This window comes from Haemaphysalis longicornis, unplaced genomic scaffold (genome assembly GCF_048455015.1).
Source record: "Haemaphysalis longicornis isolate Haplotype H1 unplaced genomic scaffold, Haemaphysalis longicornis Haplotype H1 scaffold_8, whole genome shotgun sequence".
NCBI classification, from domain to species: Eukaryota; Metazoa; Arthropoda; class Arachnida; order Ixodida; family Ixodidae; genus Haemaphysalis; species Haemaphysalis longicornis.
The window spans coordinates 145,781,864-145,848,280 of record NW_027526445.1 but is presented as its reverse complement, the minus strand read 5'-3'; the positions used below and the strand labels follow the sequence as shown (position 1 = coordinate 145,848,280).

The window sequence follows — 66,417 nt, the reverse complement described above, 5'->3', positions numbered from 1 at the left end:
ACTCTGGGAAACTTGTCATTCTGGGTACTTTTTCCCACTAATTCCGAATATGCCATTATACTTTTTGAGCCAGTCAATTAGTTCCATAAGATAATTAGAGGTGATTAGCCATTTTCAGAGGAACAATAGGCAAAACAGTGTTAGTAATGAAACTGTACTCTTCATTACTACGAACCCTCCTGAATGTAATATAGGAAGCGTTTTTATTTTTGTTTTTTTTTATGCATCGCTTGAAATTAATTTTACAGCTCATCAAAACTTGGTGGCACCAGTGGCAAGGAACCATTTTGAATGCCCATTTCAAATACCAAAGTTTAATGAGCTATAAAATTGGCTTGAAGCGATATAAAGAGCTTAGGTATTGGAAAATGCATTATGAGCTGGATTGTGTTCTGATTTCACGCTACATTTTGTGGTTGGAGCAAACAAAGTGTTTATGAAATTTTTCTGAAGTGACATCATCATCATGCTGACAGATTGCTTTGTTACAGCTGCTTTATTAGTTATACTTGCAGTGGTGGCTTGGTAACTGCATCACTGAGCACAGAGTCGCAAGTCTGATTCATGGTGTGCTTTATGCGAAAGCAGTAAGTAGTCTTCTTTTGAGGGTAAGGGAAAAAACGTGGACTTTCACGAAAAGTGCCGTCTTTTCGTGAAAGTCTACGTTTTTTCCCGGGCCCGTCTCAGTGTTCTTAACAAGCGCAACTTACCCTCTAAAGAATGCTACACCAACTAGCCCGACATCAAGCTTTGCAGTAAATAGCTTATTGAGCGAACAAGCCAGCGTCCAGCACCTTGTGTCTGTAGCAGTGAAACAGCTCCTAAACTTCCCCTTTGCTTTGCTGCAGCACGTAACAAATACCCACAGAGGTGTACGTACTGGCCAATGCCTGTCCTTGGGGCTTTTTGCTTTCGTGCAACTTGCAACATTCTGTTCCCACGTAGTAGGTACAAGCTTGGTGCTTTCTGTTACACCTTGCGCCATCTGCTGGTTTTCTTTGAACACTCCTGCTATTTTCTTGATCAATCGCCAAAGCGAACTATCTGTGTGACCTGATGGCCTAGTGGCAGGTTCTGAAGTGTCAGAACCTGCCACTTCACCCACCCGTTCTAGCAATCCTTTTGACAGCGAACCAGTATCCCTCTAACCATCCACGGAAATTTTCATGTCCAGAGCAGCAGAAAACATCCCAGGCTACTACTGGCTACACAAACAAACATCCGAGGCCAAAGATCGAACCTGGGCCCGAACGGTGAAGCAGAGCGAGAGCCCATCGTCTTGCCGTCTAAGCTGCACCCATACGTGGAGATGGGGGAGACATACGGTGGTTTGGATTCGGCGTCCGGTAAGGGGGAGGGCGCTTTTTGGAGGCGACACATGAAACAAGAGTGAGGGGGAGGCAGTGAGAAAGATAACGCCATAGCTGCAGGTGCTGTCCTCCTCCTCACCCTTCGAAAGACACACTCCTCTCCGTTTTCATTCTGCCGTCACTGCTGCGCTCAGGCCTCCACCCCGGCGAATCCCAGGTAATGGCTGGCAGTGTTTCTGGTTTCGCCCTTTGTAGAGCCACGTGTGTGAATTCAAGGGACGCCGCACGGGTGGTCGTTATGGGTGTCGTTTACAGCTCCGCAGTTCAACCACCTTCACAGCATGGATTGGAGCCGTTTTTTTTTGTTTTTTTTCGACTTTTGGGATTTTTCATCATGCAAATGTGCTCTAGATCAGTTGTAGGCATCGTTTGCGTAAATAAAGGTTCTTGGTGTCTTTGAGGTCAGTTTGGGTGCAGCCCATCGCCGCGTTTAAAGGAGCCATGAAGACAAAATACAAGTTGGGTTTATTAGAAAGACTGTTTAGTCCCGATAACAATGATACCAATATCATCGCAATCTTCGAACAAATAACGGAGATATTAAAGAAAACGTGTGAAGCAGTCGCGACCCCCTAGCCAATTTCCCGCAACTTTTCTATGACGTCACGGAACCTTGTTTGTGCGATGGGCGGCCGCCTAGCTGACCTGTCGCGACGAAACATGACTGGACGTCTGTAATGGGGCCTCTAGTTCCATTTGACCGCATCACTTGAATGCTAACGTGCAGTTAACGCACTGAAAATTATGTTTTATTGTTGGCCCGTATGACGTCATTCTTGCTCATAACACGTCACTGTGGCGCAAAATTTGAAAGTTTTTAAATAATTCTTGCTTTCTTTTCGTTAAAAAACATCTTTTGTGGCTTTAATGGAGCCGAGTGAGATACTGAATCCTAGTTCTTTCAAATTAAACAAAGTTGTATTTTCTCTTCATGGCTCCTTTAACTACCGTTCGGGATCACGACAGAAGTGTCGTCCTTGTACCCATGGAAAGGTCATGTCGCATGCACGTCCCAATACTTACACTGTTGTTTTCTACTGTGGCTCCTAAACTCGCATTCACTGCAACGCATTTCGTGGCGCCTGCATAGGAAATAATAAACGCGTGCCCATTGTGTGCAAACATTCGTAATGCCTGGCCCAACGTCCCCCGTGGGCTGCGAATGCAACACAAAGGGATGGAGGTGCACTTTTATTGCGAGAGAAAGCGGAGATATTCCATTCCGAGATAGCTTCGAAGCAGGACCTTTCGATGTGTCCCAGAAATTCATGCACCATGCCTGCGCTAGACTCACCTAAAAAGATAAGAAATAGCCCTTATATTTACAAAGCCAACAAACATTTTGCTGTAAAAAAAAAAGAAAAGAAACACGGGTCATGCAAAAATTTTTGGCACTGCTTGGGCTCCAACCCACATCATAAATGCCAACTCCTGTGATTCTACCCCTAGGCTACCAGACCGAACAGTGGGTCACTTAGCAGTTGCTCAAAAGAATAGGAGGGGTGTTCGAAGCCAACCAGTAGCTGGTGCTGGATGCACATAGGAAGTGACAGGCTATACCCATAAGGAAACAGAATCTCGCGAGAGAGCTCTAGGCCCATTTGCAGAGAAGGGGGACAGGAAGCGGGAAGGGGGGTTGATTGAGGCTTTATTGATTGATTGGTTGCAGGGTTTAACGGGCCGACGCAACACAGGTGATGAGTCGCGCCGTAGTGGAGGGCTCCTAATTAACTTTGACCACCTGCAGGGGATTGTTAATGTGCGCCAAAATCTCGTACACATGGGTGTTTTTGTTTTTCGTCTCCATCAGACAAGTGGCCGCCGCAGCTGGGAATCGAACCCACGTCGTCGTGCTCAGGAGCGCAAGTGAGGCTTTGTTGTTGTTTGAAAACAAGAAACTGGATATGTGTCCATGAGGAGGCTTTGGTTGATGTGGAGAGCAGACTGGCAGCTCTATACCACTCGGGCAAGACTGCTGTTGATTGACAGTTGTGCGGTGAGTGCGAGGGTAGGGATGCGGATGGAATATGGGCCTATAGGTGTTAATGGGTCATCCATAGGGGGTCTGAATGTGCGATAACGTATGAATTTGGGGAAGGGCCAGATGAGGCGGATGAAATCAGCTTTGGTTGCACTGGCAGAGAAGGCAGTAGGGCATCCGCAGAGGTACGGCCCGTCATCTAAAAGTCTCCAGGGGCATTGCTGGCGTTGGTGATGCGTTTAATGATGAAGAATTTTACAGATTGGGGGAGTTCAGAAACAGATGAAGGAGGCCAGGAGGAGTAAGTTTTTGGAGGCGGCATTCAGTTACATTCACAGTGGCGTGGGTGCGCGCCATACCGAGCTTCACCGTTTGCGGCTGTCCCCTCACCCAGCTGCGCATCAGTCGCCAGCAAGCCTTTGCGCAGTGCATGGCAGTGGCCACATTACTGGGATATCTGTTTTCCAATCGGAAGTTGATACTTCCGCATTCACAGCTCAAAAGAATCACTGCCCGTCAGCCGAGCCAGTCGACTCCTGCGGCGCACACCACGAGGACGTCCAGGCCGCGTCACGATAGGGTGCCTCTCTAGGAGGCGATCCTCTCGTTCTGCAGGTTATCCAATAAAGTTGTCTCTCTCTCTCTCTCTCTCCTCGGAGCTTTTGATAAAGGTGAAAGTCACAACTGCCCGCTTGTCCGACATTGTGGGGCATGTTGCATGCTCAGGAGTGATGACGTGTTCATGAAAACTTATCTTTTTAATGTGTGGTTAATTCTGTTGTCCTTCATAATGGCGGGTGATAAATGCATACAGCACATTTAATTAACAAAGAACGAATGTGTGATGCATGCATGTATGCACACTAGAACAGAATGGGAACGATCCCTTGAAAGTGGTATACAACATACATTTCCTCCCATGTTTAGATACTTTATACCTCTGTCCAATGTCCACCCAACAATTCCTCTCTGACTGACTATTGCTTAAAGCAGACTGGATTTTTACTATGTGCTGCAACTGCCCGGAACTATGCATGCACTCCGCTACAAGCATTCAAATTTTAATCGTGCGTCATTCCTGACAAACATAATACTTTAACAGACCTGGCAACGCTGCTGATAAATGCTTTCGCTCTTTTTTTTCGTGCCTGGAAGCACTGCGAAAGATACAGTTATCGCAGGCACATAGCAGAACTGCACGAGTTGCTCGTCACAGCAGAGACGTCTTCAGGTTCCTACTTTGCCTGTGTTGGGATCTTCTTTTAAAGTGGTTATTGAATGTGTTTACTGCTGCAGCTGAAAGAAAACCAACCAATAGCGGCGACATAGCTCAAGTGACAGCACTTGAACGCTCAAGCAGTGTGCCCAGACCGATAAAGAGAGAAAACAACGTTTTGAGCGAGTTTCCCAGTTATCTGATGGGCATACAGCAGTAATATTTGGCTGCAATACTTTGTGGCCACCTAATCTCAGCACTGGATGTGCTTATCAACTGCACTGTGAAAGCATAGTTTCAAGAAGAAAACTGAGAATATTGGCGAATCTCATGCAGAGGTTGGAATCGACGTAACGTGAAGCTTTCATCATGGTTTATTTGGGCTGAAATAAACTGGTGTGTGACTTTTTCTTTTAGTGTTATCCTGCTTGGCGTGATTATTAAGCTTTAGTGAGCTGCGGTGGTAAGCACCAAGAAATACGTGACGTAAGAAGAAACGTTCAAACTTTCAATCTCCCTGGTGAAGTCGTCACCAGCTCCGAGCTCGCAGAAAGCCATGACATTCGAAGGAACTTGGGCTTTTCCAGCACCCCCTCCCCCCTCCCCGCAAGTTGTCACTTACCGGGTCTCGTGGGTGAGATAAGTGGGGGCTAGCTAGCATTTTCAGGTGTAAGGTGAAGCCCATCGGGGCACGAGCCAATACCTACTAGCAGCAGCGGCGCCCTCTCCCAAGCGGGCAGAAGAGCCAACGAAAGCTTCGCTTAAAAAAGTGTTGCTGGGTCTTTTTAAGGACTTGAGGGAGATCAGCTTGCAGCAGCAGTGGAAACATTAAAAGGTGGGTGAAAAGCGGAATTATATAGCACATGACACAGAGGCGACATTTAACTTTGGCATGACAAGTAAATAAAACTAGGTGTAATAATAGTCGTCTTAGTGGCCAAAAATTGTCATATAATTTTGTCGGCAACATTTCGATGAAACGAGTTGCAGTCGTTTTCTGTTACCGTTTTCTGCTCCTTTTGTAGGGGCCCAGGTATTGACAGCAGAAGAGAATTTTGTGATTTTTAACAACTTTACTCTGAGCTAATTACGGCAAGTAAAGGAAACTAATGATACAGTTGCTCGCGCTTTACCACGTGGTATGGGAATGTCAAAACAACCTTGCCATTTACCCTACCCCAAACCCCTTTTGAGAGCAGTGGTAGAGAGAACTCACTAGCACTTGCCTTAGAAGACAGCTGCAGCTGACTGAACCTGCAAAGACGGTGGGTTGCTCCAAAGGCACCCTGTACGGCAGGCTCCACTCACAGGACTTTTCTCATTTTGAATAAAGTGGTAATCAGCCAGTTGTCATACACTTGTGTTTGGGAAAGTTGTGGTAAAATAACAGTCGCTGTTAAATATTTAAGCATCATCAAGGTTTTCTCGAAGACGATGAGCTAGAAGTCTGCTCCTTTGCACGAGCGCATGCTACTTAATCACACTTCTGTTCTATGCGGTCACTGGTCTCTCTTGTCTCAATACTTACATCTGTTTCCGTGTCAGAATTCATGATAAAGTTGTTTTGCCGCGAGGTGTTCTTGCCCGCCCACAAGAAAAATGCATGGAACCCTGGTCTTGCGTCACTATAACCAAAATATGACAGGCACATCAGGCTGTTGACGCTTAGACAGAACCGACAAATGTCGCCACAGACTCTGCAGCGAAAACACGTTCGGTTTGATTGGGAGCTGGGGCTCCCGTGGGATTAGCTAAGGCTGTGAGCCAGGGGCAGTGTTAATCGTTCCCACATGGCTGGGAAGAGGCTACGCGGTGATCGATGCCGTAAGCAGTGGTGGCCTTCCAGCGACTTCTTTAATGGTGCGGGGAGTTAGGCGTGCCCGGAGGACTGCTGAAATCAGGCGGCCCCCGACCGGGCGCGAGTGCTGGTGACGTGATGCATTGTGGGTAAAGCGCCGTCTTGCCTTCCATCCAATTGTATTTTAACAGCAGAGCTGTTCCAGTGCTGGCCTTGACAACGGTCTCTGCTGGTATCATGTCACACTCCTTCCAGAGCAGGTTTCTCTGCCCTGCAAAAACAAGGTCCCAGTATGGAAAAAAAATCAAAAAATTTAAGCAGTTTCACTCAACGTGAAAGCTGTCGATAAGTGAGGGGCCCACCAAGAGGGGCTGTGGCGCCCTCTCTAGACTATTTTCGGTATCAGCCTGGCGTTGATACCGAAGGTCAAGAGAGGGTGGTACAGCCCCTATGAACTATGAAGGCCTGTAAAGAGACACCGGATTGATTTTCCATTAATTTGGGGTAGTTAATTGCTAATTTATGACGTTTTACTTATTTTATATTATTGTGTACTTATTTGCAACCTAGAAATGGCAGCGTCCGTGGCAACGACGTAGTGCAAAGATCACAAAAATTCTTACACCATGCCCCGAACTTTTTGCATATGAGTTACGAGTGTCTCTGGGGCACAGTAGCTTCGTAACACGAGAGACCTAGGTTCAAACCTGACCAGGGGAAGCGGTTTGCTTTATGAAGCCTTTGTTGGGGTGCGACTAGCTCGGCCGAGATGACTGATCTGCTCTCCCTGTAGACCGACGTGGTCTGTGCCTGGTCTGAACCCGTGTGCTATGAACTTGGCAAAGCCGTCCCTTATTCACTCTACCAGATCCACGAAACACACTTCTCATCAAGAGTTCAAGTAAAAGAAAACAGAAAAGCACATCTGCGAATTTTTCTTTGCGCTAACTATAATGCTGCATGACATGCATGAGCTGGGCCTCTATCGCGATATGTGTTTCTTTTCTATCTTATTAACAGCAGAGCTGTTTTAAGATTTTGTTTCCGCCGTCCAGCGTTAACAGAAAACTCAGCCCAGCCGAGTGCACGTGAGCGTATGCCTCGCGAGGAGCGCCCGGCTTCGGCCAGCTCGACCTTCGAGAACACTCTGCCCAGCGTTCGTGGCGTGATCTCTCGCGTGCTGTTCTCCAAGCCAGTTCACGTGCATTCGCGCCTGAAGTGGGGAGCACAGACGCCGAGTTCACGCTACAGACGCCGAGTTCGCGAAGCCGGTTGCCGCGGGTTCTAGTGTGGGCTAACGTGGTTCATTTTGGGAGAGATGTGAACGGCTTCGGTCAAAACGACCTGGACCTGTCAGTCATGGAAAACTTTGAGGGGCGAGTTCGGAAATTTATGTGAGGTGCAACAGCCGGCTCTCCGATGAAGGGAGAGGGGCCTCCAGCTCTTCTATTTCTCCAGCCTTGCACCACTAGTACTAGCAAGCCGCACCATCTTTTTTTATCGGCAGCTGTTGGCGCTAGGCCGCGTCAGGATTTCGAAACTCGCGCGGCGAGGAGGCGGGAGCAGCACGCGTCGCCGACCACCAAAACGGGCAAAACGGTTGCAGCTGGCCCTCCTGCGTGCGGTAGAGAAGGGAGGCGATCAATGCTCGCCGTCCCCGAAAAGCGTCGCGCTCGAATTTAAAGTTGCCGCTGCTGCCGTTTTAAACAGCTGTCTCAAACTCGCCTCTGTGACTTCCAAAGTCCCTACTACGTGGAAGAACTCAATGAAGTACTCCGCCTAACCACCCGAACCTCAGCGGCGCACGCCAAGGCCTGCGTTTAGCTCCGAGGTGATAGCTCGAAAACCAGCGCAGCCAAGCGGTGGCGTTTCCCTTCGCAATGCATTCGAGCGGAGGGTAAAGTGAACGCGCGCTCAGACTCGCAGTCCTCCTTCTCCGGTCCGGTCTGTTGCTATGGCAACAGCCGCGCTGCGTAGCGCGCCGTTGGCACGCGCGCGCAGCAAAAATCTCGTCTAGCTTTGGTCACCGTCGCAGGCAGGCCGAAGCGGTCCTGCGTTTACTGTCGCGAACGCGTACTCTGCTGAACGGCGGATTCTGCGGAATCTGTAGGCGTGCTCTGTTCCGCAACACCGACTCTACAGTTGTCCAGCTAGTGCGCTTGCGTACGGGCTTTCGCGGCGGCGGTGTCTACGTTCTCGTCGCGCTGTGACGGCGCCCTCCTCCGTCACTCGCTCTGCGACCGGCGCGCGCTGCGTCGGTTAATGGCGGATTGGGACGGCGAAGCAATGTTCGACTTGGAAGCGCTCTGCCGGGAAGTGGAAAAGCACCCGCTGCTCTACGACCCGGAGCGCCGGGACCTTTCGAAGCGGAATCACACTTGGAGGATGATTGCCCGAGCCATGCGCTGCCCACGTAAGTGCGCTCTCGTCCACTCCGGGCTGTTGCGAGCCGTTTGATCGTTCACACACGTTCGGTGGCGGGAACAGCGTTACGTTTGTAAAGGGACGTCACGTAACGTGGCGGGAACAGCGTTACGTTTGTAAAGGGACGTCACGTGTGTGTGGGATGGCGTTTTCTCCGTTCTGACAGCTGCGTGTTTTTGAGTTGAACTCAACCACTGAGGGCACAGACTACTGCTGGGGGCGTTCAGTAGGACTACGGTAAAGCCGGCAACGGTCTAAATAGTGTTGCATGATGGAGGACATGGGAGCAGTCATGATTAATCCAATTGGTGAAATCATGTATGATCAAGTCAATCAAGGAAATCAAGTATGACTGCTCCATGGGAGCAGTCATGATGCAACACTAATTAGGCCGTGCGGTTTAATTAGTGCCGTGAAGCCAACTTGCCGTAAAGCCGTAAAAGCCAAAAGAACTGTATCGACAAAAAATGGCGTCGCATTTTAGTTCTCATTTCATTCAATTCGTTCATTTCCTCCTTGAAGGCTCGAGGGTATCATTACGCGAGGGTGGGGGGGGGGGGGGGGATGTGCCGAGACAACATTTTAGGACACAACTATGAAAAGAAACGCTGGAGTGGGAAAATTAGGAAAGGAACACGAACTATACGTACGGTGCAACAACACGTGCTATGGTATACATGTGTAAACAGTAGCGTTAGAGCACGATTTTGGACGGTGTTCGTGGCACATGAGATAAGTTGGATGGTCAATAATGCACGAGGCTATGGTGTCGGGTAGGTGCTCGCAGAAAGAATGCGAAGCTACGGTAAAGTGACCATATTCCGCGGACCCCAAAGCGGGACGGGGGACGAGGGAAGGGGGAGGCTGAAGGAAGAAGGTGGCACCTAGTTTGAAGGGACATTAAGGCTTAATGCAATTTTGTTTTAACTGAAAGATCATTCGTGCCGTAGTTATTTCGGCCTTTGTTCGATGAGCAATGCTGCGTTATTTGCTGAATAAGTAAACAAGTACTGAAGCACGACCACGCACCGTGCGTCAAATACAGAAGGGTGCACTGAACGGTTTGTTTGGTACACTAACTTCAAGAAAACAGCTCAGACATCTGGACTAAGCAAGAAACACGCAACAGTTTCTTGCTTAGTCCCGTCATGTGCGCTCCTTTGCTGAAGTTCCTCAAACGGTTTCTTCTGACCCTTTCATTCCTCCAGCTTTTCATTAGTGACACTGCAGGCTTGATACCCGTTTTCCAGATTTTCAAGCAGGCCGCGGGACAGCGGGACCACAGCCGCAAAACCGGGACGTGTCCCGCCTAAATCGTGACGTCTGGTCACTTTAAGCTACGGCTGCTAAAAATTGTGACATGGTGACGCTGCGGCTGACACAGCTATGAGATATTTACGAACCGTGGGAGCGATGGCCGAAATCTACCGATGCGTCATTTGTTTGCGTGACGCCTGCTGTCGAGACCTGCGCACAGCGCAGACGCGGCCGGCCAATCAGTATTGCATTCATGCTATCACATCTTTCTTCGCGACTGCCCCCTTGCTTTGATTAATCAGCTCCAGGGGAACTACGCCAGTTAGGGGAGCACTGCCGCGCACTCCCCTATCTCGGAAAGCAGTGGCACTCGCCTGATATGAGCCTGCAGTGCTTCTACATTGGCAGGGTTAGCGCGCATTGGCTACGTCGGGCTCGTTGCCTGCTATATTAGGTCTTTTCTGACTCGCATGAATTGCCAGTGACGGCCACTACGCCGGGCACTAATAATGCGTCAGCTGATGTGCGAGAATTTTTTCGATATAAGGAAGCATATATACTCCTGTTTTAATGTAGAGTGTTATCCACAATATTTTTATTTGCTTATGATGTTAGCGAAATCATCAATTCTTCCTAATTTTTGCACACACAATTGCAATTTCGCACATACGGGCCAATAAACAATACGCAAAACCGGTCACTATGGTTTTAAAGTTAAAATAAATCTTATTCAAGAATACTTCACGTGCACTTCGGTAGTTGTGAAACATCCAATTTCTTTCCCAATTCAATGGTATGTCATATAGCAACGGAGTCCTTGAGTACTGAATGTGTGGGTGGTTGCAACCAACGTTTTTAGATTAGGTTGCAACCCGCCGCGGTGGCTCAGTGGCTAAGGCGTTGCGCTGCTGAGCGCGTGGTCGCTGGTTCGATTCCCGGCCGCGGCGGCCGTTTTTCTGATGGAGGCGAAAAGCGAAAACGCCCGTGTGTACCAGATTTCGGCGCACGTTAAAGATCCCCAGGTGGTTTAAATTAATCTGGAGCCCACCACTAGGGCGCGCCTCATCGCCTGCGTTGCGTCGGCGCGTTGAAGGGCTGGTGAAGAGCTTTTCAAAAAATTTTTGTTGGGGGCATTACATTATAGTTTTCCAGACGCTCAATTCGAAAAACATGTTTATTTTATGCGTAAATACACCCAAACCATCTTTTTTCGTCAAAACAAACGACCCCTGCCTGCGGGCGCGGTGAGAGCCCTGGTTGCCTTTCGCGATTAGCTGGCGGCAGATGACGTCATATTCGGAAGTCCCGGCGCTGCGGGGACCGCTCGGCCTTGAGATCTCAGTCTGCTCCCGTTCAGATACGAGCCAGAAGGTCATCTGGTGAATGGAGAGCTGTCACAATCTTTCCTTAGGATTAGGAGAGCCTGAGGGAAGTATAAACGCAACAGGTTCGCTCGCAGCGAGCTTTAGAAAGGGGTTCTCCCCCGACGACTCATGGCCGACTTGTTTCTCGGGTGCAGGGAAGTTGCGCAGATATTGGTTCGCCGCTTTCACTACCAGCGCTAGTCACAATTCCTAGCACAATTTTTCAACCCACCATCATCCCGATCCTCGAATGTGGAACTTTGTTTTTACAGTTCGACAGGCGGCAACAAGCTCTGTGCAGCGGCCTGCGATGCGCACAAGCAGGGCGGCCGCCGCCGGTCGCCGCGTCGCGCACATGTGCTGGTGCCGGGCCGCTGCTCGGCCGGTCAGCGGAACGTGGCATTGCTGCACATACGCATGTTTTAGAATAGCGGAGCCGAACGTTGGTCGCCCCCCAAAAGGTAGAGGAACCCAAGCGCAGCACGCTGGTCCCTGACGAGCTTTAGAACGCCTTAACCCAACAGCTCCAGCCGGCTCAGGTTGCACGGATCGCCGCTGATGTTGGGAACTTTAGGCTTAGCACCAAGTGAGATATTTGGTCGCTGCTATCTCTATAATTGCGAATGACTATCCTAAACACAGTTTTAGATGCAAAGCATCTCTTAGTCGACCCTCCGTCGTCGGGCGTCCGCACCTCTCCTCTCCACAACAGCTATGATAACGCCGCTCTCTCCCCTCTTCCTCTCCACACCACCTGTGCGATAGCGCGCGCGCTGCTCCTCCTCTACCGCTCTCCACACCACCTGTGCGCGCTCCTTCTCCTCTCCTCTCCACTTCGATAACCAGGTCCGCGCCTCTGCTCCCTTCAGTTGCTGCTTTCTGTCGAGACAACGCTGCGCCGTCCGATGAGCTGACAATGGACGCCAACGATTCTGGCAGTGAACTGGCTGTCACGCTTTCAACCAGCAACAACCAGTCTACTTCCAGAACCGCGAGCACCTCTGAAGACGAGGCTGCGCAGAGGAGAGCTCGCGACGCAGAACGTAAACGCCAGCGTCGCGCAGCGGATCCCGCGCTTCGAGAACGCGAAGCCGCTTTGAAACGCCAGCGTCGAGCAGCGGATCCGGATGCCGTTCGTAAACACGACAATGCTCCGAAAAGTCGCCGTCGAGCAGCGGATTCCTCGCTTCGAGAACGTGAAGCCGCTTCGAAACGGCAACGTCGAACAGTGCAAACTCCGTGCAAAGCCACGCAAACTCGTGCGAACTCGAGATGCTTTGCATCTCCTCAGGGTTCCCACGTGGGAAGATGGTGTAATTTTTTCACCGCGCTATATCATCCCCTTTCTCGCATGTGGAACCGTATTTCTACGTTGATAGTCATTCTAGCGATCGGTGCTATGCTCATTGATGGTGATGATCGTTGTGGCCAGAAACCCTTTGTATCGGGCGGACACCAAAATGTCTAACCCAGGTGAAAAACTTAACAAAATACATAAAAAAAACGGCTGAATGCCTAAAGTCATTGCACCGTCCCCACCAGCGAGAAGACTAAAGGTACGTCCTCACTTGCGACAATAAAGGCCCAACCACATGCAGCGTATTTTCGGCGTCGCGCGAGCGTCAGCGTCGTTCGGCGTCAACGTGCGCGCCCGCAGGAGAGGGCGAGTAACCGAATGGGACCGGCGAAATCACGCGCCGGCGTGCGCGCTCGACGCTGCGTCTGTGTGTGTTGCCAGACTTGCTTGCCTAGCTCTGTGCCAACATAAACAAGTTGTGCAGAGTTTTTTGTAATTAGGCTTTAAAGTAAACGTTTATTTTTGTTTATAAATGCACTGAAGTGACTTTAACGTTGCTAAACCGCATCCAACTGCGTTGTTTAAATGCTGAAGAAAAACTGCCGGCTGAATCAAGCCGACGAAAGCCTTTCGTTCGAGCAACAGTGTGCCGCCATATTCGCCACGGCTGCTGCCACTTCGTCCCACAACGCCTGTTTGCGGTGTTTGTTTTTGTTGTCTCTATGTTTAGCCTGCCATAGAGCGGGGCGGGCAGCGACTGCACTTATTAGTGCCTCAGCGTTGATTTTCGGCATGTCGGCCGCCATTAAAACTGCGAGACGGACTGGCACCAGCGCCGCTTCCGGCGCTCGCGCCGAGATCTGCCGAGCGTAGATATCGGCGTCGCCGGAGCGTCAGCCCGCGTCGCCATGCATTTTGGCGCGCGCGCTGACGCTCGTCGACGCCGAACGACGCTGACGCTGGCGCGACGCCGAAAATACGCTGCATGTGGTTGGGCCTTTAAAGGTAGCAGTTTTCCTGCAGTCTTATGCATATGGTACACTGCATGCGTATGTACGTCCACTGCACTGTCACCATTCATTGCAGTTCACTCGTGCGTTCACGGCACCGTCACCACAGCCGCACCCAGCCGAACCGATCGCTGCAGGAGTTGCAGTCGTTCTTTCGTCGTGTGTACGTCCATGGCATTGTCGACGCCGTCCTCGAACCCTAGCGCCTGTTGTACAGTGGCGTTGACTCTGGCGGGTGGGCGCAGCTTGTGGCAGTGCAGCACCAGGTGCTCCATGCTTTCCTCGTGGTCGCCGCATGCCCTCGACTTTGCTGCTTGTACCTCTGGTATGCTGTCGTAGCGCCGGCAGTACAGAGTTGTCGCAAGTGAGGACGTACCTTAAAGGTAGCAGTTTTCCTGCAGTCTTATGCATATGGTACACTGCATGCGTATGTACGTCCACTGCACTGTCACCATTCATTGCAGTTCACTCGTGCGTTCACGGCACCGTCACCACAGCCGCACCCAGCCGAACCGATCGCTGCAGGAGTTGCAGTCGTTCTTTCGTCGTGTGTACGTCCATGGCATTGTCGACGCCGTCCTCGAACCCTAGCGCCTGTTGTACAGTGGCGTTGACTCTGGCGGGTGGGCGCAGCTTGTGGCAGTGCAGCACCAGGTGCTCCATGCTTTCCTCGTGGTCGCCGCATGCCCTCGACTTTGCTGCTTGTACCTCTGGTATGCTGTCGTAGCGCCGGCAGTACAGAGCGTGCGCAGTGCCCCCGCATGGGTCTAGAAGAGGAGTCTGCTGCCGCTGTTGTTGTCGTAGACACGCATCCGGCCTATATCTTGCCTGTGGCTGCGGTATACAGTTACAGGGTAGACTTTTGGTGCATTGCGGTCCGCCAGTGAGCGCGTTCCTCCTATTTCACTCTGGAGCGTACCTTCTCCGTGATCTTGTGCGGCGGGCCCACCTCGATCGGGTTGGTAGTGAAGCCGAATTTTCGACGGAGGTTGTAGAGGCGGTTGCACCACTGTGTGCGTACACCCTTGAATGCCATGTAGCGGAACAGTCGCCGCGCCCAGCGTTCCTCGTTCATGACTCGGAGTCGCTCTTCGAATGCAATCTTGCTGGTGGCCTCGCGAGCCTCAAACGTTGACCATCTCAAGTCACCTTGTATGGCCTCCACAGCCACTCGGCCATGGCAGCCCAAGGCAAGGCGGCCCACCTCTCGCTGACCACGCTCGAGCCACCCCCGTGTTGGCGCCGACACACACACCACAGCGTTCGCGAAGGTGAGACATGGGACGTGCACCGACTTCCACAGGTCACGGACCAACAGGTATCGGTTGCACCCCTATAAGCACCGTCTGCGCAGGATACAGCTGGCGCGTCTCGACTTTTCTTTCAGTAAAGCCTCGTGTGTAGGATACTTGTCGCCAGTGGTGCTGAAAGTGATGCCAAGGTAACAATAGCTGTGCATCGATGAAACCTCTTCACCGCCAGGCAGCAGCACAATGCGTGCTTTGTCCTCTGGGACGGAGAAGCACAGGGCCACTGACTTGCGCGTGTTGAAGGCCAGTCCCAGTGTTGACAGATGCTCAGCCGAGGCAGTGACAAGTCCCTGTAGCTCAGCCACACTTCCAGCGAGCAGGACAAGGTCATCAGCGAAGACCAGCCCCGGAAGTGTCCACATTTGCGGGAGTCCATCTTCAGAACAGGGCAGCGTGAAAGCAAGTCCCGACGCAATAAGGGCTTTCTCTAGCCCCGCTACGTACAGCATGCATAGCAGCGGGGAGAGCGGGCACCCCTGCTTCAGTCCCCGGTGTATTGCCACTGGCTCCGTGTGTACCTCTCCGAAGCATGCCACTGCCTTGTTGCTGGTGTATAAGCGCCGCAGAAGGTCAATCCATTTGGATGGCATAGCCAGCTCGCTCATGTGCTGCAGCATAAGGCCGTGTGGGACATTGTCATATGCCTTAGTGACGTCGAGAAAGCATGTCAGCAGGCCGCGGGATTCTTTCCGTGCAATTTCTATGCGCTGGGAGAGTACAAACAGGTTGTCCTCCACCCGACGACCCCGTCTAAATCCATTTTGCAGCTCCGTCAAGTGACCACTTTGCTCCGCCCACGCGCTCATCCAGGCCTTACGCACTTGGGCAAAAAGACTATACAGTACACTGGTGACTTTGAGTGGCCTGTGATCCCTGAGAAGGCTGCTGTCACCGCCTTTCTTTGGTATTAGTGACACTTTTCCCAGTAGCCATGCCTCTGGGATGGGGTCGCCGTGGATTATGCCGGTGAGGATTGCTGCAAGGTGTGCTTGCGCCACTTCCCCCAGATACTTGACCAGTTCCGCAGGGATGCCATCGAGTCCGCTTGCCGTGCGAACCTAGCGTCACTAAATAAAGGCTTAAAGACAGGTAAAGATAGGTAAGCACCCTGTGACAAATAAACAACACGCACACACGCGCCTGACAGCCGCCGGCGCACGCAGGCGTACGGGAGGGCAGGAGAGATCTCGAACCGGAAGTGGCGGTAGCAGACGATGTACCCATGAGCCTTTGCGCTTCTTACGGGTCACCTATACATAGTTTTCACGGACGTCACAACCGGGGCGTATGGGATAGGTGGCCGCCATGACGGTGAACTGAACCGCTGCCGCCACTGCCGCCACTGCCTTGGCGCTGGCCTTCAGTGTGTGTGTGTGTGTGTGCCAGTACCGATATTTTCTCGCTTCGAAAGGTAATAACGGAACGGCGTCGCAATGCCGATGTGCGCAATGATCGGCTGCAGTGCGAGAAGCAAGTCCGCCGCGCAGAAGACGAACATGGAGCCAGGAATCGGGCTCTACTGCTTGCCGAAAGTGATAACTCGACAATGCGGGCGCACGAAAGCGTTGTCGGAGGAGCGTCGGCGTCTCTGGCTCGCTCGCATCAACCGTAAAGACATGAAAAACCTCGATTACGTCCGTGTCTGCGGTCGCCATTTCATTTCAGGTAAGCTTCACAAGATTAAGCGAACTCTAAAAAAAAATTAGGCAGCGCTTACGCAGCCGTCGGTGTGTTACGGCCATTCAACCCGAACATCGGGCCACTTTCGAGCCCGTTCGATCCTGTACTATCGTACTTAGTTTAACCAACTCGAAGCGCACTGTTTTGTAGTCTGTAGATAATGCCATACTAAACCGCAGTTGAAAAATGTGACCAGGGGCTACATACGAATCGCGAGTGCCTTCTGCAACTTCGCGCTGTTCATGCGGTAAAGCTGCAATTTTAAACGCAGCGGCGCGCCAGGTTACCCGAAAGACTGCAGCTCGCTTGCGGCAGATGCGCTAATGCTTCATAATTTGCAGGGAAGCCAGCGAGCCTAATGGACGACACCAACCCCGACTGGGTGCCGAGTCAGCACTTGGGGTACACAAACGGTGCCGGACCGGGTATGAAGACTACGGGTCGGTACGAGCGTGCCAAGGATCGGCGGGCTAACAAAGCAGTGGCGCAGCAGTGTGTGGGCACCCAGCCGGCAGAGGACGACCCCCCTTCGCCAGAAATGTCTGAAGTGAATGAGAATGCCGAGCAGGAGATGTGTGCTGAAGGTTCCAGCGAGACCGACTTAGTTAAAGGTATGTTTTCTCACTAACAGTCTCGTTATCTCTTGTAAAAGCAGCTGCACTTTCTTTTAAGCTGTATGTTCATGTCCCTAACTGTTGTTTGGTTATTACAGAAGCTGCTGTGCAAACTGTTGTCACCATGGAGTACATCAGCACTTTAGAAGAGGACAGGACCAGACTTGCATCGGAGCTGCGGGAAGCTGAGGAAGCGAAAAAGAAACTTGAAGTGACAGCGGATTCACTGCGAGACGACCCTGCCAAAGTTGCATTCTACACAGGACTGTCCAGTTTTGCTAGGCTGTTTGCAGTTTTTCAAATGGTTGAGTGTGTGGTTAAACATACGCAGCAAAATGGCCTCGGCAAATTTCAAGAGTTCGTGGTGTTCCTCATGAAATTGAGGTGCAATTTCCCATTGCAAGACCTAGGCTACAGGTTCGGCGTGTCTGATTCAACTGTCAGCAGAATTTTCGAAAAGTGGCTGAATGCTGCCTTCTGGAGGCTAAAACCTCTGATTTCCTGGCCATCTAGGAATGCAATTCAGAAGACCATGCCGCAAGCATTTCTAGACTCGTTTGGTTCTAAGGTTGCTGTAATTATTGACTGTTTTGAGGTAAAAATTGAGCGGCCCTCTTCCATGGAGCCACGTAGTGAGACCTGGTCGCAATATAAGAGCAGTAACACGGCCAAGTACTTAATTGGAATCAGCCCTCAGGGTGTCATAACGTTTATTTCTGAGGGGTGGGGGGGAAGATGCAGTGACAAACACATCACAGAGAACTGCGGTGTACTAGACATGTTGACGCAGGGCGATCTTGTGTTGGCAGACCGGGGGTTTGACATTGCGGACACTCTTGGCCTCTACTGTGTACAGCTGCATGTACCTGCCTTCACGAAAGGAAGGAATCAACTTACGGCCTTGGAGGTGCACAACACCAGAAAGCTAGCTAGTGTCCGCATCCATGTGGAACGAGTGATTGGTCTTGTGAGGAACAAGTATGTTATTATGAAGGCTGTACAACCGATCGATTTTGTTGCATGTCGGCAGGACGACCCAGTGCCACCCCTAGACAAAATAGTGACAGTTTGTTGTTCTCTTTGTAACATCTGTCCATCTGTGGTTCCGCCAAACCAGAAAGAGCCTGTGCAAACACTTCCCTGTCCTACTGATCTTGTTAACACCCGTCCATCTGTGGTTCCACAGAACCAGAAAGAACCTGTGTGAACACTTTCCTGTCCTAAATAATGGTTGATCAGCCTGGTTGATTACGAGTGTTGTACTCAGCCGATTTCTCATCTCATTGATCACATGGCAGTAGTTCATTGTAGAGTACACTTTTTCTGAAACCAGCTTGTTTTTTAGGTTAAGGAAAATCAGGCTTTTTTTTCTGCTTCAGATAACCTTCATGGTCCTTGTAAAGTACTGAAAGTAAGCTGGTGGGTCTACAATTAAAGTGATCTACGTCTTCATTCTTTGTATCAATTTCATGTGATTATTTTTCTAGCTTATTAGTACATTATGGTCTGAAGACGTGTATAGAGTACTGAGAGTTTCCCAGGTATGATGTCCCCTCCATCTTTAATCAGTTCGACTGTTATGCTGTCTTCGCCATCCCTTTTTCTGTGATGCATGTCTAGTACGGCCTTTCTGCCTTCATTGACAGCGGCACATGGAACTCCAATGCTGTTTGCCGTTGATTTCACTCAAGGTTGAATGACTTGTCTATGAACTGTACAATTCAGAGTGGAAGTCCTCTGCTGCATTCCCTGTATCATCAGAATTGCTAAAAAAATTGCCTTGTCTTTTATTTTATTGCGTGGATTTTGGTCTTACCTATACAATTTCTTTTTAGCCTTTTTAACGGCGGAGCTGCTGTTACTGGCCGCAAGTTTACCATTGGAGGCAAAAATACCAAGAAAATGCCAAGCACTTGTGAGCACGTGCCTCATAGCAACCGCCAAGTTCCCGGCTCACGCAGTGGCTTTAGCAACAAAAAAAGAAAAAAAAAGAGAAAGCCCTCCAGTACCGTCATAAGGAGCTACTACGCGTGTAATGCTTGCATGAGAAACACGACATCGGTGAATATGATGATTACTACTTGCAGAGTGCAAAGCGATGACAAAAGTGGCTTTAGCATAAAAAAAAGCCCTGCAGTGCCATCATCAAGAGCTACCGCACATGTAATGCTTGCATGAGGAACACACCAATATTGATTAATATGATGATGACTACTAACTGACTACAGTTAAAAACTGCAACGAAACGTAAAACAATTTCAAACCCGTACAAATGCATGCCGACATTTGTCGCAAAGATGACGACCTCTTCGATGCATATGACGATTACTAGCTAGCACTGCAACTATGCACATAAGCAATAATACTGAAACTTAACTGTCCGGCAATGCTCACCTACAACAGCTTCTCCATTCAAGCCTTGCTCTAGAGTGAAAGCTTCCCTGAATTATTTTCCTGCTGCCTCAATCACTGACATTGTTACTGCATTTGTCCTCAGCTTTCTGCTTGGATAGCTCGCCAAATTCTATTTTCTCTGTGAAGGTGTTTATGTTAAAAGTCACAAATGATTGGCACAGTGATTGAAATGTAGTTGCCTTTTATTGGTTTTGATAAGGCCCTTCAGCCGTAATTAGCTGGAATTTTGGCTGCAGCGAATCACTGTTGACTGCTGTCCAAGCTGGAGCAGTCATCACAAAACCACTGCTTTTGTTTGGGTGCCCGCTTAATCCCAATGCAGCTGTAATGGAACCAGCCGTATTTGCAGCTTTTGCCGTCACATGCGAGCATTCGTCCTTGTTCGGGCCCCTGACAATAGCAGAATGTGCCTGCACTAGCTGATGATACCAGGCTCCTCTTGGTGAAATATCCCGATAGGAGCTCAGGCAAGATTACTCTCACAAAAAAATTGGATGCTGCCGCATTAATGGTGTCAAAAAAAGCCTTGTCCTGCAGTACCCTCTCAATGTGCAGCGACAGTGGGGTCCACACCACAAAATCACAGTAGGGAAAATCGCACACTGCCAACTGTGTTTGAATTTGATAATAGTAAGCGTGGCCATGCTTCAACTGCAGCTTCCCATTGACTGCTTCAAGGCAGAAATCTGCATTATTTACAGCTGCTTGCTCTGCTGTGGTATGAGCAGCTGTATGGGGACACTTCACTTCGATGAGTCCCTTTCCACAACATGAGCATGTTGCTGTGCCATCAGGGCTGGCTGCTAGGTGCGGGTATTTCGTGCTCAAAAAAACCCCCGTCTTGTTGTGACCAAAGTTGGTGTGGCATGTTTTCATTACAGCTACGTATTCTGCAATGGCATCTTCTTCGTGGTCGATGCCCCACTGTGTGGCTGCCGTTGAGAACCGGTTCTGTTCTGGATAACAAATCTTCTTCACAAGGCTGATTGAGGGCTGAGTTGTAGTCGTGCTACAAACACTCTTCATGATCGAAGCTGTGACCCGTCCAGCACGATACTTGAACCATGCCGGGCACTTGGCCTGCTGCCGGGTCAGCCCTTCAGCATGACGCACCATTTCGTCGGTGATGGCTAGTTGGGGAATCGTGCCTTGAGCACGAGAGACGAGTTGTGGCAGGTTCTCGGACTGAGCTTCGTGGCACAGCAACTGTCGAAGGTTGGGAGGCTCACTGCTTTTGGGTGGCACAAATCTGTCACTGTATTCTGGTAGCACCATAAATATTGCTGGTGGGAGTCCTCCATCGTCGATACTCGAATAGAACGTGCCAAGTTCTTCTGCTGTAGGGGGTGGCAAAGCTGGTGCTCCTGTGCGGACTTGTTCGTCAAACGGCATTTCAGGAAGGGCATCCATGCGACTTTTCTTTTTCTTCGAAGACGCAAAGTCTATGTCCCTGAGTCTCTTGTACTCGGTACCAGAGCGATGTGCAGGAAGCCAAACATTTGTCTTCTGCGTACATGTCTGCGACTCTCTGATACGCACTGCTGTCTCCATTGCAAAAAGTGTTGCACCGACGTGGGAGCAGGCTTCACCTGCACCGGCCATGCAGGTACAGTGCGCTGAACATACGCTTCCATCACTGTCAGGCAGAATCCAAGCTTTCAGTGGAGCTTCTCGCAGCCGCTGGGAGTGGCCAACCTGAAAAATGCACATATTCATGCTTAGGAATAATGAAATGCAACCATACAGTTGCGGTGTTTCTTAAAATGTTTACACAGCCAACATATCCACGTTGGTTTATTTAATTTTAGCCCATTGTCTGAGCAGTGAAACAATTTTCCCTTCAAGGTGTCTAGCTTTTTTTTTTTTTATTCTGTCTCCTGACCCTAGTGACTGTGATTTTCGCTATGAAAATAGCAGCGAAATTATAACGCACTCGGCTCTATTATCAATGCCTACATTTTACCAGAGACGCAAAATGCATGGTTTAGGTAAATGAGCAAAGGAAGGATATTTTGCATCGTGAACAATGCTCGGCAGAGTCGAGCATTTGCAGCAGTGAGCAGCGCACCGCGCCGTTATGCACAGTGAACGGATGGGTTCACACAAGTGGGTACCGTGTTAAACCTGTTATACCCGGCGGCGCGGAGTGAAATAATTTTAAAATTTAACCTTACCTCGCTCAACACGATGACGCGCTTGGAGGGAAGCCGCATTGCCGTCATGCCGCTCACTCGGCCACTCGTGAAATAATTGTGAGCTTCCAGAGCCTTGTAGGCTTTCATTTCGGCAAGCGACACGTAGTTTGTCGATAGCACCAAATAGTTCACAATGTCCGCATGCGTCGTAACCGGCAGAAGCTCGACGTCCGCCGCCGTGTCAGTCCCGGCGCACAACGTGTACGGGTCAACCCCGTCGCACATGGTGACTTTTTCTTCATAGCGAGCACGCGTCGGACCCACCAGCCCAGCAAAATATGACGGGCAGAACTCCTTCCGCCTGGCCGTTGCCATGATTCAACGCACGGTAGTTCGTAAATGACGAAATCAACACAGGCAGACAGCAGAGACGGCGCTACGACATTCGCACCGCTATGGTGCGCCGCCTTGCAGTACTCCAATATGGCGACGGCTGCTTGCAGACGACGGTGTGACGTCACGTGAAAACTATGTATTAGCACGCTCCCACTGACGCGGTGGTTGCGTTAGCCAATACCGTGCCTAACAAAGTGTTGGGGGTGCTTTGCTTGCACCCCTGTCTTCGCCCACCGTGAAACCCGCAAGCGGGATGCACACACGGAGAAATCTCTTCTTTCTGAACCGCGGAGCCCGCTCACGTGACCAGTTTTAGGCTCCGCCCCTCGGCGGGCATCGCCCGCGGATACTCCAGGAAAGAAAATGCCGCCGCATCTTTTCGGCCGACCGCGGCAGACCTCCGAAGGGAATGGAATATGTTTTTGGCACTGCGGTCACGCGGTTTTTTATTATACCAGGTGCGAGGGCGGCTTTTGCTCTAAAATATACCCAGAAATTCAGGGAATGGTCTGTAAATGCGTAGCATATATTCTTATACCACCTGTTTGCGTAGGGGGTCTTTACAACCAGATTCGGTTGCGAGTAATATGTGCTGTTTTATTGTTGCGTTGTTTTCAAGTTTTCCTTCGTTTCTTTTCTCCAATGATGTAAATTTTACAATTATAAAGATCGTATTATGTGCTCTTACTTCGCCCCTTAAGCGGGATTCACACGACGGAGAAACCCTCTCATTTTGGCCCGCAGGACCCGCTCACGTGACTGGTTTTAGGCTCCGCCCCTCGGGGGGGATAGCCCGCGGAGGCTCCGGGAAAGAAAATGCCTCCGCCTGTTTTCGCTCGACGGCGGAGGTCCTCGGCGGGGAATGGAACCTGTTCCTCGGCGCTGTCGTCTGCTAGTCACTCCGCGTAGCTCCGCGCAGCTCCGCGCAGCTCCGCGCGTGTGGATGCGCCGCCAGGCCGGATAATCCGGTCACGTGCTGTTGACTTCACATATCCGTCCGTCTCCGCGCGCCTCTTCCACCGTCGTGTGAATCCCGCTTTAAGGATTTTCCCGCGGATGTGAGGTGCAGTGCAGGTTCAATTGGTTTTCGCTATTTATTATTCGTATTTTCAAGGTTATTTCCCGGGATTTTTTTAGATGTACCAGATGCATATTTTATTTCGTCAGTTAATTTCTGTTAATGTTTTATTTCCTGTCTTATTTTTTGGTTTTTCAAAATTCATTCCGACCAATTATCTCGAGTTACTCTGTTATAACGACTAAATAGAGATTTTAGTAAAGAACGACTAAATAGAGATTTTAGTAAAGCTTTTGCTGCCCTTGCGTACTCTAAACGTCAGATGTTTGCGGCAGGCTACGTCGGCACCGTGGGGAGAGCTTTAAACGTTTCGTCGATTTTGCGTGGCGCTCACCGCGCTCACCGCGAGAGCAACGTGCAAACCACGGGACCTGTGTAAGAAGACAGGAGCAAAAAACGTGTTGTATAAGTTGCAAATTAATGCTCATGGTAGAACGAAAGCGTTGAGGTGCTCCGCTGTATACCTGCCGCCATGTTGTGAACACAGGGATACGCAAGGGCCGTAGCGTACGCACGCTACTTCGCTGAAATAGCGTGCGTTCGTTTCGCATCGGTCGCGTACTGCGCATTCACAGCGCGACAGATGAAGTGGAATAGCGTACGCTAACACTTTGGGAAGGGCCGAAAACGCAATACTACGTGTTACTCCCGCCAAATCTTAATTTCTGTGGAAATGCGGGGCGTCACACGGTTTGCGAATTTTGCTTATTTTTTATTCGTATTTGAAACGATTTCTTTCGTTTTATTCTAACAGCAAAGTTGTTTAGCAAATCGCAATTTTTCGTGTCTGCAGTTAAAACTACGAAGAAATTGCCGCCGCCCGGGAGTTAACAAAACAAAATGCCTAGCGCTCGTGTGTGCGCGCCTCGCGGACACCGCCGAGCGTCCGCTGCGCACGTTTGTCAAGCCAAGCATACGCACTTAGGGAGATTGGCCAAGACTTCCAAAAAAAAAAAAGCTCAGCGTTCACCGTAATTGTGGCAACAGAGTCTGGGAATGCAAGCGTTCGCCGTAATTAGAGAGCCTCACCGTGAGCCTCACCGGAGCTTCACGCTACGTCGGCGGGTTAGCGGGACCCGACTGCGCAGCCGCGTGCGGGGAGAGCGAGGAGGTTGCCCCCCAGCGGAGCGAATGCGCGGACATGGTGAAGACCTGCCCGCGGAACTAATCTCCCCTACCGGAAAGAATGTGCACCTGTCCAGTCGGGCCGCGCTATCCGCCGCTGTAGCGTTAGCGGACGGTACCCGCTATAAAACTCTATTGTGGCAACGCTTGCTCGGAACGATCAAAGACGTGTCATAGCGACGCCCCTCCAAGGTGATTCCCAATGATTATCACTTCAAAAAAATAAAAGAAGCTCACACTTATAGCTACAAAATGGAGTAAAGGTCGTTGCGACAGCGAAGAGGCAAATTGGCTGCAATCGTGGACTTAAACCTCTGTTCGTGGTGGTTCGAAGGTTACGTACAGCTTCGCTACCTTCAAATCTTACGCGGTAGTGTGCGCTTCCTTCATTTTTTAAAATTTAGTCTTCATTTTTTTAGGACATGTACATGATGCACATGTTAGATTTATTGGTCAGTTCATTTTTGTAAAATTTTAAATCTTTCTATTTTTCCAAGTTTGTTGGTTTTTCAAATTTCCGTTCGACCAATTATACCCATTTACCCTAATCTAACGATTAAATGTGTTACTTCCGTCAGTTCTGCACTTTTCTGGAAATGCAGGACGTTAAACGTGCGTTGCCAATTTTCTCCACTTTCAATGCGTTGCATTCTCAGCCACGATCGTGTAACGCCCTCAGGGGTGAGACAGCTGCGCATATTGCGCTTTTTTGATACAATTCCATTTTCCTGCGCCAAGCTACTCCAAAAGCATGAAAATTGCGAAAATTGCGCCAAACTGCTCCAGAAGAGCCTGAAAGGCACGGATTTTGATGCTCATGTCGGTTCCGGTGGGAACGAAAGCCTCCCGCATCCCGGTGACCGCTTTTATTGTCGGTCAACAGAAATGGCAAAAATAGAAAGACTGAAATGAAGCAAACGATAGCTTCTAAAACACGATTGGCTTTCTGTCCGGGTTCGCTGAAACGGTCTTCCCGATTAGGCATCGCTGTGGCTACAAACATGGCCGCCGCCTGATCTGCCTGCTACTACTTCACGCGCTCACTGCGCATCGCCGATATTTTCCCTGGTTTATTTTACGCTATCACCTGGGTTCCAGTTTATTCATTCTATCAATTGTGGCTCTGAACAGTGACGTTAACGCGGGGATATGGTTTGAGATTGGTGCGAGATTACGAGAAGTTGCGCGGCTCGTAAAAAAGTTTTGAAATGTGGGGCCTACGACTTGGGCATGGTTTGTCCTTGAGTGCTAAACGCGGTGCGTGCGTCTATAATCGGGTTCGTGAATTGAACTTTTTGGGTCGTTGTGGTGTTATAAAATGCTGAGGTGTTGCTGTGCTTCGAAGCGCGATCGCGAGCCTCGGCCCGGGAGGAAACGGTCGGCACGAAAGTTGCGGGCTGCGCTGCGTCGCCGCAACCTGTCCAGGCAGCGCCCAATAGCTGCAGGACTGGATGGTTGCCATAGCACGCGACTAATAACACTTGATGTATGCGAAGTGAAATTTAATGCCCAAATCTAGGTGGCTAAACAGTAACGCTACTCAAATGATCACCGGGTGGACGTGCGCCCCACGGACTGCAACGGGTAGGCTGGTTGGGCTATGCGACCGTTATCTCGAAGTTGCTCAACTGTTGCCGTGACTACACTCGTTCATACAACGCAGCCTGGGATTACAAAAATAATAATTTTAGCATTAAAACGGCAAGAAAACACGCCACAATTGCAAAGCCCTTAAATTTGATAATGTTAACGGCAGTTTTGTAATAGAGATATAAAAATTTAGTATTTCTTTCTCTATGGTTTTGTTGTCAGTGTTGCGTACATCCGCAACAGAATATCACTAGTTAGGAAAAAGGTAGTGCAGTTAGAACTTTGTGATACTCTTAAAAAATTCTTTCGCGTAAGGCTGTTCCAGTGTTCTGGGTATTCAAAACTGATTGGAATGTGTACTTGACCCTTTAAATTGCTGAAATTATGATTTTTTAAACTCACAAGACGATGTATTAAATGTCCCTACCTGCTCCAAATCAAGATTCTTCTGCTCCAAAATCGAAATTTTGCTGCTCCGAAAACTGCTCCCAAATCTCTTTGGGCTGTCTCACCCCTGCGCCCTGCATTTCCCCCAAAAAAGCAGATATCGCGGAAGTTCCACCCGTGATCGCTATCAATGGAGATAACTGGTTGCGTGAAATTTTGAAAAAACTAAAAATAAGAAAAATACATACAAAATACAGAAAATGGCGAAACATGCAACGCCCTGCATTACCACAATAATGCAGATTTCGCAAAAGTTCAAATTTTAATCCTTACAGTAACGTAAATGGCGATAATTGGTCAAGTGAAATTCTGAAAAACTAAAAAATAACAAATAAAAAAACATTACGGAGGAGAATTTCAAAACGTATACCGCATGGCATTTCCACAATAATGCAAATTTTGCGAAAGTTCTTCCTGTAACTGTTATGATAGCGTTATGACCTTGCAGAAATTGGTCGAACAAAATTTTGAAAAAATAGAAAAGGAGGAAAATATAAAATATTTACGGAAAATGGCGAACCGTGTAATGCCCTGCATTTCCACAATAATGAAGATTTAGCGAAAGTTTCACGTGTAATCGTTATAATAGCGTAATTAGAGATGGTTGGACAGAATTTAGAACAAAAAAATTTGGCTGGAAAAAACTCGCACTCAACACAGGCGGCATAAGAATGCTACGCATTAAGATAATTCTCTGAATTTCTGCAGAATTTGTTTAACTCGTATTTGCAACGTTTTGTTTGGGCTGTTACCCCTATCACACGGACACTTTTAATCAAATTGTATCAAATAACTTTACCCAAATAAGCGTGAAATAACATTTATATAGTTCCATATAACTACGACTGCGCAAAGTTACCAGACGCCGGCCGCGAAGTACATTTTTAGTGCCGTCTGGCGTACGTGAGTGCAACCGGTGCAACCTTCGAAACACACTGGAAAAGTCAATCGCGCTTCTCTTCAATCCAGATTGAAAGTGCCCGTATGACAGGGGTATTGTTTATTCCTGGCTTTTGGAGATCTAAAGATGCATATTTTTAATTTCGCCAGTTCATTCTTGCAAAATTTAAATTCTTTCTATATATTTGTTGGTTTTTCACAATTTTGCTCAACCAATAATCTCCACTTATGCTATTACAACGGTTAAAGGTGTTAATTCTGCCACATCTGCATTTTCGTGCTAATGCAGAGCGTTACGTGGTTTGGATATTTTGACTATCTTTTTTATTTGTAATTGCAGCGTACTTTTCCTGGATTTTTCAGTTTAGTCTTAGTTTGGTTAGATGCACAAGATGCGCATTTTTAATTTCACAAATTTATTTTTGCGAAATAGCTACTTTAACACGAAAGTATTCTGGGGTGCACAAATATCTCAGTGACGTCATATCCGTCACGGAAGTGACGCCAGTACAACGAAGCAAGCGGCCTGTAAAGGGTGCACCCCTGCACATAGGGTCTTTTTGTGGGGAAGCAACTTTTAGAAAAAAGAGTACGTTATACTTAGAGTTGTTAGTTTTCGGGTTTTATATTTTAGGCACACCTTTGCCGATGCTACCCGCCAGCAGGACGTCGCTCGCCAAGCACACCCACAAGACAGCCGCTGACCCACAAATCACGCCCAGCTGCAGATTTCGCTGCACATTTCACTTTCGCGTTTTACTGATTCCTATGACAGAGGAATCAACCAGTTTTTTTTCTTATTTTATGGGTCTCCACAATTTTGTTTGACCAATGATCTCCAGTTATACTAATATAACGATTAAATGTGTTGCCTCCGCCAAATATGCATTTTTGCACAAATGCCGGGCGTTACATGGTTTGCCAAGTTTTGCCATTTTCTCATTCGTGATTGCAACATTTTGTTTGGGCATTTTCATTTTAGTCCCAGTTTTTGGAGAAGCAGAAAATTAATATTTTTAATTTTGTCAGTTCATTTTTGTAAAATTTATACTTTTTCTATATTTCTTTTTCTGGTTTTTCGCAATTCTCTGCGACCAATTATCTCCACTTATGCTGTTATAACGATCAGATGTGTTACTTCCAATATTGCATTTTTGTACACATTCAGGGCGTTGCACGGTCTTGGCTGTGGGGGTACTTGGCAAAGAGTGCTACGAACTAACAGTTATCAGTAGGCCAACTGCATGTTAGCATTTGAGTGGTATGACCAAACAGAACTAGATGTACGCACTCGCAAGGTCATGCTTCTTTGCGGCGGCTTTAATCGGAAAACCCCGGTGGCATGAACAATAACCTGTGCTATCATAGGGACCCAGCGAGAAAGTGGCTCGGAAGTTGCCGCCGCTTCATTTGTTTTTCCTAATTATTAATAAATTTGTTTAGCTTAGTTGTTGAAAGTCTGCATTAAAATTGGCGTCATTGTTATCGCATCAAGGGGGTCTTTTGAATAAACCAAACTTCTATTTACTCTTGATACCCCCTGCTTCCTATATGTTCCCCAGCTACAAATATAATAATGTCATAAAATTCCGTCGTCCTTGTGAGTGGTGTAAAGAGGACGATCACATTGAAGACATAGAACACCGAAGAAATTTGTGGGTCCTAGAATAGCTATTGCATTAAATAGCCCACCGTGCGCATCTGATAGGTCATTATGTTGGCGTTCAGATGACTGATCACGCATGGGGGTGATTCTTTTCTGATGAATTTTTTTCGTGGATTTTTTTTCCAGCCGAAATTTGCAAGAGGCACTGGCGAAGCGTCCGAGACAGGTTCGTTCGGGAAGAAAGGCTGGCTGGAGGCTTAGCGATGAACGACGACGACGAGCGCGCCAACAGATGGAGCCTCTACAGGCACCTGGGCTTCCTCAAGGCTTACAAGGCTCGGTAAGCTGTTTTTTTTTAAAATCGAAGCCCTATATGACTTGGTGAAAGCAAAATGCTGCATTCCCGTGTACGCAAAGAACTCCTCCATTGCAGCTCCATGCGCATGCATGAAAAAACCAGGTTGGAGAGGAGTTAGAAATTAGGGGAAGGAGATTGGCTGGGTTTATAAACGACGTATCTACAGACTCGCTTCTACCGACACTGGAAAGTAGGAACGGCACTTCGCAGGGATAAGTCTCTCTCACAGCAGAGCGCGTGTGCAGCGAGCTACTGTTTGATGTACAGCTCAAGCAACATTTGCGGGCAGGGGCCAGGGGCAAAGGCAGGGTGGGCGGGACCAGCGTCAACGTGGTAGTGGCAAACACCGGCTGCACGTTTTTTGAAATGGGTAGGTCACAGCTTCGCTGGTTAACCATCCATACGGAGAAGTGAGTGGAGGACTTGTTTTTCAGTGTTATCATTTTATGTTTCACGTCCCTAAAGTAAAATTTTCAGTTGAGGTCTAGCAAGCGTCCTGCGTGCATCTTCTTTTGCCCTCATCTTGTCTTCGCCAGTGAATTAATAGCCCAACCTTTTATCGGTTACCAAGATTTTGGTGGAAGACTCAGACGCATGCGATCGTTGATCGTAAATCAGACCGAAAGAGATCAGAAGGTTGCTACGGCAAGTTAAATGCCTTACAATAGTTTTCTTTTTGGTGAGGCGTATATATGTTGCACACGGCCATCATTACGCAAGTGCCGGCGTTAAACAGGCGCCTGCAGTGACGGATTGCATGGATGGGTCCTTACACTGCGATACCGGTGGAGTCTTTCATTTATGTTGCACATACAGCTTGATCGTTGTCAAAATTACGGGAGCCTATCGCAGATTGACTCTTTAAATTTAAACCCGTGATGTTTTTTTGGCCGGAGTGTTTTTCTTTCACGCATGCACTTCTGCTTGTCCTCGTCAGCTGTTCACAACCTTTGTCTTTCGGGGTTTTTATCTGCATATTTTTGCAGTTGCCTGCTTTTTCGCACCATAGAAAGCTATGAACGTTCTAAACTAGCTTTTCTTTTCCTGTTCCTTAGAACTGCTCCCAAATGTTAATTGCCACATCTGTCACTGAACGTGCTAGTGCAGTTAAAAACAGATCTATACTCCCCAACTGTGGAACTTGGCATTTTGTGAATGCCTTGAGTACATTGTGTTTAACTTCATATCCCACAGCACTCGCCAAAAGTCAGTCAGCTCCAGCGAAGGACGACTTCGGAGGCGGCAAATGCTTGAAAAGAGCGAGTCTGAGCCGACCCAATCAAGACACCCGCAAGTTGCACAGCCTGTCCAACAGATCGCTTTGCAAACCATCCAGGTATGTGTATGCCTGTGCTGCTCGGTGTGAGTGCCCAGTGGCTAAACCGCTACACTAATGAGCTCCCTAACGAGCCTTTTGGAGCCCCTGGCACTCTGCTTCGCAGATTTACGGGAACTGATCTTTGTTCCGTGCTGCTCGGACACGTGAACACCTCACGACTGTAGTGCTAGGCACGAGTAAAGGGAAGCGAGAGAAAGATAAAAAAGGAGAGGGGGTGCTTAGAGCCCGACGAAAACAAGTACCCCTCGTATATAGGTGGTTCAAAGTTCACGTACCCGTGACCTTGCTTGCGTATTGTTCGCCCTCTAGAAGCCGGTGCTCATTGCAAGTTACAACTCATCACCCCTGCCAACCACGCTTGTATGCGTCTGCTACTGCTTCTGGGAAAGCCAGCCAAATATTTGTGTCTTGGGTGTGCGAGGACTGTGCGAGGAAACAAAAAATCAGTTTTGGCAGCTCACATCAGGGGTACGAGCATTATGCGAGCGTGAGGATTACGCGAGTACATGCGGTATGTCTTGTATTCTGATGTCTCTTTCGTAATAGAGTCCTGATGTCTATCATTGCCATCACCTTGGTTCGTAACGAGTGTAAGGAATCCTTCAGCTGGTTCACCGATTTTTCACATGTATTTGAATTAATCCTTGTTTTTGTCGGTGTAGCCCTGGAGGGATACGCGCGGCCATGTCTCTTTGTGAGTCTGTAAATAATGACCATTGTTGTGGTTAGAAACACTATGAACGTGTTTTTCAAAACCCTCGAAATCGTGTTAAAGAGGCTTATCTGGGTGGGGCTTTGTCAATAATCGTAGCAATCTGAAAACTGATCACATTTGCACCAACCGCTCATGAAATTTCGTTTCATCCTCTTTGGTGTCTTTTCTTTGCTTTTTCCCACATTCCTGTTTCTGTTTGCCCCCTTATAGGCCCCTTTTTATCTTTTAACATGAAAGTGTTTTATTCCCGGAAACATGATTTCCCTTACGTCATATCCATCACGGAAGTGACGCCAGTACAACAAAGCAAGCGGCCTGTAAAGGGTGCACCCCTGCACACAGGGTATTCTGGCGGGGAAGCAACCTTTAGTACTAAAGAGTACGTTCTACTTAGGGTTGTTCGTTTTTTGGGTTGTATATTTTAACACGGAAGTGTTTTATGCCGTGATACACCAACATTTCATTTAAATCATATCCGTCATGAAAGGACGCCAGTACACTTTTGTCGAAGTGACTCACCAGCGGGGTGTCGCTGCCCAAGCACACCCACAAGACAGCTGCCGACCTGCAAATCATGCTCAGCTGCAGATTTCACTGCACATTTAACTTTCGTGTTTTACTGATTCCTATGTCAGAGGAATCAACCACAGTTTTTTTGTATTTATTTACTATTTAATCTGTACAAGCCAACTCTTGTTCACCTTCTAAGCACTCATCCCTTCCACTTTGCCTTTTCGACAGTTTGGCCTCCTTGGGGTAAGTGTAACTAGAGGCGGCTCGTTTGCAGCACCTGTTGTCTGGCAGCCTTTTCGACCCCTGTCGCTCCATGTCTCATATTTACGGGAACTGATCTTTCTTCCTTGGTGCTTGGACACGTCAACACCTCACGACTGTGATGCTAGGCGTGAGTAAAGGAGAAAAAAAGGGGGATGGTTTTGATGAGAGTCTGACGAAAACAGATACTACACCTCCTACATGGGTGGTTCGAAGGTCACGTACCTACAACCTTGCTTGCGTATCGTCTGCCCTTTGGAAACTGGAACTCACCGATGGCAGTTACAACTCGTCGCCCCTGTCAGTCGCGCAATTGTCTCCCCTACCCCTGCTGGGCAAGCCAGCCAAATATTCCAAGGAAGATTTGCATGCATGATTGCAGATGAAAGAGCCAACTGCAAAATGACTCCATTGCAAACATGCGATATTGTCTTCGTGTCCTGGCGGCATGCACATTCCCACTGTACGGGTCAATGGACATATCCATTAATGTTTGTTTTGCAGGAACCACTTCTCTTTCTCATTAGATGGCACAAGTTAGGTAATCTCGTGCCGAAAGTCACACTGTGTGCTTTTTCTTGTAATTTTTAAAGGCATGGGGTATTTCTTTGCTCAATGCTTTCACGTTTGCAGTGCCGATGATGATGCTTCACGTCTGCTTGCAGGTGCAGCCTGTGGGGCTGCAAACGATCGAGCTGGTCGCACAGCACTACCCAAGCCAGGAGCAGAAGTCTGTGGTCGAGGAGAACCCAGAGTGCTCCATCCTGCACCCTGACGCCATCACGCAGAGTGAGATGCCTCCGCTCTTTTCTCTGTGCCAGATTTTAGCTGTTTTGTCTTGCTGCTGTTGACTAAGGTGTCCCGACCCGGAAGTTTTAATTATGAAATTATCTTTTGTATAGTTGCTCTCCCCGTGTTGTTGGCTTTTCTAAGATCGAAGGATCCCCTGTCCAGTTGGAATGTATATGTGGTCACAGGCCATTCACCTGCTAGATATGCATTTCTTCTACTGCCGAGAGCTGCCCCTGTCACATGGGCACTTTGAATCCGGATTGAAGCGAAGCGTGGTTGTCTTTTCGTGAGCGCTTGACGCACCGCCGCTGCTACATGGCACGTTTCAATCCCGATTGAGAAGTTGCACCACTTGCACTCGCGTACGACAGATGGTGCTAAAAATGTACTTCGCAGCCGGCGTGTGGTGACTTTGCACGGTCAGAGTTATATGGAGCTATATAAATGTTACTGCACACTTATTTGGGTCAATTTATTTGACGCAGTTTGTGGCGTTAGTTAAAGTTGTCAATTTCTGTGCCATTAATCAGCGAGGACGAGAGTATTGCCGCTTTCGTTCGATCGCGCTTGGAAACCTCGGTTGCGCTTGGGGAACCAGGGTTGAGTTCGAGCTCGATCGGACTCGATTTCGATTAAAACTGCCCGGTAGCGGTGCCCGATCCAGATTGAGCTCGATCCGGATCGACTCAATCGCGATTGAGAGAGCCCGTGCAAGAGGGGAATAAGAAAGTAGCTGGGATATGGAGCTTTGGTTGTGTGGTCTAAAATCACCCACTATATAAGATGCTGTGTAAGAAACAGTTCTCTGTGCACTCTGCTAAATGCGTGCCGGTGCAATCTGCCTGCAGTTTTTGCCAATACGTATTCATGGTGTTAAAGCAACGCAACGCACCAATCGACAGACATATTTTACGTGATAGTCAAGGTCATAACAAAGAAAAAGCTTGGGACGAGTGTGAGAAAGTGTGTGGAAGGTAAGAAAGGGGACCAGATGCAGAGCCCAGTTTGATACTGCACTGGGGACGTGTAAAGAGAGGGTTAAAGAGAGAACAGGGCAAGGAGGATTCAGTAAATTTACGCACTCCATTTCCTGTTCACCTTCTCAGTTGGTGGAAAACGAAGATATCAGTGAGCACCTGAATGCCTGTAAGCGTGCACCTGCAGATCTTCCGGAGTGCCATCGCAAGTGCTAGTGCTTCTATTTTGGGAACGGAAAATGTTTTGTCTTTCTTCGGCATGTAGGAATGCTTGCTTAGTTATGTTCACATGACTGCCTGGCTGCTGGGCATGATTGATTTCATAGAAGACTGTAATACGTAGAGGTATAAAAGGATGTGTTAGTGTAGAGTTAAAATGATTTCTATAAGCTTTGGCAGTAAATGATAACTGGAATACTATTTGGGCAATTTAATTGAACTTCAGTACAGTTTATTTTCTAGACAGCTCTAGATTGATTCGTGACCAAAAAGCTGTTAATGACAGCCTGACTGTCATTAACAGTCAAAATTCCTGTTACTGCCTCTTGCACTATTCTTCTATTGACGCAAATGACATCCTTCCATGTCAGCATCATCAAGCGTTTAGTTTTCATAATTTTGATCTTGAGGTGTTTAATAGGAGCATAAAATGGCTGAAAAATTAAAAAAAAAAACATGCATAATGTTCATAGGATTTCTACCGAGTGGGTAATCTTTGTAATGATTCTTGCTGGTTATGTTTGCATGTCCATGGAATAGCAATCTGACTGGCAAGAGAACTGTTCTCACTAAGAATTCATGCTTGTTACAGGCAGCCTTCAACTCTTCCGTGCTCAGTGAATTTCTGTACATGTGATGATCATCCACCATTTTGATGATAGTTTAATGGATATAAACTAGCGATAGTTTAATGGATATAAAGATTGCATGAATGACCAAGCCGAGTGCTCTGGTCATCATCCCCCTCAACTTTTCTACCACAAAGGCAAATTGTTATTCTTGAGGGCTTAAAATAGGATTACCAATCCTAATTGATTGTAAACATTGATAATAAACAGGGACCCACGTGCTGCAATTGGGATTAAAAAGAGGTTGCTCTGCTTGCTTACTTATGAAGTGTTTATTGTGCGTGCAACTATTGTAAGGGGAATATAAACATTGATAGCTTATTCATGGCAGGGGTACGTTTGCTGGCGCTCTTGCTTTATCCATGATCTACTTAAGCTTACTGTCAACTATTGCTCTAATGCGCATTTGCATTGCTTTCGCAACTCGTCATAAGACTTCTATAGCTCCGGGTTGGATGGTGTGAAGAGTGCTACAGCTATAGGGACAAATGATGCTGAGGTGTGGAGGGCAGTAACAGGCTTTCGAAAATGAAATTGACACAACCACAGTCTTTGGTGCACTCTGGTGTTCTTGTGATTACTTTTTGACGTGTGTGCACCTTCTTCTATATCGGACACGAAACCTACTACTTGTGGTCAGTTTGCAACTCCAACAAAGCCTTTCTTTCACACCCTTTTTTATTTAAAATACATTTCAATGCACGTGGCCTACGGAAGGGGAAACGACGCACAAGCCGCACAGATAAAACCACCCATTTTAGTAAAATATTTATTTCTGGCATTTTTTAATAATTAAGTGAAACAGTTCACATACTATAGGTTCAAAGAATTTATTGCAGAGTATCCAAGGCAAAAGTAGTTGTCAAGCCAACTATAAGCGGATGATATCTTGGGAGCTATGTAATACAAGCTACAAGATGCAAAATGTCGAAGGTCGTCAATGCGCTTTAAATCCATGTGTTGTCTTAGGGTTGACTTTCTGTATCTGTTCCTGACATGTTTAATGTAATGACTCACTTGCCTGCGTGAAGAACTAGCCAAGCAAAGATTGCGCTCAGCATTCACTTCATGCTGGCAAAATGATGTTTGCTCAGATTGCAGCATTTGAGGCTGTCATTTGAAGCCACGTCCTACTTACAATTGGAAACTTATATGGGAAAGTACGACTTTATAGTAGCTGAAACCCTCTTTAGACGCTCTCTGGGTTGTTTTCTCTGCACAGGTGTCCTGCTTTCAATGGTGAACGTGCCACTGCCAGACGAGGTCATTACGCCGGACCAGCCACCAACGACAGTGTCGTGCGATGAAAGTCCGGCATACCCCGTACGTATTCATTTCCAACTATACTTTACTACTTCAAATTACGTAAAGTTTAACCGTTATTTTACGCAACACAATTTTTTGGGTTTTCTAATTTAACAATCAAATGTTAATAATCCTCCCCACAGTTGCCCATTGGCTTCGAGAAGCGTTCCTAATTTTACAACGATGACACGTACAGTTCAGAGCTCGACTGCACTGCCAGCAATTTAATGCGCATGTGCTTCTCTTCTTCTTTCCAGAACTTTCCCAGACATGCTGAAGCTCGCCTCTTGACTGGTCGTGACGGGGAGGGCGCAGCCCAGAGGTCATTCCACATGCTCGAGGTACGAGCTTGAATTCAGTGTCGAAATGTTTCGAGGCACATTCCCAAGGCAGTCCCACAATCCGTTCGCCAGCAAATGAACTTATATTTACTAAAATTATATCTTGTGGCCCTGCTGACACATCAGATTTGGTTTTGTTTATAACGCTAATGAATGTGTGTGCCTTCAAATGTAACTTTGAGATTTTATACTATCAAATTCCAAAAGAAAGGAGACCTAAAGTCCGTTTTTACGTTTAATGCAGCATTTATTTGCACTTTAGAAAGTCCAGCTATTTTATATTTATATTTTATTTAAAATAGCTTATACTTTATGTTAGAGTTCATACAGGGTGTCCCAGCTGTCATGCACCGAGATCTTAAAAAAAAGAGCAATGGTGTTGCTCGAAGAAACCCTAGTGCATAATGTTTGCAGGAAAGTACAATGTAGTAGAGGCCAATATTTTTCTCGTCAGAAATAATTAATAAATTGATTGTAATTGATTATCTAACTTGAGAAGTACTGTCCTAATCGTTGAAGTGTCAATGAGGCACTTGTAGGTAGCCAGCACAGGCATCTAACTGCGGTATTTTCAGCGATTAACTAATTGCGTACTCATTTATTCTGACTGATAAACACCGCGAAATATGAAAAATGACACGTGACGGTGCTGCTACCCGCTCCATAAAGCAGTGCCCTCGAACAGGCTGCCTCTGAGCTAGCCCGAATGATATAAAGAAAGAAAAAAATTAAAGCCATTCCACTCAATGTGAAAGCTGTCGGAAGTGCAGAGCAGTGGTTCGCCATAATGCTTACTACTACCACCCCATGCAATTCAAATTTCCCGCTTTCGCAGTGCTCGCGCGCCCCCTGCCTGAAACTGCGCCAGCGGGAGTTCTGTTCTCTTTGCGCTTTTCTCCCTGCACATGCCGGCGTTACACTGCCACATTTTGCGTAGAAAAAACCAACCCAACGGGCGCCATTAACTAAAGGAACGTGGGCGCTGCCGGTTAATTACCTATATTTTTCCTCAAATGTACCTATAGTTTTCTTCCCGCTAAACAACGGGAAGATGTATGACAAGCGCCAGCGTTTCACGAGTTTCGAACGCTTATGACTATATAAACCGCTTGGCTTTCGAAGCCTCTGGGGTACGCCGCGAACCACAGCGTTACCCCTGGACGCCGCCACCTTTATGCTCTATATACTTGGGTCGAGCGAGCGAGCTAGGACGACAAGGCGAGCACCTAAAGTGCTCTGCACTTGAAAAATAAATGGTGACCCAGTTTGTGCCTTATCTGCCACACGGGCCCCGCGAAACTTGCAGTTGCTGGTCCTTGCATGCACGCGATTATCAAGATGATGTGCTTTCACTTTAGGTGTGTGACAGGTAAAGCAGTCGCTTTCAATCAGCTTATTTGAGGGTGCTCGGTTATGGTGCAAGCGGGGGCGCCGTCACATGGTATTTTTCATATTTCGTGGGGTATCTTTATCAGTCAGAATAAATGAGTTCGCAATTGGTCCGTTGCTGAAAATACCGCAGTTAGATGCCCCTCGTTGGTACCTACAAGTGCCTCATTGACACTTTAATGAGTAGGACAGTACTTTTTGAGTTAGGTAATTAATTAAAATCAATTAATTCTTGTTAACAAAAAGAAACATTGGGCACAAGGTTCTCTTCAAGTAATGTTATTTCTGTTTTAAAATCTTGGCGCATGATAGCTTGTTTACATGTATACATGTTTAACATGTTCAACATTGTATTTATGCTTTATGACTTAATTGTGGTGGCGGTGGTGCAAACGTTTATTGAGCCGTTCCCGGTGAGAGTGGTCCTTCATTTCATGGATCCATGAGACAACCACAGCAGAGCCTCTATTCAATGGCTGGCTGTTAGGTTCTCCCAAAGCTCAATGCTTATAATAATGTGTGATATGAACATTTATTAATGCGTAGCATTCTCGGCCGAGGAGAACCCCCACAGCCAGGACCGTGTAATGCCCAGCATTTCCATAAAAATGCAGATATTGCCTAAGTTCCACCTGTAATCGCTATAATACCGGAAATGGAGATAACTGGTCGCACAAAATTTTGAAAAAAAAAAAAATAAATAAAAATAAAAAAATGTAAAAATTATGGAAAAGGGCAGAACATATGTCGCATTGACTTTCCCCAATATAATGCAGATTTCGCAAAAGTTCAACTTGTAACCGTTATAATAGCGTGAATGGAGATAATTGGTCGAACGAAATTTTGAAAAACTAAAAAATAAGAAAAATATTAAGCAATTTCGGAAAATGTCAAACTGCATAACGCCCTGCATTTCCACAATAATGCACATTTCGCGAATATTCCACTTCAAATCATTATAATAGCGTAAATGGAGATAATTGGTCGGACAGTGTTTAGAAAATCTGAACTGTAAAAGCTCACACTCAACCGGCATAAGCATGGTATGCATTAGTAGATAATTTTCCAAATTTCTGCAGGATTTTTTATCTATTTATGTTTGTCAGTATGTTTACATTTTATCTGTTTAGTGAAAGGCACTTTAGCAGCACAACACTATGCGTATGACAGTCTACTCGCTCATTTACATGCTGACTAGCAATGGCTTGTTGTTGCTTTCAGGGTGCGGCACCAGCAGCATCTTCAGGGCCTACCAAGTCACCAGAAATAAATGGGCCTCCTCTCATTACTATCAAGCAGGAGCCGGGAGTTGAAACAAAGGAGTGCTCGAACAATCCAGAAGGTGGTGGTCAGGGTTCTTCCGACAGCGCCACAGCACAGTCCTTCCAATTCACCCCCGTAAATACTGCAAGGGAGTTGCACAGGCAGCGGACAGCTGGCAGCTCTGATGGACATCGTGCAGTTGCGGGCAGGTCCCGGAAACGACGCCGACGCGACAGTCAGTACGATTACTGCGACGACGATGACTCTAACAGCAAGGATGGGGATGGTGACAAAGGTAGTGACGAAAACAGCACCGATGATTTGCTGCGTGAGCTCACAACGGCCACGGAGAGACTGAGCGCCCGGGTTGAACACGTCACACCTTGCCGCCTGCAGCACATCGATCCCGAGGACTCTGACACCATGTACCTGCTCAGCCTGCGCGAACGTCTCAGGCGCTTTGGTCCAAGAGAGAAGAGCCTGGCGCTGGTAAGGATCCAAGAGGTGCTGCACAAAATAGAGTTTGGAGAAGTGACGTCATGAGTGAAATACTCCCGAATAAAGAACTGCTTTGATAGACGTGTGTGAAGTGGTGCATTTGAGCACGAAGGAACTGTGAGTGTGAGCGCAGTGCCTGTGTTTGTCTTTCTGTCTTTGTCCCCGCCATTTTAGCGCTGTAGTTTTGGAAAAAGTTGTGAAGCCTGTTTTGTGGCATCTGTTTTGGGAAACCCTGTTTCATGTAGCTTCCTGTATTTTCTAGTCTAGAACTATTCTAGTTCTAGTCTAGTATAGTCTAGTCTAGTCTAGTCTATTCTAGTCAAGTCTGTTCTAGTCTAGTCTATTCTAGTCTAGTCTAGTCTAGACTAAATAGTCAAGTCTAGTCTATTTTCTAGTCGCTTTATTCACTTCTATAGGTTATTGTTCTCACAAAGCCAGGTTAGGCCTCAGGAAGCTATTATTCTAAAATTTGCCGTAGTTTCACTTGGTAAATTCGAGATTAGTATGAGAGCATGGTGCTACACCTTGGCGATTTACTGATATTCTTCTTGGTTTAGCAGTTTTATACAGAAGACTGCCATTAAGACAAACTCAAACGGACCATGCAATGTTGTCAGTCTTATCAGAAGCTCATCTTAACAGAAGTGCTAAAATATCAGCGTTCTGTGAAAGCGTGATAGGATTTCGCTGAAAGGCTGACTTGCTAGACATGGCAGGTAGCTTTCGTTGCGAGGCAAACACGAAGAGTTGACTCACTGACTCTGCGGTCGATAGCTGTGCTGGCAGTTGCATGGTAGCAGTGGCGCGAGCTCACATGCTCCCACTGAGGGTCGGCATTGGTCAGAAGTTTCGTTCGCAAGTAGGAGAGTCTTTGTCAGTGCGTTCTTTTGCCAGCGGAGATGTTCAAGTTTGAGCTTGGTCAGGTGGCGTTGGAAAAAAAATGTGGTTGATTCCTCTGTCAAAAAAATCGGTAAAAAACGAAAGTGGCGTGCACCGAAATCTACAGCTGAGCATGATTTGCGGGTCGGCGGCTCTTTTGTGGGTGTGCTTGGCGAGCGACGTCCTGCTGGCGTGTCGCTTCGGCAAAGCTGTACTGGCGTCATTTTCGTGACGGATATGACGTCAGTGATATCTTGGTGTATCCCGGCATAAAACACTTCCGTGTTAAAATAAAAAACCCGAAAATGAACAACCCGAAGTATAACTTACTATTTAGTACTAAAGGTTGCTTCTCCGCAAGAATACCCTGTGTGCAGTGGTGCACCTTTTACAGGCCGCTTGCTTCGTCGTACTGGCGTCACTTCCGTGTTAAAATATAAAGCACGAAAACGAACAACCCAAAGTACAACTTACTCTTTAGTACTAAAGGTTGCTTCCTGGCAAGAAGACCCTGTGTGCAGGGGTGCACCCTTTACAGGCCGCTTGCTTCGTTGTACTGGCGTCACTTCCGTGACGGATATGAAGTAAGTGACACCTTCGTGAATTCCGGAATAAAACAGTTTAGTGTTAAAAGGATACAAAAAAATTGGCCCCAATCCACGCTGTGAAGGTGATTAGAAAACAAAGCTTTAAACGACCCCACAACAGTTGTCCATGCGACGTCACTTGAATGCACACACGTGGCTCCCCAAAGAGTGGCTCCGCAGATTCTGCCGGCCGTTACCTGAAATTCACAGAGGCGGAGTTCCGAACGCCGCAGCGCTGGGAACCGCAGGGCTGGAGCGACGGCCGCCGCCGCCGCAGTCTGGCCGTGTGTCGGCAGAAAGAAAACTGAGAGGAGCGTCTTTCGAAGTGTGGGACAGCGGAACCTAGCCATCCTGATGTGCTAGCTCGGGGCTACACCACCGCGCGACACAAGCGCAGACACCGAAACAATTTGGCATGTGAGCTTAGTGATTCCCACTTATTCTTATTAAAACCAGTTAGCTAGCCTTAGTTAGTTTGAGAAGTGCGAGAAAGCTGAGGGAACTTTTATACTCGCTGTTTATCAGAACCAGTTGCTCCTTTCGCCTTTTGTAATACCTCTTAAAACACAACCGAATTGGCATTCACCAGTTTAGAAAACGGAGTCCCATTCGTGACAAGCAGTGCGCAAAAGGTAGCGTTTCTCTAGCGGCCAGATGTCTCTACCATTTGTTTTCCCGCCCTGCAAACCAATCCTTAACATATCTTTGCCGTACGACCACTTAATTCTGTCGGGTCCGGGTTACCCAGGAGGTGCGGTCGAACAATTTTATCAAGCCAAGACAGGCCCAAAACAACCGTCACTAAAACAGACGACAAAGCCGCACCGCTGATGCGCCCGCCGGCGAGCAGGCACCTCCGCGTGGGGAACGCTGGGTAAATTCGCCGCGCCACCTACAGTGTGCTCCGGGAGTGAAACCCTCCCCGCGTTGGGAGGTTATTGTCTCGCACGCCGCGGAAGAACCGTTGGCTGGTAGAGGTAGAAAGCTTTGCTTTAAAACTGTGCCGCCTGTAAAGGGTGCACCACCGCAGACAGGGTATTATAAAAGTGAAGCCGGCTTCCGCGCCTGCTCGAGTGTGAGCACAAGGAGTATACGCGTGTGTGCAATCCTTACTGTGCCATTTTAAAGGTGATAGTCTTTCTTGGGCTACTAAAACGCATAAAAAAAGTGGCACTGCTTGCACTAGTGGTGCAAGGTGGCAGAAACAGAGGAGTTGGGTCTCGACCTAGCTTCTTTCCCCCCCTGGGATCCGCTGTCAGTGTGAGGGACCGACGGGTCACCGGAATGGCCTTGTAAAATGCGGCTAAATTTGGCCTGCCCCCTCAACACTTATCCCAGCCTAGCAAACATCGCAGAACCTAACAAAACTTGGCAATGCCTAGCAAAACTTAGCAAAACCGGAAGAAGCTAGGTTGACCCCCAGCTCCGCTGTTTCTCCGGCCTTGCACCACTAGTGCTTGTAAGCTGTGCCGATTTTTTTACTTTTTTTCTCCTCTCTCCTTCTTTTTGTAAGACCGGTGTGCACGTCACTGGCCGCGGTAGTCTTGGATATTTTGTTTTCTTATCTTTTGCATTCTAGCCACCTCGACGGGGCGAGGAAGGTGGCGGCTATATCTGCGGGTCTTTCGTTCTCGCTTCTCTCGCTCTCGTTCCATGGCACGAAGATGCAGATGCGCTTCGCGCCGTTGCAGCATTTTCTTTTCTTTCTTTGCTTTCCCTTCGATTGTGTGAATGTCCCGCCAAGCATCAGCGGTGGTAGTCATTGCGAAAGTAGTCTTGGACAAAATTTTGTGGGCCACGGTGACCGTGGCCGGAGCAGCCGCGTGGCCGAGCAGGGGCGCTGCGCTTGCCGCTGTCGGCTGGTTGCGCGGCTAAAGAGAGCGAGGGGAACTTTTGCTCTTGCTTTTGTAGTGTGCCCGGAGCAACAAGTTCTGCGCAAAGTGCCTGCGCTGAAGCGAAGTCCGCCTGCTCTGGGAAGCCCGCTCCACTGCACTTATCAACCAGCCCAACTACGAAAGGAAGCGTGATAGTTCTCCTCGCTCTCTTTAGCCGCGTAACCAGCCGACAGCGGCAAGCGCAGCGCCCCTGCTCGGCCGCGCGCCTGCTCCGGCCACGGTCGCCGTGGCCCACAAAATTTTGACAAAGACTGTACATCTTAACAGTACAGTACTTGTGCGGTGGGTCGTCTTAAGTGGATTTCCTTTAGCACTGAGTCTGTGGAAAATCAAACGAACGTGCCCATGTTCAGCATATCTGCGTCTGTCCTAATGGGAGTCTGCTTTAGTTGTGTTAAAGGTATTCGTGCGTGCACGATGTAGGAGGGACATCCACACAGCACCAAATTTGTTTAAGGTTAAGATATGCAGCTTTAATTGAACACATTTCTTATGACTAGGCGGTTGTGAGAAGTTAAACAGCGCTAATGGTGCGCAAGTTATTTAAAGGAAACATTCCGTTGAGTTAAACGAGCCGAAACGACACTTAATTTTAAAGTTAGTGTGAAAGGAACCAGTTTTTGTATTTAGCCAGAGTTTTGAATGGTGTTTTGCCTCAAAGTCAACTATTCAGTCTGTTTTATCAATACCTACACCATCATCACTACACACACACACTACACAAACAGCAGTGTGCAGAGACAGCCCAACAAGGCTGCTCAATACAGTACCAGGAGCATCTCTGCCCGCAAAGATACGCTCTCCTCTTTCTTGCTGACTCGGCATTCTTTTGCTGAGCAGGAAAGCCGCTGTGCACATTCCCAGGAATTGCTAAGCTATGGAGATGTGTGCTCCTGTTTCCTGCTCGCTCAATGGTCATACCACAAACGGCCGTCCAATGTACGTCTATTCCGGCTCTAGCGGACGTCCTCTGGATGTCCGTATCTGCCGATGGACATACGATGTACGTCCGTGGGACGTCCGGATTTAACTGCCGTAGTACGCTCGGGCGTCCGAAATCGGGTGTATTTTACATGTTCAGTAAATAAACTTACAGAATCAGAAATCGAGACGCATTTTTTCCTGCAATCAATACTACACCGCACGCACTACTGGGCAGACAAGTATACAGGAACACGGCGACCTTACTGCGCTTGTTATGGTAGCGGTTCTCAATTCTTATATTCTCTTCCCCAAAAAGATCATCGTTGGAGTCGGTGAGGTGCGTCAAAAAAGTTGATTAATTAGGCTTAATTTTAACAACACACAGATGCAACTTCCATATTACGATGCCATTTTATTATCGTTGAAACAGGTGGACATTATTGAAAGACAAAGAAAGTGGAGAAAAAATGCCCGGCGGGTGGGATCCGAACGCACGACCTCCAGAATGCGCGTCTGGTGCGATGACCATGCACTACGCTACCGGCGGGCTGTTAGCGTTTAAGTTCATGCATCTTTCAAGAACCATGGGAAAATGTATGAGAACTGCCGTGCAGAGCTGCGAGATTTCCTAGAAGCGCGGGCGTGCACTGGTGAAAACAGTACCTACCATAATAGTCATTTCATGTGTTCAGTGGGCTACTTTTGAACTAAAAGAAAGCGAATGATGAAAAGATTGCACCTCGAAAGCAGCGTTTTCAGATATGTTCATTCCAAAATGTACACCCATAGCCGGTATATGATCCATACAAACTTTCCTTACTGCAGGATGCTTGATTGATGTTATTATATCAGGATCATTTCTTAACATTAGCGATTTGTTGTAACTGGTGTAGAGCAAGCAAGCATTAAATTGCTTCCAACTTACAAGCTCCAAGAGCAGGTGCGAGGGAAGTATTAAAATATACAAAATTTCTATAAGCGGCCGCTGCATGTTAACCTGCTGTGTTGCATCTCAATCTTGCTCATGTCCTTTCGCGATAACCCTTGCAATGCTCCTTGGGCAAATGAACCATAACGTTACAGCTTGAGAGGTACAATTTGAAGTGGTTGTGAACTATGGCTAGCTGGCAGTTCATTGTTTAAACTGCAGCACAAATACCAGATAAGGAACCAGGGGAGGATGACGCACAAGTGCTCGTGTATTGCCCTCCCTATTATTGCTTGCCACGTTCCTGCCCTATTTCGCTTTAAAAATGTCGAAGGAATGTACCAAAGGAAGGAGGTGGATTTTAGTTTAGTTTTTTCCCAATTTCACAGCCATAGAAGATGACGTGTGTTACAGGTTTCCACCAAGGACGTTTCGGGTGCGTCCAGATATTTGAGACCTCCGTTACGGAAAAGTAAAAAAAAATACCGTTGATAACTTTTTATTGCGTTGCAGAGTTATCTTATGTTATTGTTTTGGTATATAGTACTCATGTTCCACACCTCTCAATAATGCCCCTGAAGCCATGAGGGTATCTGAAATAAATAAATAAATAAATAAATAAATAAATAAAAATAACACCAAGTACATGCTTCAACTGCACCTACAAATTAACGTCCCTCTAGCAGTTAAAAACTATAAAATAAATAATAAAATGATATATTGCTACAAAAGCCCCTAGTACACATAAAAACATGGCCAACTTCAGCTGTCCTCAAAATTTTGTATACCAGCCTCCTTAAACCAGGCAATGAAAAACTATAAACATCTCGCGTACAATTTTGTTTGCATGTAAATTGCAGGAAGCCCAACTTGCTGCCGCAGAATAAGCTATTGTACAGCGATGACTTACTCGCTCTAACTTTTTCTGATTTTGCCCCTCTACAAAAAGGTATAAAGTCACATACTGAAGTCGGAATAAGATTGATGGGCCTGCTAACACGTTCTAAAAAGAAAGCTATTCGAGAATGCTTTTTTCAACACTAATTAAAAAAAGTTGTTACTCTCACTCCTTTGGCACCAAAGACTGCTTCAGCTAAAGAGCACTCTTATGTGGGCAGCAAGTTCTCTGGTGGTCCTAAGTGGCACAGACTCGACAAAGCAAAGCCTTTTCCGTGCAAGGGTGCAAACCGAAACTGACACGAATGAACGAGGCTGCAAATAATTATTTACGTTGCGCTAGGCCATCAAATGTGCCATTCTATGATTACTGGGCTGGTAGGCACTTACAGAAGCCAGAAAAATGTTACACAAAAAATTCATATCAGTACTCGCCTAAAAGTTTTACACATACATATGACAGTGACGCAAACAGCCCTTTCTGCCAGCTGCTGCCCCATCTGTCCACCACTCCGCTGCTGAGCATGGATTATTGGCACAATAAAACGTTCACCTAACATTTGACAGAAGTCTATGGCCGGTATTCAATGGCGTGGAATGCATGCAGGCAACCATGCGAGTGCGTCGCCATATCTGTGGCCAAGCGTCTGTTGCTAGGCGACGTTGTGCGCACGGCCCCCAGATCAGGCACCACTCTTCTCCTCCATGCAACCGTGTGAGTGCGCCGTCACTCGTTGCGTCGGGCTCCGCGGGATGGCGGTACTTGTCCACGTCCGTGGCGCATCGGCCATGTCTGTGGCCGTTTCCAGTGTTGCCAAGCGAAGAAATTGACCGCTAAACTTTTCAACGAATACCATCCATATGCTGAGTGGTTCAAATCGAACTTTTTGTGAACTTTGTTTTCAAGGGCTATAAACTTACAGCCACTGCTTCTCGCTTGCTTGACTCATATACAATACTTAATCTTCATGCACATACTGTACATAGCACAGCTTCATTTATTAAAGCGAAGCTTTCAGCCTCTAACTGATGCCACTTGTTGTGCACCAAAAATGCACCGCAGGAAAGCCAACTTTTTGTGACAAAGAATGATGACCGTGGGTGAAGTGAAGAAAAACTAAAACGCTTCCCGTGATCGGTATCGAACCGGGGACACTCGCGCTATGAAGCTGACGTCTATCCGCCATTCCGGCACGGTCGAAGCAGTTTTTATTCGTAGAAGGGCGCATGGACGGGCAAAATTAGGCAGAAAGTGCACTAAACATTAAAGTTATTCATTACACGTTTATCTCTCTCTCTCTCTCTCTCTCTCTCTCTCTCTCTCTCTCTCTCTCTCTCTCTCTCCGTGCAACAACGGCGAAGGTTCAACGCTTGGGCAAGATTGCCCGTATCAGTAAAGCACTAGAGAGCACAATTGCAGTGCAGCAAACCGTCCCGATAAGAAACAGGTACTCGCTTCGGAGTGGGTTTATTTGGCGTAGGGCTTGATTTTGGAAATTCATTGATTTATTTTAGTGTTTAACGAGCCGACGCAACGCAGGCGATGAGGCGCGCCGTAGAGGAGGGCTCCGGATAAATTTTGACCACCTGGGAATCTTTAGCGTGCACCGAAATCTCGTACACACGGGCGTTTTTGCTTGTCGCCTCCATCAGAAAAGCGGCCGTTGCGGCCGGGAATCGAACCCGCGTCCTCGTGCTCAGCAGCACAACGCCTTAGCCACTGAGCCACCGCGGCGGGTTTGATTATGGAAAGCTTCGCGTTCCCCTATCGTCCCCATTTCGACAGAAGGGTAGTTGATTTTTTTAAGTCTTCCTGTCAGTAACTAGGTCACAGCTACATATGTGGTTGGCACACTACCAGGATGGCCTGCAAGCAGAAGCAGTCAGTCTGATACCGATTTCGAGCTGACCACAAACAGTCACACTTGGAGTCCAAGTAAGTAGATGGATCGCTTCACCTGCTTTCACCCGCTTCCGCAGAGTCGCAAGGTGTTGAGACAGAGCGCCCGGCCCAAATTCGTTTCACGGGGCGACGCGCCGACAGCGGGGCCGATTCACGGCTCGACCAAACCAGACCAAACCGCCCGCGCCAAACTTGCACCGCCGCTGAGTTACCTCTCCCTGTTGCTGCGCGGCAGCTCGGCCAAATCATGCGTCGGGTTAACGACCGGCAACCGACAGGCCGCTACTCGCCTAGAGGCGGCTTCGCTGAGACGGCGACGATGGCGTCGCTTTCCCTTCCCCATCGTGGCGGCTCGGCTGACGCAACCGCTTCGCTTCCATTCGTCGGATTTCAAACTTCGGCCAGCGAGAGTCGTGATTGGAGCGATTCAAACTTCTCGGGGCCACAACGGACTTCGGGGGTATAAAAACCCGCCCGGAGGCACTTATCGTCGTCATTCTTATGCGGCACTTTTCGGGAGGCACCGAGTGGTGAGGTGCTGTCGCCTTTGTGCGAGCCATATAACGCTGTTGTTACCGTTGTACATACTGTACATAAACGTTGCTTGAAGTTTTCGACTCATCTGTTACATAGAACTTTGACATAAAACTTCGTAGCATTACTAAATGATATTTATTCATTTGTTATCACTTTGGAGAAAGATGTTGGACTCCATGAGGATGCTGTTGCACGGTGGGACAGGACATAGACAAACTATATAAGTTTGCCGACGGATCTTGTGCAAAGCTTTGTAGTAAACTCAGTAATTAGAGTGTAAACAGAATTACGTACCTTATGCCAAACGATAAAATTAGGGAAGACACAAATTTACACACTACAGCTGGCAGGATATGACCGCTTGAGTTACTATGCATCATTTTTGCGAAACCTTATCGGAAAATAAGTTTAGAACGCCCAAAAATTTCAATAAATGAGCAGGGGACACTGCCATCACGCAGCAAATTCAGTCTTCTACTGCTTCTACTAGAAAAACTAAAAGCATCTTTGGTACTCCTATACTGCCACGTCAGTTGCAAGAGCACCGTTAATGTGTAGTCGGTTGCGTATCAATAGAAGACCTGTCCTAATAAAAACCTGACCTTTGTCAGGGAAGTCATATTAATATTCAGTGATGACAAACCTTATCCCTTTTTGTTGAATGCCATCAAGATTTTTTGTAAGAATGAGAACTCACAGTGCAGTTGTATCTCATTTTTCTGTACGATTGCTGTTTATTCTGAGTGTTCTTCTCCTCTATAGTACAACGTTTGGATTTATGTCTTGCCACGCACTGTTTGTCCCATATGCAGCTTCTCCTTCCCTTCACCTTCAGCGCGCATTTTACTGGCAGTCGCTCCTCGTGCCTCTTCATTACGTTCCTAAAATGCCGTGAAACCTTCACAGCCTCTCAGAGGCACTCATTCTTGCCGCCGTCATTCGTTCTCTCCTCTCTGTGTCTCTTCCCCTCTTTCTTTGGCTGAAGGCTTCACGCCTTTCTCTTGGCCGCGATGTTCTTACTCTCTCTGTACAGAACGACGTTTCCCGTTCATCTCTCTCGCCGTAATGCAGCTCAACTGCACGACGAGCTAGAACTCCGATGCGTGCACACGGCATTCTCGCTAAATTAGCGCCAATAACAATATCAAAAACATGCACACTAACGTTCGAGGTGCTGCGCCTAATTTTCAAGAGTTATGGAATCACCCATACCCAGGCCGCAAACAGTCTTCGTTACGTGGGACCACAGGCGGTCTTCGTACAATTACTACTTGACCCATTCAATGCGGCCCTCTTGTCGGCTTCCGTACCTAACGGAGCCTCGTCCTTAGATATTTTTTTTTGATGAAAAATTTCACTCTAATGCGAAGTTAATCGCTCTGGATCTTTTGACAGGCCTCCTACAGGATCATGAGAACGGTTTTCCTTCCCACGCCATTATTGAAACCGATGCCTCCGTCCGGAAGGAGAAGGCAGGTGCGGGTATTTTTTCTCCCGGTCTAGATTATGCCTTTTAAGTGCGAATGCACTTCTTAAGCGAGCCTGAATCGTCCGCCGCCGTCGTCCGCATAGCAACAGCTGCGGGTGCGCGCGCTCCTCGTCTTCCCCCTCGTCTTCCCTAGCAACGGGGGGAGATGGGCGCGCGCTACTCTCCTCCTCCTCTCTCCGCTCAGTGACTGCGGGTGTTGGGCGCCTCCTCTCCACTTCGGGCGGGAGAGCTCTCGCTCGCGTAGCGGGCGCTCCGCATTCCGACGCGTGAGGGCGCTCGTGTAGCCCTCGCCGTAACGGCGGGCGCTACTCTCCTCCTCTTCTCTCCTCTCAGTGACTGCGGGTGTTGGGCGCCTCCTTTCCACTCCAAGATCACGATATCCACCGTAATCGCGCAATCAACAACCGTGCATTCGCACTTACACACTCTCCCCCTCGGGGAAGTGCGAGGGAATTTTTCCTCATTTTGCCAAACTTTATTACTTTTTTCCACACAGAATTTCTCGCAATAGCCTTGATCCTTCGTATGCTTTGTTCTTCTAAACAAGAGGCAATAACTCTCTCGCATTCATTTTTTGTCTGTTCTGCCCTTACTTCCACAATCTCATCCCCCCTACGACGAGCTGTTGCTTCTTTATCGCCTCCCTCCCTCCGAGAATTTCGTTTGGTTTGGGTACCTGGGCATGCAGGTATTTGGCTTAATGAATCGGCGGATGCTCTGGCGGGAATGCAATTGGGTGGTCCACTAGCGGACGTTCTGCCACCCATTAACCTCAACCATTCGGCTCGCTTTCGCAGGTTGTGCCTACTTCGAAGTATGCCTGATTTTTTTTACAAGACTCGGAGCCCGAGCACCTCCGGTACTCATGGAAGTGCAGCATAAGCCAGTCACGGACTTGCGAAGTCGCCATCACTAGCTTTCACTGTAGCGTGCAAAATTTAAATTTTTACTTGCGCCGCTGTAATCTGGCCTCATCGCTCCTATGCGCATCCTGCAACCAACCAGAAACGATCGACCATTTCTTTTTTTCCTGCCAATGGTTCTCCTCTATAAGACCAAGATACTTAGAAGGCACATGTAAGTTGTAACCGGCTAAACCTCCCACGGTATGCTGCACTGATTTTATCATTCAGGGCGAAAGTACGGGGATTCTGCAACGGGGATCTTTGCTGTGCGTTACTCATTCCTTCTAGGATGATGATGATGATGATAATAACTTAATTTTGCCCAGAACTGGGTGAAAGGAGAAAGGATCAGGCCGTCTTCCTTGTTAGCTATCCTTTGGCCTTGCTGGATTCCCCTGTCAAACTTATGCCCGCGTTGCCCACTGCTTCTTCTGTACCACATTCTCTCTTCATAATACTTCCTAATTTTTATGCAATCGTGTTTTTTACCTTTTTTACTTCTGTTTATAATCTCCTAACTTTTATTTCTCTTGTCATCTACTGCTAATACATTCTAATATTTAAATATTTTTCGTTTCCCCCCAAACCCACATAGTTTCTTTCGGTAAGGCACCCATTTCCTGGTCAATCCCTCTAAGTGGGTATGAGCCATCTCACTGGTACCACCATCAACATTTCTATAACCGGGTCTATGGCCCTCTATTGGTGAAATGGAGTAGCCGGGACACATCCGCTTCCAACCTCTCCAATCAATAAACCAGTTAAACCACCACCACCTCACACATTCATGACTGCGCTTCGGGGAATACACGCCACCGGTTCGATCAGCCTTGGTCAATGTTACGGGTTCCTACACAAAAGGAACAACAATGAAACGCTTAGAATTACTGCCGGAGAGTGTGGGAACATAGGATCATAATTTGAATATAGCGTGCGGTGGATACTTGGACGAGAAACAGGTACAGTGGAAAAAGACAAACCAGACGGTGGACACACAAAGCAGGTGTTGGTTTGCGCGCCAACATATGGTTTGTCCTTTTCCACTGTTCCTGTTCCTCGTCCAAGTATGCAGCGCACGCTAGATTTGAATTCATGATTATACCAACTAGTCCCTCAACAAGCCTTCGTTAACATACTGATTTCGTCGGGAACGACAATGACAGCTAGGAAGCCGAGGCGGCCACGCAAACAAAAAAAGAATTCACGCAGCATCAGGTACACAGTACAGTGGTGTAGACACAACAACTACCACAAATATAAAATAACGACATTACTGACCTTGCTGGGAAAATATGCGCATAGATGTCGGCTGGCACCTCGGAGGTGTCCTCCTGACCACTTTTCGGCGTCTGACAGCAAACGCTGGAGACCGACATGGCTCAGCTGATGCTGCAAGTCTCTCCTGAAATGTCGCAGTAGGTATGTTAGTACACGTCGTGAGATATGAAGCTCGCGCCAACACTCTTAAAAAAAAAACCGAACACTAAGCAGCTACCTGTCACAGTATACACTAGGTACTTAGTACTTTTGCTAATTGGCCATGCATAACCTAGTAAAAAACTACGCATGCTAATGTGGATCGGCTGAGCCCGCTGTTCGGCTTAGATACATTCAACACGCACACATCACACTTAGACCACATATAAATTGAGCAAGAAAACCAACGGGCAGCGACTAGTGGTGGGCACGGGGAGAGCGAGTATAACCTATTTACCCTAGAAATCCATCCTCCATTCTTGCTGCTATCACCAGCAGCGGAAAGTCCTCCAATAGAGTCGGCGGGCTTGTCACATATATACAAATATGAATTTTCATGTAATCATATACAAAGCAGCATGTAGGATTCGCAAAATAACTTTTTAGATGCGACGCTGAGAGGAGCATCTCTTGCCGGCTGCCCTGTCCTTCCTGCGTCGTCGTTGTCCGCGTCCGCACAGCTGCGTCTCTCCTCCGCTCACCCCCTCTCCTCTCTGCGATAGCGAACGCTCTCGCCCAACATCTGCAGGCGCGTGGCGCAGCGCACTCTCACTCCGCCGGTGAACGGCGCTGCGCGCTGTACGCATGTGCAGTACTCTCTCTCTCTCTCCGCGGTTTCCTCTCCTTCGGGTGCGCTACGCCCGCATCCCGTCGCGTGGAACTCAACGATGTGATTGAAACGCAATTCACGTTCACTACGCGTTTCACGCAATTCGACTAATCGACCCAACGGAAACACCCAACGGAACCCCCTTCAGCGTCGCATCACACCAGGGTTCCCGCGAGGGGAGGTGGGCGTAATTTTTAATTGTGATTTGGAGTGGGAAAAGTACTGTAGTTATTATGTTCAATAATTCCTAGAATTTTTTTTTACTCTCAGTGAATGTTAGTACCAAACAAGCAGCAAGTACTAAGTGCACGGTCTAGACTAGTAACGATAACACTCAGGTTCCGTACTTAGTGGCTGGACCTATACGTCCCGTTCTGGGGATAGTAAAGTTCGTAAGGAGTTAGTAAGCACAGCCCGTTACTACCTTTTTACTATCATTCTTGTTAATAGTGAATACTAGCATTCACAATATACTCAAGCATCTGCAGTTTCAAGATTTGGTGGCAACCAACACAAATTGGCACGTTGGACACGAAGAGTTCACTCAGGGAAGCCAGTGAAATACTGCGCCTATTACTCAGTTGTCCATAGAGGTGCAAAAAAAAAAAAGCCAAGTGACGTCAGGTTTTGATCAGGTCGCTTAAGGATTTTCTTCCTACTTCTAGCCGCTCCTGTTTGGCATTACACGCGGTTAGCGATGATGATGGTGATGATGAAATAAGTTCTCTAAGCATGGTTGTACTTTGGCTTTGGAGTTTGGTGGTGCGACGTTGGAGGTTGACTTTGAACTTTGGCTTTGGATTTTGGAGTTTGGGAGAATGGATTTTGGACTTCGGCTTTGACTCAATTTTCACCGGAGAAAGCTTCGCGCGTTTTAGCCATCTTTCTCTTTAAAAAAGAAGGCCTTGATTTTTTCCGTGTGGGACATAAGTATTTCAAGTTATTGTGAGAAACAAGGTGGAGAAAAACATGCTCTTCAGGTGGGACCCGAAGCACCGGCTTTCGTAATACGCGTCCTTTGGATAGGTTGTGCTCCACGCCACGTTCTTGAGTATTTATGGGGATGTAATTGCATCGTATATACGCTTGGGGGTGGTAGCCGATATCTCTTTGATAACTAGGAAAGAAGGGGACATTCATGTTCTTGACTGCTGCTAGCTTTCCTTTCATTCAACAAGCCGCTGGCTGCCCAAATTATGATTTGACATGCATAGCGATGACCTCAGTTCTGGCAGTATTGGTGCCTTAGGTAGCTTAAGAAAGCTCCCCACTGGTTAACCATCCAATGATGGTTAAAAAGGAGGTCCCCTTCACTCCGAGTTGTCAGAGCGACCCTGGCCCCCCCAAACGTCGGATATAATTACACCAACACGGATACCCAATAAAGGGGAGAGACGTGCACCCTCTCAGCTCGTCTATTGTTTATGGCATTAGACGCGTATTCTGTGGGTCATGGTTTCAGGTCCCACGCAGAGACCGTGCTTTTTGGGAAGCATCATTTAAAGATACAAATCTAACGGACAAAAAATTAGCTGTGGCTTAGCTCGGCTATGACAGGGTATACGTAGCGGGAGCTAAGGTTCAGCTGGTTATTCTAAGCTTTCCTGGTTGCCTAGGAGTAGCTTAATTATCATACTTACTGCTGCTTCAATGACACACACACGGTATACCAATTATGTGGCACATGTATATTTATCAAGCAGCGCCGACGCAGTGTCACCAATCGCCTTAGAGCTAAGCTGGTTCCACAGGCGCACGCCGGTGTTGCTGAGATGCACGAGCCAGCGGTTCCACACCCGGCCACCCCTTGCATGATCATCACGTGGACCGGGCCGCCACGTGCGGAACGGAGGCCGGCGAACATGCTGGGCGCGTGGGGCGTGTGAGAGACGCCGGGCAGCGAGCAACGTTCTGTGCGCCGTGTGACGTCTCGGCTCCTCGCGCATGCGCAGCACGGCTCTCCTGGAGCCACGCGAAACTGCTTAACCTCGGCCAGTAAAGCTCACGCTACAAAAAACGATAGGCTACTTCACCCACCCCTTCCTTGATGTTCTTTACTACTGGCTTTCTTTTCTATGTTCATTCAACACACACACACACACACACACACACACACACACACACACACACACACACACACACACACACACACACACACACACACACACACACACACACACACACACACACACACACACACACACACACACACGCACACACACACACACACACACACGCACGCACACACACACGTAAACACGCAAACACGCATACACGCACACACACACACAAACACGCATACACGCACACACACACACAAACACGCATACACGCACACACACACACACAACGCACACACACACACACGCACACACCCACGCACACACAAAGCACGCAAACACAATGCGCGCACACCACGCACACACACACACAACGCACACATACAACGCGCGCGCACACACACACACACACACACACACAAACACGCATACACGCACACACACACAACGCACACACGCACACACACACGCACACACCCACGCACACACAAAGCACGCACACACAATGCGCGCACACCACGCACACACACACACAACGCACACATACAACGCGCGCGCGCACACACACACAAACACACACACACACAGACAGTCACAACGCACAGATACACAACGCGCGCACACATACAACGCACACACACAGAAGGCACACATACATGCACGCAAGATTGTACTTTTCAGTTTTAGGCTTGAGAATTTTTCCTAACGTCCTAATATTTCTACAGCGACCTTTAATATCGCACGACCAAAGAAGCCGTAAAAGTAGGCCGTTGCCATAGTGTTGGCCAGGGCTTTAAGGGCTGCGAAAGCAAAATTTTGTTACGTTTTTCATTATGACTGGTGGAGCATCACGCGGATTTTTCGAATTGTGTAATTAAAGTCGGGGTAGGCGAAAATGAGTTCATACCCCTGTGAAAGGAACGCACTTCCGTCGATTACGCAGCACTTAATTAGTGGGCCAGATCTGGAAATTTACGCAGGGTGTTGTTTGGTTGGCATCAACACAATGCTTCTACGACTTCGCAATACACAATACACGAAAGGGTATCATTGACAAAGGCATTTTTCAAACAGTGTTGCCCGCCTTTATTAGCTCGAGCGAGACGCGAGACAAACTGGCAGTTGCTTCCTGTAGAACAGACTTCGAAATATGAGCAATAATATCTTGGGTTTAGGGTGTATTCAGATGAAAAAAAGGCTGCGAAGAAATGAAATGCTAATTAAATCTGTTCGCAGTTTCCCCCTGGCATGAGTTTAATCAGGAACAGTGCCGCCTGCTTTCGTCACGCCAAGCATAGCCGTCATTATTACCCTACACTGCACGCCTTTCTCAATCAAACGACTGTTATCCTCGGAAGGCGAAGAGATTTCATGCTGAGCGGTAGCAAGTTTGCACTTTGGCATGCGTGGGTTGTATATCTTGGAAGTTTTGCACACTGAGGATTTGTATTAGTGGTTTTCGTTCTGGCGATTCTGCAAAATTCTTCCAGATTGTACTGGAGGCATTGGGCAATGTATCTTCTAAAATTGCTCATTAGCTATTCTCTTTCCTTGCTCTCGTCGGCATCGAATGCACGTAAACCTCTCATGCTGGAAGCAATAGGAACGTTCAAACATCCTGCAGTAAGAAATATAATTGTTTTCGCCCCGGAGGACGGGGGCAAGCTATTCGCTCTTCTGGGAAACCTATCAGCTCCTGTCAAACTTGTTCCCGCTGTTAACCAAAGCCTCAACTGCGAACACCTCTTGGGTACACACAATGCTTCACTTTGCGGAAAAGTAAAAAAGCTCGAATTCCCATCCATCGTCGAAAAGAGGTTTGTGTTCGTTCCGTGGTACGAAAATCTTTTCCCTTATGTTCAGAGATCATTCAGAGTGTTGGCCATGTTTCATGAGCGCTTTCATTTTTTTATTTCCGCAAAATCTCACGAAAGAACGCAGCGAGCTTTTAGGATGACTTTGTGCGGTGTGACAACAGTGAGCGCTTCAGATTTCAGCACGCCAGCCGACTGGTACAAGAGCTGCCACATCCGGAGATTAGTGCAAGCGGATGAACTCTTCAAAGAGCACGACAAGAAAATTGCAGTTCCGAGAGGGACAAGCTTTACGGTTACTCTATCGGCGGCGGGAAGAGGCCGTAAGGACGATAGAGATAGCCCTGAGGTTCTGGCTCTCATTGACGTTCATAAGACTACTCTAAACAACACTCTTAATTACGTCAGTAATAAACCACTTTTGAGTGTCAAGCGCAGAATGGCCGACTTCGCCCTATTGCCGATAAGCCCGACGTCACAATCATTGTTGGATTTTTACGTCGAAGCGTTTTATTCCCCCGCTTATTTGTGTTTCTTAAGCCGGTCATCGAAGGCTTTGGGCATAAGCTCTAGCGACTGTTGGCATTCGCTGTTGTGGTTGACGCTGGGCCTTGTGTTTCTGGGAGGATTAGCTCTTCTTGTTTTTCGGCTGAGCAAGAGGCTGTTGAAATCTTCACCGTTCGAGGAAACGTCGCAAGCTTGCCTGTTCCTGGTGGCTACGCTCCTGGGACGCGACCTGCCCACATCGCCAGACACAGCCGCCCTCAATGGCAGCTTGATTGTCGCATCCTGGATGATTGGGGCAGCATTCTTGGGAAATTACATCCAGACTACACTCACAGCCATAAGCAGCGTCCCAAATGTGTTCACCCACGTGACAGACGTTCGTCAGATAAATCATGGTTTGAAGACGGAGGCTCTGCAGCTCTGTCAAACGCAGTTCTGGGATGGCATCTGGGACCTTCACTTCGAAGTAGGGAAGATGGACGACATTGGCAAGATCATAGACAAAACGGGCCGTCGTAGCGAGGATCTAAAAGGTGCTTGCCTCGAGCTGGCTAGCACTGGGAGGTACGTGGCTCTTTGGGTGTGCACAGAACAAGAAGTTCCCGAGGCTTCGAAATGGAATCTGTCGAGAGTGGACGACTTCTGCATGCTGCTTCGGTCCTCGTTTGTGAACAAATTTAACCCTCTCAGGTGAGTGGCCTGCTTGTCTCCACATCGCATTGAAACGCGTTAGCTTGCAACTTCTTGCACATATTTGCTGTAAATCTTGAATGTTTGAAAGATGTTCTACAGCAATAGTATGGGCATAGTTGATTTACTAAACTCTTGTCTGACCATGCATGGCAAATATTGGGCGCGTAATTATTCAGTTTCTTCTCGGGTATGACCCCGGAATACGTGCTACACTAAAAGCCGATGGACCGAACAACAAGTTGACGGTATTTCATTGCCATATCTATCATTCTGTGGTTCGATATTAGGAGAACGTTTCTATGTGTGGTTTATTTATAGTTCCGCGGGATAGGTGGACAATGCCGCATGGTGCCATTACCTGGCATCGAAGACGACGACGACGAAAAGGCTGGCACGCAGCGTGCGCGGAATGACGTCTCCCATATCCGGGCCGCAGACTGCATTTTTAACATTGCCGTCCTTGTTTTAAGTGCAGAGCACTTTTCGGGCTCGCCTTGTCGTCGTATCTCGCTAACGGTCGATGCGGCTGCCGGAATCAGGCAGCGCAGCACGATAACGAACCCAAGTAGAGCCTTCTGTACCGGGGTCAGGGAGGCACGCTGAGGCCTCGAAAACCACGCGTTTGAGATAGTCATAACTTTCAAACCTCGTGAACCGCTGGCGCTTGTCGTACATCTCCTCGTTATTTAGCGCAAAGAAATCTGCAGTTACGTTTCAGGCAAAATCTGTGAACATAACCGGCAGCCCCGCGTTCATTTAGTTACGAACGCTCGTTGGGTTGGTTTTTACGATAGTAGGCGAAAAAAGCGGCCGCGCAAGAAAGAAATGGCGCGTTCGAAATGACGAAGAAAGGCTCCAGCCGCGCAAAAAATTAATGGCGCGTTCCAAATACCGCAGAAAGGCTCCCGCCGCGCAAGAAAAAAAATTACCCGTTCGAAATGACGCAAAACAGCTCCGGCATACGAAATTAAAGCAAGCGCAAAAAGAACAGAACTCCTGCTGGCGCAGTTTCAGGCAGGGGACGCGCGCACACTGCGAAGGGGGGACATTTGAAATGCATTGGGTGGCAGCAGTGTGCGGATAACGGCGCTGCAGCCCATTATGGCGACGAATCACTGCTCTGCACTTCCGACAGATTTCACATTGAGTGGAAATGCTTTAGTTTTTTTCAGCAGCCCATGGCCCCCGGTTCAAACGCTCACAAGTGATATTTGTACAAACCTGACTAGAGCCGTTACGTGTGGCCCTCTTGTCTGTTACCGTACCTAATCGATCGTTATGTCTTATCCTTAGATCTAGCATTCGATGAAATTTTCCCCAGGAATGCTAAATTGCCCCTGTCATATCTCTTATCCGACTTTTGCAGGATCACCTTACAGGTTTCCCCTCCCATGTAATTATTGCAACTGATGCCTCCGTCCGGAATGAGAAAGCAGGCGTGGGTATTTTTTCTCCCGGTTTGGATTGGGCTTTTTCCCTCCGGTTGCCTGGCCTGACATCACTAGTTCTTTTCATGTAGGATATTTGACAATTATCGTAGACCTTCGAAAGCTAGATTCTGCTAAACAACATGCAGTAGTGCTTACTGACTCTCTCTCATTTTGCACTGCTTTTTCGTCCCCAACACATCTCCTCTACGTCGAGCCCTTTATTATTCATTACCTACACACCATTACGAGAACTTAGTTTGGTGTGGGTGCCTGGACACGCTGACGTCTGGATTAACCAATCAGCAGACACTCTGGCGGGTCTTGCGTTGGATGGCCCAGTGGTGGGAATCCTGCCGCCCATACGTTTCTTCACCTCGGCACGCTTTAGATTAGGCCTCCTACAATGCCTGGCTGAATCTGCGTGCGTATATAGGTTCAGAGCTTGAGCACCGCCGGTACTCATGGGAGTGCAGGATTAGTCAGTCACGGGAATGTGAAGTTAGCCTAACCAACTTACCAACTTTCGCTGTGGCGTAACAAATTTAAATTATTATTTGCACCGCTGTGATCTGACACGCTCACTCATTTGCACATTTCGTAATGAGTTAATGACAATAGAACATTTTTTTCTACTTCTGCCGACGGTTCAACCTTATGCGAAAAATATGCTCGGAAAACACTTTTAATCAATTGGCCCACCCAATGTCTGTTCCTCTAATATTATCATCCGGGGTGAAAGTTATGGGTTTTTGACGCGGAGATCTTTGCTGTGCTGTACACTCATTCATTTCTGAATCCGTCTGCTGTGCTCGCCGCTGGGTCGCGATGGAGGGCTTCTCTATAAAACATCCCAGCGTCTGTACTCACTGCCTTCCCGCTCACTGCCTCTCCTTCACTGCCGTATCTTCTTGCTTTATTTCTTTACGTACTTTTCACCGCTGTCCTTCATTAGTGTTCTTCATTAGTGTTGATTTCATAGTTGGTGTGTTCTCTGTCATGCCGTACCCCATTTTCGGGCAGTCTACTTATTATTATTTTTATTCCCGTCGATATTAACTTTTCCCCCCTAAACGCGTACTTCAAGTAGGTCTGAAAGGTCACCCAAGGCGTTTTGTGTACCCCTACCGGCGATAAACCCATATTGGTTGGACGGAAGTATGTCGTGTTTTTCGATAAATGAAGTCATTGTAAAAAAACAAATGTTTTTCTAGGACGAGGGCAAATGTTGAAAAATATACGTACCTCGGTAGCTTTCGACACAATGTTTTACGCTTTTTTTTGTAAAGAGGCCTAGCGAGAACACTTTTTAAACCTCGTGGCACGATTTGGGTTGCAACAATATTGTTGACGATGGCAATAAATACACATTTAAGCTTATCAAAATGTTTATAAAGTAATTCAACGGATACGCCATCCACACCTAGGGACCACTGGATTGTGCGAAGAGAGTTGTCTCATCTCCTACCTGGGATTCTTGCAGTCCACAGGACTAAGTCAGGTGTGCTGACGTTGTGTGTCTGTTATTTTAGGACTAAGTGAGGTGTGATGACTTTGAGAGTCTCTGATTTGGTATTGGGGACGATTAGGCGGAGCAACTGCCGGCAGCTATGCAAGGCTAAGTCCGCCTTATTCAACAATACTTACTACTACTACTACCACCTGGTGATTTCCGCTGGTGAAATCCCAATAAGATACACCTTAAGCCATCCTCGGTACATGGAGGAAGAAACGCAGAACACCTGACAGAACTAATGCTATGAATGTTCGGATTACTTCTTACGGCTTGACCAGCAGAGGAAAAGAAACAGCTAAACTCATTAGCGAGGGTAAGTTATGCCACACCAAAATTTTGGGCAATTATATTAAAGGTGTGTTGTTTTGCCCCGTAACCGAATAATGGTAAACCATGTTTTGGCCGGCCTATTTCTGGAATTGCTAAACAGGCTATGAAAATATTTTCTTTTCTCAGAGCGAAGCACAGAATTTGCTTTGTTACGGGCTGTTTTAAATTAAGATCTTAAGTGGTCATTTTTGGGTGAGCGTCTGCAACGGGCCCAGGCCAATTCTCTTTCTGCTATTGCTGCATACACCGAAGAATTGATCCAAGGACGATCAAATTTCCTCTGTTTTAAAATCACAGCTCTTTTTGAAGCTTTTAAGGTCGTAGTTAACTGGGCAACAAAGCGATCATAAAGATTGCTCTGAGGAGTAGGAGCAAGAAAAAGGTTCCAGTGAGAATTTGTGACTGCCAAGTCTACTTGCCGTTTATATGTAATTACTACGCAAGGGGATTTCTGCGGATCCCTTACAGCATTGTTGGAATGAAGGAATACCCGCCACACGACGAAAAGGTGATCAGACATTTCTTGATCAATAATGAAAGAAACCAATTCCTTGTGTTCGAAGCGGACATTCACGTGATAAATGCATGATGACACTGTCACCTTGGAGGTCGTCGACACGCGTTGGACTATTTATCGTGGCTTCAATTCCGTTATCTGCAAGAGTGTTTAAATAATCAACAACCAAAAGTTGCTTTTTTATTCTGTTGATGTTTACGTCACCAACCATGCAAAATTAACCGGGGGGAATGCGTAGTTCATTTATTTCTTGAATACAGCGTCGAGAGTTAAGGTTAGGGGGCCGATATATTGCCAGCAGTCTGATATATGGCGTTGAATTGCGAACATGAATCATGAGGGATTCAGCGGTCATGAGCGAAAAATCGAGCTTATCATAAGCCCAGTTATTCTTGACGAACAGTGCAAGTCCGCCTCCTGCCTTATGCTGGTCATCGAGGCATGGTAGCCATGAAGAAGTGTGCAAGGAGTTTCGTATGGTGGCCCGGAATCGACAAGATGATTGAAGATACAGTGAGACAGTGCTCTGAATGCCAATCAATGCGGAAGAGCCCACCAAAAGCTCCAATTCCCACATGGGACCGTCCCCAGGCACCATGGCACACCCTGCATGTTGACTTCGCGGGACCACTACTCGGGCGCACCTACTTGGTTGTTGTGGACGCGTACACCAAGTGGGTAGAAGTCCGTCACGTCACCCAGACAACATCCGCGGTTGTCATTGACGTACTCCGGAGCCTCTTCGCTACGTTCGGCATTCCACGAAAAGTCGTCTCGGACAACGGAAGAGCCTTTATTTCAACCGAGATAAAGCAGTTCTACGCATCAAATGGCATACAAGCTATGACGTCACCAGCGTATCATCCTGCAACAAATGGGCAAGCAGAACGATACGTGGCAGAACTGAAGAGAGCCCTCTTAATGGATAAACACTACTCCATACAGTGCAGACTTGCAAGGTTCCTGTATCGGCAGCACACGACGGTGCACACAGCCACAGGAATAGAGGCGCCAACAGCCGGGAAGACGTCATGGCCTCGTCACGGTGACGCCTTCCTTACACAGGAGGGCTAATCGTTCTGCAGGCATTTTTAATAAAGTTGCTTCGCTCGCTCGCATAGCCTGCTAACGAAAACGGGTGGGTTGTGTTCTCCGCGACGTTTATGTCAGTTAGTACAAAAACATCAACTGCATCTTTTAAATTGTGAACAATACAGGAAAATGTGCCCCAGTGCTTGCGTACACTTCGAATGTTAACAAGGATAAATAAAAAAAAACCTACCGTTGTTGACAGTAATGTATTATAAAAACAGAGAAATCTTTAAATAAAACTAAGAAATCTTAAAATAAGAGTGAGTCTGATGCCAGGAAAGAATCTGGTATGCAGGATTATGTACCTCAGTTAAGCGAGCTGTGTAAAGTCAGTTGCGGGCGAGACGCGAATGGGACGATCACCCTCCCTCTTCTTAACGAACTTGTGGCCGTTTTTTACCCAAACAAACTCTGTATGACCCAAAGGGTGTGACCACTGCAAGGGTGGCCGCCCGTGTCTCCTCATTCCAAGCGGCATTTGTGTAAACAGTAGTTGCATGACGCTCGGGGTCATTTGTGCGGCGTGTATGGTCACAGGTCTACAAATATCACGAGCCTACGAGCGCACAACTAGAGATCAATGCCTTGTGGATAGCGACACTCGTGGTACGCACCGATGCGGTGCGCTCACTGTGAACGGCACGACAAAAAATCACTGTAATGTGCGAGAACACAGAAACCCTCAAACGGCTTCAAGGACCAAACATCGATGGTTCAGCGGGCCACCTCATTAAAGAGGAGCGCAGAGCGCAAATTTCTAGGCTTCACACATCCGGCGATCAACTCTGCGGCCGAGCCAGCACAACCTGAATATACGACGCGTAAGTGATTCAGTGGAAGTCTGGCAGCAAGACGAGAGTCCTTTCTTTGCGGCCAGCTGGAGATCAGTAGTCTGCCCGGACAGATCTACGAGTCCCTGCTTGCATGTGTCCCAGATCGTGTTCTGGGTCGGCTGAGTCATGCCTAGGCTAGCGAAGCGAGCGCGAAACTATGCACTGCTGCGCCAGGTGTTGCTAGGCAACGCGAGGTGACGTCATCACTTCACGAGGCTTTTTCGTGTGACGGACGAATAACGCTGGGCTAAAGCAGCTCTGCTGTTAATATTTACAGTGGCCATATCAGAGTCCGCGCAGACTACACGCCAGCGTTTTCATCGTCGTCATAGATGCCAAACCATGGTGTTATGGTCCCGCGACCCTGCCTCCGGCCAAAGAAGACCGTCCCGGCCGAGGCCATAGCGATACGGCCGGAAGGCGGTGTCGTCGATTTCTTTCGCCTGCGAGGGGCAGTGATCGGCAGCTCGACCTCATCGTAGCAGCGCCTGAGCTCAGGCTGCCACGACTCACGCGGCTGCTGGTGGGTTGAGCGCCATCTCAGAAGACGATTGGATGCCTGTGCGACGTTTGCCGTTGTGATTGGGGCCATCCTCCTGGTTGTTGACGCGTATCTTCTCCACACGCTGTTGCGCCAGTGTCTCCATTTCATCGAGACAAAACTTTTCCGATCAGGCAGAATCTGTCGGAAGTAGTCAGCAGCCAGCTCAATGAGGTCGACGCGCAGACGGCAAACTGGACATCGACACCTATGGGGAGGACGAGCTGAGATGAGTATAAACAGGGAAGTCCTTGCCGCCGCAGATGACGATGATGGCCTTGGTGAAGACTGGTGCCCTTAGAGCGACACCCGCAAGGCCACCACGAATCGATGAGGGCACTGCACACCACGCCGCATGAAAGGAATGGGGACACAGCATATGGTCGGCAGGTCACAGGTGGGCATGATCGGCTGGCGTCGCCTGGACATCTCCGTCAGTGATGAGCTGGGGACAGGAGGCGGCGGAACGTGGTCCAAAGCTGGTCTCGGTGGGGCTGGGGCTTGCCGACGCGGCCTGCGTACACCCGAAGATAGCGTCGCCATCGTGGCGGTGCGAAACTGTGGCCAAGACAGGGATGACGACGTCGGAGCCTCCACGAAATATGTTTCGCTGCTGCAGGACACGAACCTCGAATGGTTAGAAAAGATGTGTTTACAATATGGCTGTGTCTCAAGTGCCTTCCGACGGTATTATAAGCACTCCACTATTTCGACGTCCACCGGCGTTTCGGGAAACCAAATGCCACACTTAGCAGTACATCGTTCCGCCAGAGTCCCTCAATGCTTTTCTGGTCGTCACGAAACTCCGGTCCCAGTTTTATACAGGGACAAAAGCTGCTTCTATGGTCGCCGCTGTCAGCGCGGAGCATTCCGTATCCGCGCCACCTGCGTCCACATCGCTCCGCTGAAGCTGCTGCCTATTCGAGACACTTGTTGATAGCGCAGAGAACATTTTGCTTTCGCTGATATTTGGCTTGACATACAATAGGATTGCTTCATTAGCATGTAAACAGGTTTTCTTCGCTTACCTTTTCGCGATATCAACGCTTCGATGGAGCCGTTGGGTCTACGCAGCAATTATGAATGTTTTCGTGTTGTTGCAACACTTTTTACTGCGAAGCAGTTTATGTCTAACTCCACCAGTTTTCATTCAGGGGAAGCCGCTTTACTCGCCCCCGCTCCGGGGCTCCTTCTCTCCACTCCCTATTTCACAACTGTTATTCCCCTCGCCACCATTGATGCCGCTTTCAGAAGTTCTGCAATCAGCTGACAACGGTGGTTGAAAGCGGCGTTGACAATCGGCTGATAGCGCCGTTATCATAGCGCAGTTGGCGGCATGTTGTGAGCCGGCACAGATCACTGTTTTGGAATACTGCAGGCGTACCTAAGCAAAACTGGGCGCCACTCACTCACACTGACACCGAAAAATATATTTTCCCGCACGCACTCACTCACACTCACGCTCATCAGTCGCCCTCACCACTCGCACTCACTCGCACTCACGCTCACTACGCGCCCTCCATTACTCGCACCCACTCGCGCTCGTACTCACCACTCGCCATTACCACTCGCACTCACTCATGCTCGCGCTCACAACTCATCGTCTCCCCTCGCACGCGAGTGTGTGCAGGAGACCCTCCATGAGTCATGAAACCGAACAGTACTATTGCATTATGGTGTCAGAAGGCCATACAACTCATATTCCTGAATCAACACGCTACCAGAAAATTATAGGGTGCCCCATAGCAGGAGCTTAGTGACAACGTATTTTCGAAGCTAAATGCAATCCCGCCATTAATAACCATCACAGCGAGCGGCTCCTGCGACGAACGGTCAGGCACAAGCGCAATAATGGCGCTCACCGCGGTAAGCCCAGCAAATGGCGCGAGTAGCGCGAGTGCACTCGCAATGGTGAGCGGTGCTCACGGCGAGTGGCACTCGCACTCGCGAGTGGTGAGCGGGACTCCCCGCGAGTTACTCACCATATGAATCAATTATTACGTCTGAGCTCCACCTCCACCGGCAGGACAATACTGAACCAGCTGTGCCTGCGCTCACCGCTTCAACATCCCCAGGCCGATTCGACTAACCTTCCGCATGAGATCCGCCAATTCATTGATGTGGCCCCACTACCCCGGAACATGCATCCAACGCACCATCAGGATCGCAGAGACGCCAGAGCTAAAGCTATCTTCAAACGGTACGGCCAAAACGCCACCACAGTATACACAGACGCAGCCTCCTATCCCGGGAGGAGAGCTATGACTGCTGTTGTGACTACAGCTCAAGCCCTCCTCACAAGTGTATCAATTCTTACCACCCATGCACAACAGGCAGAAGAAGCGGCCATAGCCCTAGCAATTGCTCAAACCCCTGCAGAGATCATTATTACGGACTGCCAACAAGCATGCAGAACTTTCTCCAGCGGCTTCGTCTCACCCCCCG

At 48.1% G+C, this 66,417-nt stretch overlaps 3 protein-coding genes across 3 annotated transcripts; 2 read left to right on the top strand and 1 right to left on the bottom strand.

Moving 5' to 3' along the window:
* The first annotated feature begins 8,286 nt into the window (after positions 1-8,286).
* LOC144150131 (uncharacterized) lies at positions 8,287-39,693 on the top strand. Its single transcript, XM_077681961.1, has 7 exons — positions 8,287-8,778; positions 29,200-29,353; positions 30,566-30,707; positions 32,865-32,988; positions 36,039-36,139; positions 36,379-36,462; positions 39,073-39,693. The coding sequence occupies exons 1-7, from the start codon at positions 8,628-8,630 to the stop codon at positions 39,655-39,657; spliced, it is 1,341 nt and encodes a 446-aa protein (XP_077538087.1). The 5' UTR covers positions 8,287-8,627; the 3' UTR covers positions 39,658-39,693.
* Positions 16,446-18,880, top strand: LOC144150130 (uncharacterized). The gene is made up of 3 exons (XM_077681960.1): positions 16,446-16,692; positions 17,049-17,318; positions 17,420-18,880. Exons 1-3 carry the CDS (start codon positions 16,461-16,463, stop codon positions 18,526-18,528), a joined length of 1,611 nt encoding a protein of 536 aa, XP_077538086.1. The 5' UTR covers positions 16,446-16,460; the 3' UTR covers positions 18,529-18,880.
* LOC144150129 (uncharacterized) lies at positions 19,100-22,358 on the bottom strand. Its single transcript, XM_077681959.1, has 2 exons — positions 21,911-22,358; positions 19,100-21,431 (listed from the first exon to the last, which is right to left on the bottom strand). Exons 1-2 carry the CDS (start codon positions 22,244-22,246, stop codon positions 19,977-19,979), a joined length of 1,791 nt encoding a protein of 596 aa, XP_077538085.1. The 5' UTR covers positions 22,247-22,358; the 3' UTR covers positions 19,100-19,976.
* Positions 39,694-66,417: the final 26,724 nt, after the last annotated feature.

What these genes read in the sequence shown, in the direction of transcription:
- LOC144150129 (XM_077681959.1), bottom strand. Translation starts at nt 22,246, where the DNA reads ATGGCAACGGCCAGGCGGAAGGAGTTCTGCCCGTCATATTTTGCTGGG. An exon ending in GCGTCATCGTGTTGAGCGAG is followed by an intron (nt 21,432 to 21,910) that starts GTAAGGTTAAAT and finishes TGCATTTTTCAG; the next exon opens with GTTGGCCACTCCCAGCGGCT.
- LOC144150130 (XM_077681960.1), top strand. Translation starts at nt 16,461, where the DNA reads ATGCCGATGTGCGCAATGATCGGCTGCAGTGCGAGAAGCAAGTCCGCC. An exon ending in CGGTCGCCATTTCATTTCAG is followed by an intron (nt 16,693 to 17,048) that starts GTAAGCTTCACA and finishes CATAATTTGCAG; the next exon opens with GGAAGCCAGCGAGCCTAATG. An exon ending in CGAGACCGACTTAGTTAAAG is followed by an intron (nt 17,319 to 17,419) that starts GTATGTTTTCTC and finishes TGGTTATTACAG; the next exon opens with AAGCTGCTGTGCAAACTGTT.
- LOC144150131 (XM_077681961.1), top strand. Translation starts at nt 8,628, where the DNA reads ATGGCGGATTGGGACGGCGAAGCAATGTTCGACTTGGAAGCGCTCTGC. An exon ending in TCGCTTTGCAAACCATCCAG is followed by an intron (nt 30,708 to 32,864) that starts GTATGTGTATGC and finishes GTCTGCTTGCAG; the next exon opens with GTGCAGCCTGTGGGGCTGCA. An exon ending in ATGAAAGTCCGGCATACCCC is followed by an intron (nt 36,140 to 36,378) that starts GTACGTATTCAT and finishes TCTTCTTTCCAG; the next exon opens with AACTTTCCCAGACATGCTGA.